Source organism: Macaca mulatta, chromosome 1, assembly GCF_049350105.2.
Source record: "Macaca mulatta isolate MMU2019108-1 chromosome 1, T2T-MMU8v2.0, whole genome shotgun sequence".
Taxonomy (NCBI): Eukaryota; Metazoa; Chordata; class Mammalia; order Primates; family Cercopithecidae; genus Macaca; species Macaca mulatta.
The window spans coordinates 218,401,031-218,461,978 of record NC_133406.1 but is presented as its reverse complement, the minus strand read 5'-3'; the positions used below and the strand labels follow the sequence as shown (position 1 = coordinate 218,461,978).

General features: G+C 55.0%; 1 protein-coding gene across 6 annotated transcripts; it reads left to right on the top strand.

The window, feature by feature from the left end:
- Positions 1 to 9,963: 9,963 nt before the first annotated feature.
- Positions 9,964 to 49,334, top strand: EPHA8 (EPH receptor A8). 6 transcript variants are annotated; one of them, XM_077970631.1, is made up of 17 exons: positions 9,964 to 10,198; positions 15,715 to 15,779; positions 22,506 to 23,169; positions 32,058 to 32,213; positions 34,464 to 34,799; positions 38,860 to 38,984; positions 39,058 to 39,220; positions 40,946 to 41,039; positions 41,784 to 41,851; positions 43,026 to 43,190; positions 43,370 to 43,555; positions 43,845 to 43,906; positions 44,525 to 44,734; positions 46,401 to 46,550; positions 46,638 to 46,828; positions 47,041 to 47,214; positions 47,378 to 49,334. In XM_077970631.1, the coding sequence occupies exons 1-17, from the start codon at positions 10,105 to 10,107 to the stop codon at positions 47,490 to 47,492; spliced, it is 3,018 nt and encodes a 1,005-aa protein (XP_077826757.1). In that variant the 5' UTR covers positions 9,964 to 10,104; the 3' UTR covers positions 47,493 to 49,334. The 6 variants fall into 6 exon arrangements, with proteins under 6 accessions (XP_077826757.1, XP_077826773.1, XP_077826789.1 ...); XM_077970647.1 differs by having other exon boundaries at positions 9,982 to 10,067; XM_015130408.3 differs by lacking the exon at positions 9,964 to 10,198 and adding an exon at positions 10,222 to 10,411.
- Positions 49,335 to 60,948: the final 11,614 nt, after the last annotated feature.

Here is a 60,948-nt window from a genome sequence, read left to right as displayed (position 1 = left end):
CAACCCTGGGTGCTGCAGTGGGGACGGAAATGGGCTCTCACTCCCTCTTGCACTCACATCCGAGGGAGTAACCCTGCATTTAGGACAAATCCAAATGAAACTAGACTCCCGAGAACTGCTCCTAGGTGGCCCTTGAATCACATGGGTCTCCAGTGTCCAAGTGACCCTCTGTCTCCCTCCCAACAAACCTGCCCCAGGGAGTTCTCTAGCCAACGGGACATATGCGGGCTGGAGAGTTCACATCTTAGTTCGGCTGCTTCCTGGCTGGGTGACCTTGGACAGGTTGCTCCCCTGCTCTGAGACTCTGGGGAGCCTAATGATGTGATGGCCCAGCAGCCTTGGTGAGAGGTGAGTCAGGGAGGGGAATTGCAAAGCACCCAGCTCATGTTGGGTACTGCATAGATCACAGCCCCTTCCGGCTGCTGCTTTCCACCCGCCCTGCTGGGGATCGGCACACAGACTCCCCTTCCCTCCTCCCGCCAAGGCTGACAGGTGAACAAACCCACAGCCTAGCTCCTTCTCCATGGTCTGCTTGCTCCATGGTGAGATGGCCCAAGGTAGCGGCCAGAGCCCCGGATAAGGAGCCAGGAGATTGGGTTCTGGTCCCAGATTTGCTGCTGGCTGTGCAACCTGGGAGACGTCACCTTCCCTCTCTGGACCTGGCAATCACTCCCTTTGTCCTTCCATACACACCACGCCCACACCACTGTTCAGCTCTCCCTCCTTTGGAGCCTACAGTAGCTTGTTCATTGCCAGGAAATGGTCTACATTAGTCTGTCTGAACCGTCAGATTAGGAGTGTCCGCAGGGCAGGTGATGTGTCACCAGTACCTAGCACCCAGCACAGGTCCCCCGCGCTGTCAGGCCTCAGAAAATGTGGGTGGATGGAATGGGATGGCGGTGGGACAAGGGTCTTCTTTGCCCATGTGACAGATGAGCACATGGGCCCAGGAGGCAGAGGAGGGGGACTTCCGAACGCAGAGCACTGGCAGTGGGCTGGCATTCCCTCCGTTCATTTGCAGCATTGGGGACTGAGGCCCAGATGTCCAGCAACCGAGATGGCCTAACACAGGGGCCAGAGCATCCCTTGTGTGGTACTGGCTGTGGTGATGACAATGGTGGCAGTGGCTGGGAAGGCGGCCGCCGTGGTGTGGGTGTGGGTGTGGGTGACTCTGGTGCTGGCCATGACCCTGGCTCTGGCTCCTGAAATCAGACCTTCGCTGCAGTGATGGAGGCATCGCCCCTCCCATCACGCCCTCTGCCTCAGCAGCTTGAATGAAATCAGACACAGATCTTTAGAGCTGCTCAGCATCTCAATACATTCGGTATTGGATATTACCAAGTCACTCTCCTTAAACCATTCCCCTGCTCGAGAGAGGTGCCCTCACCACCACCCACCCACTCACACCCACGCAACCGCCGCCCCCACACACAAGTCACTGTCACCCAGGCACTGGCTTGCTCTGTTTCTCTCGCTCATCTCTCTCATACACACACACACACACACACACACACACACACACACGCTGTCTACCCCTCCTTGTTCTGTCTGTCTCTCTAGAAAACGGTGGCATGCACGGAGTTCCTCCCATATGTGAGAATGCCAATGCACTGTCCCCCCAACAAGGCAGAGTGGTGATACGGTTGTGTTTGAATATCAGGCACATTTACGCTCTTCTCTCTGATATCGAGCTGAGGCTTTCTCCCTCCTGCTCCCTGGGGACGGCCTTGGGGCTGGGCAGGGAGAGGCAGGCAAAGGGCCTGTGAAGCCCAAGGACCTACTCTGTGCCAGGCATCCTTTTAATCTTCACAACCCTGAAGGACAGGGGGTGGTGGCCCCATTTTACAGATCCGGACTGAGGCTCAGAGAGGTAGAGTGAGCTCCCAAAGCCACACAGCACATAGGCAGGATCAGGCCTGGGGTTTTTATTAAACCATGTCTACTCCAGAGCTCTTTGCTGCCTCCCAACAGTCTAGAGACTTTCCTCAGCCGCTTTCTGGGAGCCCTGTCACCCTGGCTGTCCCCAGGGAGGGCCTCTGCACCGCCCTGTGCTCACGCTTAGAAGTCAAGCCCAGCTTTGACCAGTGGACTTGGCAGAACCTCCCTGCTCCACCCACTGAGATTTTGGCCTCTCCTCGGGGGCGTGAGCTCCTTGACCTTCCCCATAGAAGTCTGAGGGGCCAGGGAAGGGTCAACCAACCCACCTGGTAACCCCCAAATCAATAACCCAGCACCCATGTGGCGCCAGCTCCATTCTCACTGCCCACCTGGCCCCTTGCCCAGGACTTCTCCACGTTCGGAGTCCTCACCCTGCTGCCTGGCCCCAGCTGTCTCATGACTATGTGCTTGGGCTTCTCTACCACTTAATAGCGGTGTGTGATCTCAGTGTGAATCCTGACTCTACCACTTAATAGCGGTGGCATCTTGGACACATCACATTCCCCCCTTCCACCTGATCCCCATTTACATAGCGACAATGTCGATAATAATAGAACTCGCTTCAAATGATTGTTATTAAGATTAATAAGAATAGTGACTCTTCCGTCAGATTATCCTAGATGCAGAGAGCCCTTGGAGGCCCTGCCCCACACTGAGCAGCACCCCAGAGGGGTAACGTGATTTGCCTAAAGTCACACAGGCAGGCAGTGGCAAAGACAATCCAGCCTCAGTTCCAGGACTGGGCCAGGCCTCAAGGAGGAGCCAGGGCCTCCCTTGTGGAGGGCAACCTGCCGGCCAGGCACTGACACGCTGGTGTCCAGTGAGAGCAGAGGGGCCCCTGCTCCCCAGGAGGGTGGTGAGAATCAAGGAACCACTGAGGAATCCAGGTAGGATTCCAGCCCCAGACAAGAGTGCCGCTGATGAGACGGAAAAGGCTCTGGGACAGAGCTGACTTGGGCCGGGGTGGGGAGGGGGGGCGGGGACGGGCGGGGTGGGTGGTTTTCCTGAGGACCCACGGCCTGAACCAAGCTGAAGGAGGAGTGAGGGGTGGTGGGGAGGAGAGGCTGAAGGAGGGAGCAGCAGAGACAAAGGCCGTGTGTGAGGAGGGGCACAGTGCCTTCGAGAAAGCTTGGGGAGGGGGAGGCAGGGACTGGAGAGGTGGTAGGGGCCAGACCCCAGACCCCGCCCCTCCCTCCCTGCACGTGCAGGTATGATGAAGATTTGGGTCTTTATCCAGAGAGAACGATGGAAAGCTCTGGAAAAGCTCTAATCAGGTCAGAGGAGGGGAGGGCAGGGGCAGGGCTGACCATGACCTTGTGCACTGAATGGCTTTCTGGCTGCAGTGTGGCGAACAGCTGGAAGGGGCCAGAGGGTGTGCACAGAGGCCAGGGATGCGGCCACCAGGGATTTGGCCACTGTAGCTGTCCCCGTGAGAGGTGAGGGGGCTCAGAGCAGGCTGATGGCAGTGGAGATGGAGATCAGGCTGGAAGCATGGACACACTCCAGACATGTCCAGGTGATATCAGCAACAGGACTTGGGCTATCCTGGCCACGTGGCTGGTGGAGAAGGAGGCACAGGGACAAAGCGCAGTTTCCTGACTTGTACAACTGGGCAGCCCGTGGTGCTGGAAGAAGCCCAGGGCGTCATCTAGGGTAGGGGCAGGTGGTGTTTGAAGCGCTGTGGAGGTGACAATGGGCTGAGCAGGGACAGTGACGGAGGTGATCTTGGGCTGTGCAGGGACTGGGAGATGAGCAGAGTGGAGGGGAGACTGGGCGAGAAGGAAATGGGGAGGCCGTGAGAACAGCAGTTTGCTGGAAGAGGAGGAGAGAGGGAGAAGCAGGGGAGCGAGGGAGGCTTTCGTTCTGGTTTGTCAGGACAGGACAGATTTGAACGTGAAGGATGGAGCAGCCCAGACCTCTGAGGCCCCTCCTCATCCAGTCATCTTTCCACTCCACTCTGCCGCTTGCTTAGTGGTTCCAAACTGTGGACGTGATTGATTATGTGTAAACAGCAGGAAGCAATTAGTCTGTGCATGCCTGGCCATTAATAAGCCTCTTATGTATTTAGAACAACACCTCCCTTACCCTTCAACCCGAGAACAAATGTCTGGAAAACCGCCAGGAATAAGCAGACGAGACCTCTGGGCAGCCACACTATCGGCCCTAAACTCACACTCTACCCATAAGGCAGTCGCTCACTTACAGCCCGTTGACTCTTACTCTACAAACAATTCTAACAAGCATTCCTTTTTATTTTCAAAGTCCACAAGAGATTAGAAACCTCAATGCAGGAGGCAGTTAGAAACTGTCAGAGGCAGGAGACTTGCAGCAGACAGAAGAGGCAGCTGACAGCCTGAGGGAGAAGGAAGAGATAGAAACGCATTCAAGCCTGAGCGTTTCATGGCAGGACGAGTAAGTCCACCCAGCCCCGTGGCGCCAAAGGCACCTCTGTCTCATACTCCACAAGCAGGGGCTTGGACGAACTCATCTCTAGGTCTTTTTCGACATCAAGATTCAGTGATTCTTGGTTCACAGTGATGACTCTCAACTACTAAGAATAGGCTAAATTACATTCGGTACTTGACACTTAAAAAGGACACTTTCGGGCCAGGCGCGGTGGCTCACGCCTGTAATCCCAGCACTTTGGAAAGCCAAGGCAGGCGGATCATTTGAAGTCAGGAGTTCGAGACCAGCCCGGCCAACATGGTGAAGCCCCATCTCTACCAAAAATATAAAAAAATTAGCCGGGTATGGTGGCACGCACCTATAATCCCAACTACTTGGGAGGCTGAGGCAGGATAATTGTTTAAACCCGGGAGGTGGAGGTTGCAGTGAGCCCAGATTGTGCCACTGCACTTCAGCATGGGCGACAAGAGCAAAACTCTGTCTCAAAAAAAAAAAAGGACTTTTTTGGAGATAATATTTTAAATTGTACATTTTAAGTTTTGGCGCCTTACAGTTTCTGTAGCATTCCCTTATATGGAAGGGGGTTTTGGGATTGCCTGTTTAATTATCCTGTTAGACAGAAACGCTGTGAGAACAAGGCCTGTGTCTGTGTGGCTCACTGTCCTCTTCCAGCACCTGGCACGGTGCCACACGCGGAGCCCAGTGCACATTTGTTGAATGAGTGAATTCAGTAATAAATTAATATTACATACCAGGCACCATTCAATCAACAAATGTATTCTTACATCTAATTTCACCTATTTCTTTTTACTTTTTTTTTTTTTTTCTTTTTGAGATGGAGTCTCACTCTTATCACCTAGGCTGGAGTGCAGTGGCATGATTTTGGCTCACTGCAACCTCCGCCTCTTGGGTTCAAGTGATTCTCCTGTCTCAGCCTCCAGAGTAGCTGGGATTACAGATGCCCATTACCATGCCCAGCTAATTTTTTTTTAGTAGAGATAGGGGTTTCACCATGTTGGCCAGGCTGGTCTTGAACTCTGGACCCCAGGTGATCCGCCTGCTTCGGCCTCCCAAAGTGCTGGGATTACAGGTGTGAACCACCATGCCCGGCTTTCTTTTTACTTTTTAATGTGATGCTAAACACATTTTAAATTACGTATGTGGCACACTACTGTCTTTCTATCAGACGGGGCAGTCTTAGACCCTTCTGCTCTGACTCTGGAGGCAAAGTACAAAGTTTAAACACATTCCCCATGGTCTGCGTGAAAGTCTCCCACGCAACATAAGCTACTTCCTCACTTGTTTCTGGCTGGGAACACTTCAAGGGCAAGGTCAGATCTTAATTCCAGGGAACCACAGCTGCAGCCCGGTGGAGTGCCAGCACCAAGCTCCATTCCCCTTGCAACTCCGGAAAACACCTGGAGAAGGCACCTTACAGGTGGAAAAACAGAGGCCCTAAGCAGGAAAGCAACATGAGCCTCGTGTTAGGAATAGGGCTCTTGCAAGATCTCCAGTGACTCCACCTTCCAGCCAGAGGAGAGGAAGAGATTTAGATGCAAGTGTCGGGAATGCCCTGTCCCCTTTGACACCCCTCACAGAGTGAACCAAGCCTGCTCTGGGGTGTGGGGTGGGGGTTCTGAGACAGCTTGGGTGGGCAACAAGAGATCCAGGCCGGGGACAGGGTGGTTCAAGGATGGGCGAAGATTTAACCACTCACCCCTGCCCCGTCCTGACCCCTCCCACTCCTACACATCTGTCTTCTGCCGGAACATCTTTTCTACCTGGGCCTAAAATGGTACCCGGCCTAGTTGGACCGCAGAGCACAGAGCCGCTGGGCTTCAGTCTCCTCCTCTAGCACGTAACCGTGCCTTCCAATCTTAGATCTCGTTATAGGTTTCCAAGCACGTTTGCATCTGTGAACTCACTTACGCTTCACAGCAACCCTGTGAGTTGTTGGCATTATCCTCATTTTGTAACTGGAGAAACTGAGGCTCAGAAAGGTGAAGCGAGGAGAGATACATCTGGGAGGGTCCGCACACAGGCGATGTCTTGTCTGATGTTCCTTGCAATTACTCTTCCCCCTCCCAGGAGAAGACATGGGTCAGGGAGGAGTCTGAAAGTGGGGAAGGACTGACTCAGTGGCCGCCCTGCTCTGCCAAGCCCAGCTCTGCCCGCCGCTGCCCCTAGCTTACCTGTTTTGTAGAACAAGGTCCCGATGCGCTGATGGGAGAGGGAGAGCACTGTTCAGATTCACCTGTAGGGTTCAGGCCAAGCCCATTTGGCAGGTACAGCTAGCACACCTGACCAGCTATCCACCTGTCCTGTAACTCTAGCCATGCTCACCTGGCATACTTGGCCTGCGGAGTGTGGCCCTCTTGGATGGCTGCTCATTCAGTCATTCGGCAAACGTTCCTGGAGCATCTACAGTGCACCAGGAGGACCCAGCGGGACCCAGCCAGGACCCTGCCATGGACTCTGCCCTCAAGCAGTTCAGAATCCAGTTGGCGAGAAGAGACAAAAGAAGCCACGAGCATCAGGGATTCTGCCCACGCACCTCACAGGGCTCCCTGTCCGTCAGTCCTCTCAAATTTCATTGTGCTTCTCTTTAAAACGGGTGAAATCTCTGCATTGCGGGGATTCAATGAGAAAAGACGTGCCAAGTCCAGCCTGGATGGTGTTCGCAGTGCTGTGGTGGAGCTGGGGAAGATTTGCCCTAGCAGGGAACCTGTCCCAGTCCCCCTCTGAGGCTCTCCTCACAGCCCTGTACTGCTTGACCCTTCAGGGAGGATGGAAGGTTAAGTCAACAGATGCAAGGTCAACTGTCTTCCTATGGAACTGTGTTCCTATGGAACTGTCATGTCCCCAAGAGCCCGGTGAGACCACCTGCCCCTCTAGGAGTTTCTTCCTTCCCATTGGCAGATGGGCAAGTTGCCCCTTTGAAACCCAGAACAGCAAAGGGGAGGGGTGGGAGGGAGAGACCCGGGGGAATGGGCACACCTGGGCTGGGGCATCCTGGGAGTTTCACAGGGGGCAGGGAGACAGCTGAAAGCGTGTTGCTCTTAGCATTCCACGGAACATTGGCAAAATGAATTCCTCATTTTGCTAAAGAGCTTTGGAATGTAGAGCAGACTCCTGACTCAGAACCATCCCTCATGCCCACCAAGTCCTTCAAGGACTCTCCAGGTCCAGAAAACCTGGCTTTCTTCAGTTTCCTCACCTACAAAATGGGCAAAACCCAGATTTGGTTGGCTCCACATACACTTGGGGATGCAGAACCCCAACCCCCAGCAAAGCCTGTCTCTACCAACAGATCTTTCTGCGAGCCTGGGATGGAGTAGGGAATGCCCAGGACTGCTTGTGACTGTGTTCTGCATACTGTCTGCGTTTCTTTTTTCTTTTTCTTTTCTTTTTCAAGATGGGGTCTTGCTGTGTCTCCCCGGCGGGAATACAATGGCACAATCACAGCTCACTAATGGCTCGCTGCAGCCTCAGCCTCCCAAGCAATCCTCCTGCTTCAGCCTCCTGAGTAGCTGGGGCCACAGGTGTGCACCACCACACCCAGCTAATTTAAAAAAAAATTTTGTTGAGATGAGGTCATGCCATGTTTCTCAGATTGGTCTCAAATTCCTAGGCTCAAGCGATCCCCCTGCCTCTGCCTCCCAAAGTGCTGGGATTACAGGCATGAGCCACCATGCCTTGCCTTGTCTGCATTTTTCTGCCTCTCCTCTGCCCACTTCTCTGACACTCCAGGAGTGAATTCCCAGCCATGGATTCTTCTATCTGATGAGCCTTGAATCACAGCCCAGAGGTCTGTGGGCTATAGCCACTCCACTCACAGGTCTGCCCACACTGTGGTGTTATTAAAATGTTTACATTAGCTGCCAAACTTAAAAATCAAGAGCTATCACATAAACGTTCCAGATAGACAACTTGTTCTTGAAAATGCAGAAAAACGGCACACGTTTCCACCAGCAGTGTTGGCTGGATCTGGGTACACTCTCCTAGCAGGCTCCGTGAGGGTGCCTGCCTTTCTCACGTAGGCGTTTGAGTTTGCCACTCTGGGTCTAGTCCAATCTGCTTTGTACTCACCTGCCCTCTTATAGCGTATCTGAACAATTTCAGCTAGTATCTGCTTAAATGCCTCTGGTCACAGGAGGCTCACTACATTAGCGAGGCAGTCCACCTGAGCTGCGAGGAAGGGGCTTCTATGGAACTGTCTTCCCCCTTTCTGTAAGGAAAAAAAAGACACAGAGGAAAGAAATGGGTGTTGGAGCCAAGCAGCTGTGGATCTGAGTACCTCTCTGGCATTCAACCAGCTGTGTGATCTAAGGCAAATGATGGCCTTTCTGAGCTTTTGTTTCCTTAGGTGTGCCACCCCTGCAGGGATGTGTGAGGCTTAAACTGGAGCGAGTTTATAAAGCCCCTAGAGCAGGGTCTGACTCAGGGTACATGTTCCCCAAATGGCCTTTCTCATCCTAGGTAACTTCCAGCCATGGCTCCAACTCCCCATGGTGACCACGGGAGCTGGGAGCGAAGGAAGAGGGGGCTGGACGATGGTCTGTGCCAGACGGCAGTGGGAAGAGATCAGGCACTTGCTCCCGTGGGCATCCACCCTCTCAGCAGGCTGCAGGTACCTTGCATGCTTCCCAGACTGCTTGGCCCACCAGGTGTGTGAGGGACTTGAGGGTGGCGGAGCAGTTCCCAGGATGCGGCCCTAAATCCCTGTCCTCCTGTCACAGCCCAAAACCATCCCTGGATGAGACCCCTAGTCCTGGGGGATGGAACTGGAGACAGGGAACATCAGGGGAGGGAAAAGCAGGGAATGATAGTCCACCTCACTGGAGAACAGCTGTAATGACTGGCCACCTGGCTGTGCGCCCAGCTGTCTGCCAGGAGTTCCACCTAGGTCCCTTCACTTCTTACAACCACCCTAGGATATCGATACTGGTATTCTTGTTTTACAGACATGAAAGTTTAGACTCAGAGAGGTTAAGAAACCTGCCTAAGGCCACACAGCAGGACACTTTCTTCCTGGTCCCTGAGCCTGCCCTCCTGACCACTGCAATCTAAGACCTCCCTAAAACCCCATGGTCCCTAAATGCCAAGTCGTTGGGGTGGGGAAAGGGAAAGACTTGGTTTTGGTTTTTTTTTTTTTTTTTTTTTTTGGTTTTTCACCTCAAAGTGCCTCTGAGCCCGTCTCTGAGCCTCTGCCCATGAACTAGGGTGCATCCATCGGAGTGTGTCACCACACGAGGTACTCGGTGTTTGGGGTCATGTGTGCAGGAGCGAGCGTGGGGTGGATGTGCGACCCGCGCCTGTGTCCACAGAGGGAATCCGTGGGTGGGTCTGGTCCTGGTGTCGCCGGGACGTCCGGATGGTGTCTTCGCGCACTGGGACCCTGAGTCCACGTGCGCAGCGCGGGGCGCGCCCCCGAAGGTGCCCGCCGCCGGGGGAGGGTGGGCGTGCGCACGTGCGGCGGCGGTGGCCGCGGGCCGGGTGGCCGCGGTGCGGGCTCCGTGTCCCCCACCCCCCCGCCTCGGTGCTGATTGGCTCGGCGCCGTGACGGGCCGGCCCCCGCCCGGGGCGGCGGCGGCGGCGGGCGCGGGTGCCCGCGTGTGCGCTGGGAGCCGCGTGTGCGCCGGGGTGTGCGCCCGGCCGGGTGTGCGGAGAGCGAGGGAGCGCGCTCCCTCCCGACGCGCGGGCCGCCGCGGCCGAGCCCGAGGGTGCGCGGCGCCCCCGCCCGCCCGGCCCGGCCCGGCCATGGCCCCCGCCCGGGGCCGCCTGCCCCCCGCGCTCTGGGTCGTCACGGCCGCGGCGGCGGCGGCCACCTGCGTGTCCGCGGCGCGCGGCGAAGGTGAGCGGCAGAGGCGGCGGGGCGGGGGCGGCCGAGGGGCGCGGGGCGCGGCGCGCGCTGCCTGCGGCTCAACTTCCTTTGCATCGACCCTGAGCTCCAAGGCGGCTGAGATCCCTCGGCCCGGGGGGGCAGGGGTGGCCCCGTGGAAGAGACCCGGGATTAAGGGACAGAGCGGTGGAGATGGGAACTCGCCAGCTTGAGGAAGAGGGACAGGTACCGGGGACCGGGGGACAGTGGGAAAGGACAGGAGACAGGACTGAGGGATGTGCAGCTGGGGACAGAAAACTGAGGGCCGGGGACAAGGGGACAGGACTGGACAGAAGACAAGAGAAGAGGTAAGGAGGAACGGGTACAGTGAGATAGGGCAAGGAAGAGGGTTGGGGACAGAGGACGTGGGGCTAGGCACTAGGGATGGAGAGACAGGAGAATGGGAGAGGAGGTTCAGAGGTCGGAAGGAAAAGGGGGTGGGGACGGCATTGAGAGACAGGAGCTGAGAAACGGGACCCCGGAGAGCAGGACGGGCTTTGAGGGGAGGCGGGAAGGAGGGGCGGGGAATGAGAGTCTGGGAGAGGGGTCAGGACCCGAGGGCCACAGTCTGGCGATGGGCTGGGGAGAAGAAGCGAGGGCAGGGAAGCTCCAGCTGGAGGAGAGGCCGCTTCGTGGGCAGCGGGAGCGGCTTGGGGAGGAGAGGGCTGGGGGATGGGGAGGCCACAGAGAGACTGAGGTAGGCAGGCCCCAGAGAGCAAAGTCTTGTCAGAGAAGGCTGGGATGGCAGGGTCACTCTGGGACCCCGTGTGGGAGGAAGGATTGGGGTGGGAAGGTGCACTGAGTCGTTGGGACCAAAAAGGTCTGGGAAATGACTTCTGGTGGTGGGGGCACAAGAAAAGCTGAGAGGGAGCACCCAAGCCTCCCATCCACACACCCCTTAGCTCCCTGGAGACCCCAGCTCCATCCAGCTCAGGAGGTTTCCCTGGGTCCCACTCCCCACACCCCAATCCCTGCCCTGGCCCTCCTCTGTTCCCACAGCTCTGCCCCAAGGAAGCCAGAGCGTCTCTGTGCAGGCTCCTGGGCTGATGATGTCCGGGGACAAGAGCTGGGTCCTCACCCTGCCAGGATGAACTTCCAGGTGTGAGTGAACTCCAGAGCCAGTGCTGCTCTTCCACGCCCAGACAGACCACAGATCTGCCCTTCACGCACAGCTCACCGAGGTCCCACCCTACGCACAAGCACACACACAGGCTACTTGGGATTCACACTTGTGACTCAGACCTGTAGAGACTCACGTGTGTGGTCAGTCTCCCCACCCCACATAACATCCACAGCCACACACACAGAAATGAAGCCAGTACACATGAGCACAAACACACATGTACATGCACGTACAGATGCATGCACATGCAAATATGCAATTCTGTGTCTACATATATACATCACACCACACATGTAAGGAGCCTGTCGCTTGCATTCATGCCCATGGAAATGCATGTGCACCAACAAACACACACAGACACAGATAAAATCATAGTCTCCCATGAGCCCAGGACCCAGCATGGAGGAGGGGCATGGCAGGGTGGCGAGAGGTGAGATGCCAGCAGAGCAGGGCCAGGTGGATGTAACAAGACGCAGGTTCCCAGGCACCGGGAGAGGTCTGGGGTTGGGGGATGCTGGGGAGTAGGAAAGGGGGCAGGGTTGGAATCTAAGAGGCTTTGGGGGCCTGGGAGCTGCGCCTGAAAAGACGGCGTTCCGAGGGTGGATGGAGGGAAATGGGCAGTTTGTTTGCCCAGCAGGCTCTGAGGAGCCCTCCATCGAGGCACTGGGAGTCAGGTGATGCACCCCCAACCCCCCGCCTCAACTCTCTTCTCTGGGGAGGAGCCATCACCCTCTGGAATCACAGGCTGGTAGCCCCAGAGCCCCTCGAAGAGGGGGCTTGGACCAGGCTCATGTGCTAAAGACAAACCATGGGTCTGGGGAGGGGACCTGTGCAGCGGGTGGGGGCCAGCAGCTGAGGAAGAGGCAGCGTCTAGAGAGAGAGGCAGGTGGGGAAGTCTGTGTCCCGGGTGAAGGGAGGCATAGCCCAAGGGCGAGAGTCCACGCCCTCTCCGATCAATGCAGCCGGGTACCCACAGCCAGGCACAGGTTACCCACGCGAGTCAGACAGCCATGGGGTGGAGACCTAGGACCTGAGTTCCATGTGGTGCATCTGGGAGTCCTCTCCAGCACTGTCCCTGGGCTGGTCTAGAACAACCAGTGCCAGCCGAGGAGACTGTTGGAACTCGGGAACGGGGGCTCTGCTCCCAGCTGGGTCTAGCAAAGGTGACAGGACCTTAGCCTGGCCAAATACCCCTATACCAGGCCACTCTCAGAGCCTTTGCTGGGGCACTGTGGGCCTGGGAAGGGCCCCGCAGCTGCAGAGATGCCCCCCGACCCCTGCCAGGCCCAAGGCCGCTTATTGCTCTCTGGTGCAGTTTATCCTCCACTTTGAGGTGATCTCCAAGGCATTCAGAATCCTGGCTGACATCCCCTGGCCACCCCGAATTCTCCAGCCTCACCATCATGCGCTGTGTCCTCAGGGAATGTAAATCAATTTAAGTATTAGTCTCAGCGAAATGGAATGGGGGAAGGCGACGGTGCTGGAGAAAAAAAGAAATCGCATAATGCCTTCTACAGTTCAACAGGAACGGCTTAGGAGTTATCTGTGTTTCCCAGAGCAGGAGAGGGACCCGTCTGATACCCCCAGAACAGCCCGGGCAGATAGGCCTAGGAGGGATGCCTATGGACATCTTTCAGATAAGGAAACTGAGGCAGAGGGGTTAAGCGCTTCGCTTCACTGAAGGGCCCTGGGAGACCATGGAGTCCAATCCCCCGGTTTGTAAGCGGGGAGATGGGCCCACAGGGGAGAGCTGGCTTCACAGTCCGGCAGCGCAAGAGGCAGGAGAGAGGCCCCCTGCGGTGACCAGAGGGTCTGAATTCCCAAGGGGACCCAGACCCGGGCTGGGTGGGCCTAATGCTGGCGTTCTCTTCAGCCCTGATCAAACGTCCTGTGGACTTGGGGCTTCCTTCAAGGGACACTGCATTTTCATCCATTCAAGGGGACATGGATGGAGAAGGTGGAGATGGAGACAGAGGAAGAGGAGGGAGGGGAGGGACAGAGAAGGGTCTGGAATGAATTGGAACAAACAGCCCTGGAATCCTATAGCCCTTCCTGAGTCCGATAGAATCGACTTTTGACTTATCTTTGGATTATCTGAGCCCCCTGGCTGGTTGATCAAGAATCAGTTGCAGATAAGGTGGGGCTTCCCCGGGGAGAGCAGGGCCTGGAGAGCGGTGTCTGCAGGCCCTGAAGTCCCCACGCTCCAGGGGGAGAATCCTAAGCCGTGGATATCCACTTGGGTGGCTCCAGGGTAGGGGCAAGTCTGGGCTGCATCCAGGCCAGGTCACGGAAGGGGCCCAGTCACCCCGAGACCTGTGTCCGGGATGCGGGGTGGGGCGAGGGGGGCCCATATGTGGCCTTCCCTCACCGTGTCCCCAAACTCGGCTTTGCTGGTCTGGGGGAAGCTGCAGTGCGGCCCCCTCCCCCTCCCACCAGCCAGCAGGAGGAGAGAGCTTGCCTGACCCAGTTTTCTCCACATTGCCTGAGAGGGAGGGAGGGAGGGAGGCGGGAAGCCTTCTCTCTGCCTCTGCCCCTGGTGTGGGGCCGGCTTGGGGAGGGGGACGTCCCTCTGCGGACATTCGCTCTGTCCCCTGATCCCAGGTGGCCCCTGGGGACCCAGGGGGAATGCAGGGAGGAGCACGGAGAACCCCTCCCTAGTTCTGCCAGCCCCACTCCAGCCGGCCTCCTCCAGGGTCCCTGACGGTGGGGTGGGGAGGGTGAGAGGCAGGAGAAAATCAGCAAATAAGAGCATCTTCACTCCAGCATTTCCTGAGGACACTTGTGCCCGTCTTTGAGGGGCAGGCTTAGAGCTATGCAAATCTCAGGCAGAAAGACACCCAGCCGCCTGCGGGAAAGTTCCAGGAGGGCTCCATCTTTAACCCCCCGTCATCTGCCCAAGCCCGCTGACTGGGGTGGTTAAAAGCCCATGGCTGTTGGCTGGGAGAGGAGGTTCATGGAAGGCAGAGTGAAAGGGAAAGCTGTGGGACTCTGGAGCCAAGAGCCTCTCATACAGCAATCACCAGCTAGCCAAAAGGAAGCAGAGAGGTGAAGGGACTTGACCAAGGACACACAGCAGTTAGAGACAGCTGAAGCCTGAGCCCTGATTTCTAAACAGCATAATGCATCCGTATCACCTTAAATGAGGGAGTGACACAAGGGACATGGAGAGAGGCGGGGGGCGAGGGACTTAGAGAAGGGAAACTAGTGTTGTTAAGGACCAGCCCTGGCTCCAGGCTTTACATACTTTCCTGACCTTCATCCCACCCTTAAGTACTATGAACCCATTTTACAGATGCGAAAATTGAGGGTCACCTGCTAATAAGTAGCTGCCTTGAGACGTGGGCCCAGGAATGTCTGACCCCCAAGACGGGCTCTTTTCCCTACCGTGTTGAGCTTGCAGGCTCTCCTTTGCAGAGGGCCTGACTTAGAGTGACTTGCCCTTTGGGCCAGTGCTCCTTTCCCGCCGTGGAGACTACCCAGAGGTTCTGCTTCTCGGGCCTGAGCATCCAGGGATGGTGATGGCCTGCAGTTGCTAAAGCAGGTGCTCCGAATGCCAGCCCTGCCAGCTACACCTGTGGGGCTCTGGGCACATTCCCGGACCTCCCTGAGGTTCGGTTCTTTTATCTGTAAAATGGAGATAATAATGGCCGCCTCTCAGGTTGTTGTGCAGGGGCGCAGATGAGGCATCTCAAGCTCCCCTTGCAGATATTGGCACATAGGTGCTTACTAAGAGGCAGCTCTTACCCCCCAAGCCCCCCCACACCAGATGTGCACAGAGGACATGCTAGATGCCAGGCACCATGCTGGGGGAACAGGGTAATTATTAAGCTGGGGCCAGTCCTCCGATGGGAGGTATGACTTTGCAGCATGGACCTTGAATGCCATCATGGCTCCTACAGGAGACAAGGGTCAGGTCATCATCACAAAAGCCCTGTGGGACCGAAATCGTTATTACCCCATTTTACAGAGGAGGAAGCGGAGGCTCAGGGAGGTGAGGGGACTTGCCCAGGGACACACAGCTCCTAAGTGGCACAGCTGGGATTTTGAGGCCTGCCAGCCTCGAGCCCACCTCTTAACTATCCCACTGTGCCAGCAACCAAGGATGTCTGGCACTTGGAACAGCTTGTGCTCTGGGAGTTCAGAATATTACTTTTTGGCCAAGAGGGTGAGAGGAAGGCTTCAGGGAAGAGAACTTAAACTGGGCCTTCAAGGAGAGGGGAAGAGAGAAAGGGCATTCAGGCAGAGGGACCCATGTGAGCTGTGTGCTGGGGGCTGAGTGTGGACCAGTGTAGCTGGGTCAGGCTGCGCTTGAGGAGCTGGGGAGAGGTTACAGGGGCCTGATGCCCTCTTGTCTCCTGTTTTACAGTGAATTTGCTGGACACATCGACCATCCACGGGGACTGGGGCTGGCTCACGTATCCGGCTCATGGTGTAAGTGACGGGCAGTGGGGACAATGTCATCCCCCTGTGAGCGGAGAGAGGCTGCCACTCAGAGTCTGCATGAGATCGATCAAAAGGAAGCAGAGGCCCAGAGAGGTCAAGAGACTTACCCAAGGGCACACAGCAGTTAGTGCTGCTGATCTCTTAACAGTTTAGTGCATACAGACCCTTGAGATTACAGAACCAACCCTGGCAACAGATCCCTGATTCTTCAAGTCTGAGGCCCTAGATCCAGGGATCCCCCTGGCTGCATCCTACAGATTCATGAGGTGCCAGGCCAGGACTAAAGAAGGCCAGCCAGGCCTTCCTGCCTTCTGGGTTGCTCCCTCCCTCCCAGCTGCCCTGGCCTCACCAGTCCTCCGACCTCTGGAGTCTCTGCTTGTCTGTCTCCCCAAGTGGCCAGGTTCCCAGGCCTCCATGGTGATTCTGGACTCGGCCTTCAGGTCGCTGTGGGTAATGTGCTCACAGGCCGTGCCCCCATCCTCCTGGGGAGGAGCTGCAGTGAGCAGGCTGCACTGCCCCGTCCCTCTGCGTCTCTTCTCTGAATCCTGCGGGGGCAGGGCAGTAGAGTAGGAGTGAGCCCACGAGCCTGGTGAGATCCCGGCTCTGCCCTTGACAAGCAGGTGGCCTTGGGTCACCACTTCACCTCTCTGAGTCTCAGTTTCCCCATCTATAGAAAGGGACAAGCCTGTGACGACCTCCTAGGTCTGCGGCAGGGCGAGAGCAGATGACACAGTCTTGGCACTGAGTCTGGCACAGGGTGAGCCCTCAATGAACGTAGGCTTTTATAATGATCTTTAGCATTGTTACTCACGTGTATTATCTCACACAGTTACCGTCACATGAACTTCCTCTCACCAGGGTGCTCAGAAACACACACATGCACACACACGCGTGCGCGTACACACACACGCACACATCCCTGCCACGGACGCGAGCACATGGTGCATACCTGAGTTCTGTCATGTCCACGTTCAGCTTCTATGGCTGTGAGGACAGAGGGATAATAATATTAATAATGATGATGATAATGTCACCAACAGTTAACACTTATGAAGGGCCTTTCTTGACTTTGGGTAGAGTTTTCATCTGGGCCTTTTGTGGGGGGCCTGTGGTTGGAAGTCTAGACATGACCCCGCTCCTCTCTCTCTGGGGGTCTGGTCACCAGGCAGCAGTGAGCTGAGCCTGTTATCAACCCTCATGCACCGGGCTCCCGGGAGCTGGGGGCGGGCCACATGGCCCTGGCTCTCCAGGTCCCTGAGCCTGGAGAAAGCCCTCATCACCTGAGCCAGCACCACTGCCTGAGGACGGAGGCCGGGTGCTTGGGGTGTCCCTTTACCTCGCAGCATGTCAGTCCCCCGCTCTGTAAAACGCTCCTTGGAGTGGCTGTCTTCCCCGCGTGAGTGTGGTGTGGAAGGCTTTGGTGCAGTGAGCTGGCCGCCGTGTCAGGGTTCCACCGGTGAGGAGATGGGTCCTGTTTTCTCCCTCACTGCATGGCGGTTGGCTGAGTTGGCATTCCCCTGAGTCCCAGCAGCTAGGAGGGCACGCCTGGGCCCTGGCTGGCTCCGGGGTGTCTTTATCCCGCCCAGAGCATCGGACTTGGTGTTTAGGGTAGTGAGGAATTGTCAGGGTTTTCGGCAGGTGGGGAGCATGGCTGGCCTCGTGTTTTGGACGCTCACACTGGTAGTGTCAGGTGGGTTTTCGTGCAGGGCGCTCTAAAGCATAGCTCAGCATTCTGGCATTGCATTCGCGAGTTAGAACAAATCAGGCAACTTCACTGAGCTCTGAGCAGGTCACAGGCGTGATCTCATCACTCCCCACAACCAATCCTTGAGGTGGGTGCAGCCGCCGCACTTCACAGGTGAGGAAGCTGAGGCTCAGCGCAGTGAGGAGTAATTTGCCCATCATCAGGCGGGTTCCAGCTGATCGCAAGCCGGGACTTAAACTTGGGTCTCTCTGAGCCCAGAGCCTGTGGTGAGTCCCTTATGCCACCTTTGAACTGCAGGCAGTAAGGCCCACTCTGTGACCGTTTCATGAGATGGGGAGGCAAGCCTGCACTCTCTGCTGAGCCAGGGACCACCTGCCATCGTCAGGGGGCCTGGAGACTGGGGCTTCTCGGAGAGGAGGGAAGGCTGGAATGACATACCTGATTCCCAAACTCTAGACTTTGAACCTGTGCCAGGCTAGCAGGTGAAGCCTGCAGAGTTCCACATCCAGGAGGTCTGTGGAAGGGCCTGGGAATCTTCTGTTTAATAAGCTTTCCAGGGAGCCAGGCACGGTGGCCCACACCTGTAAGTGTAGCATTTTAGGAGGCTTGCTTGCGACCAGGAGTTCGAGACCAGCCTGGGCAACATAGTGAGATGCTTTCTGTACAAAGATATTAAAATTAGTTGGGTGTGGTGGTGTGCGCTTGTGGTCCCAGCTACTCAGGAGGCTGAGGTAGGAGGATTGCTTGAGCCTGGGAGGTGGAGGCTCCAGCCTGGGTGACAGACAGAGATCTTGTCTCAAAAAATAAAAATAAAAAATAATCAGCTTTCCAGGTGATTCTCCTGCCCAGCTGGGAGGGAGAACCTCTGGAGATAGTCCTTGAGGTTCTATCCATCCCTCTGACTCTGGAGTCCATTCAGTAGCTTGAGGACAAGGGTCACCCAGGGCAGTTTCCAGCCTCAGAAATGTTACACGATTGTCAGACAGGTGCAGAACCTGAAGGGCCAGGGCGCTGGGTCCTGAAGAACGGGGGCTCCGCCTCCTGTAGTCAGTGTGATTCAGGCAGATCACTTACTTCGTCTCCACCTCCTCATTTATAACATGAGGACAATCTTAGAACTGCTCCGTGCAGTGCCACCAGTGGGATGATACATGAAAAGGCCGTTTTACCAACGAGAAACTGAAAGCTCTCAGAGGCGAAGTAATTCTGCGAAGACGGGGAGGTCTGGCCCAGACCCTCTGCTCTTCATCAGGCTGCGTCCTTCCCTCTGCTCCCGGGAACTTCCGCACGCTGGGGCTGGGACGTGCTCCGCCTGCTCTGGCTAATTAACATGGACTAACGAATGCTGCTTTAGGTAAGCGGGCAGGTTAATTTCCATTGCACCCCCTGGAGTAGACGGAAGGAGCAGGCATTCACTACCCTATTTTACAGAAGAGAAGCCCAAGCCTCAGAGAAGGGATGTGCCTCAGCAAGCGCTGCACAGCTGGTTCACTGCATTCTGATCTGGGAGGAGGACAGAGTTGGGGGAGCAGTGTGCCAGAGTCGGTTTTTGGGCTTGAGAAGTAGCGGAGATGGGAGTGGCACCCAGCATGGGGTGGGGGTGCCCCAGGCAGAGAACAGTGCTGATTCTGCCCTTGCACCAGACCTCCCGGAGTCTGTGCCACTCTGGGCATCTGCAGCAGCTCCTGGGGTTGGCAGGGCTAGGCCAGACCATTGGCTCTGGTGGGGCAGCTGTAGTAGACTCAGATTGAGCCGATTAATTTATCCGGGTCCCTGGCAGGAAACAGACAGGGAGCAGCTGGCTGGCTCTTTGGTGCTCCATTAATTGTGACAATGACTTTAACCCCAGATGTGATGCTGTGCTGCCTGGAGCCTCTGACAGCAGAGCGGGGTGTGGAGCAGGGGTCCTTCTTGGGTTGGGGAGACTTGGAAGCATAAACTCTTTCAGGTGAGGCTTGCACTTCCTGGGACCCCTTTGGAAACAGGAAATCTTCCCACATGGTCCCTGGAGGCAGGTGCGGTGGGCTGTGAAGATGCTGCCAGTTCAGTATCATATTCGGGCCATTCGTCAAGTGCCTTCCTGTGCCAGGCCTGAGCTAAGCACTTTGCAGAAAGTTTCCCACTGCATCCTCTCAAACCTAGCTGAAGTGGGGCCTGCTTGAGTCCCATTTTACAGCTGTGGGCACTGAGGATCAAGACGAGACTAGATGGAGGGGCTTGGGATGGGCAGGAAAAGACTTGAGATGCCCATGACCTTCTCTCTAGCACTTGTGGAATAAGCCCAGAACTCCACAGGTTCTCAGAGCATCTGGTCATGAAGCCCCCCTCCCCTTTAAGCAGTAGGCTCTCTCGTTCAAGGACAATTGAAGAAGGTCAAGGTGTTGCATATGTGAAGGAACCAGGACAGGGGCCCAGAGACCAACCCTTCCTCTGTCCTCGTCCTCCAGCTCCTCCTTGGAGCCCTCATGAGTCCCTGAAGTCAGCTCAACAAGGACTGCTCCTGGCCAGCTGGTGCTCAGCAACTGAGGAAGTTAGGGCTGTCCCCTTCCCTGTCTTCTGCAGACCTCCACCTTGCAAGAGGGTGCTGCTTCATTGCAGTGCCAGGTTGACAGGTAAACTACAGATGCCCACACCCAGGAGGGCTGGGGAGGGGCCTGGGAGTCTTACCCACCTGAATTCCCTTGGCTCATCACCCGGCACTGCCTGGTCTGGTGGACCCGGGGCACTTGGGACAAGGAGTGTTTGTGGTATCTTTCTTTCTTGCTTGCTTATTCTGATGAAATACACATAATGTAAAGTTTACCGTGTTAACCCTTTTTAAGTGCACAGCTCGGTGATATGTAGTGCATTCACATTGCTGTGTGGCCATCACCACTGCCACTGCCAGGACTCCTTTCATCCTGCAAAATGGAAACTCCGCACTCTTAAACAGTCACTGCCCCCTCCCTGCCAGCCCCTGGCAGCCAGTGTTCTACTTTCTGTCTCTCTAAATCTGACTAGGTACTGCATATACATGGAATCCTAATGATATTTGTTCTTTGTTTCTAGCTTATTTCATTTGGCATGTCTTTAAGGTGTATCAGAATTTCCTTCCCTTTCAAGGCTAATACTCTGTGATAGGTATATACCACATTTTGCTTATCTACTGGTTCATTGACGTACGCTTGGGTTCCTTCCACATTTTGGCTATTGTGAATAATGCTGCTATGAATAGGGGTGTACAAATATCTTTTTGAGACCCTGCTTTCAATTCTTTGGGATATATACCCAGAAATGGGATTGCCAGATCATATGGTAATTCTATTTTAAACACTTTGAGAAGCTGCCATACTGTTTTCCACAGCAGCTGCACTATTTTACAGTCCCACCCGTAATGCACATGGTTCTAATTTCTCCACATCCTTGCCAACACTTATTATTATCTTTTTTTTTTTTTTTTTTTTTTTTTGAGAGGGAGTCTCGCTCTGTCGCCCAGGCTGGAGTACAGTGGTGCGATCTTGGCTCACTGCAACCCGTCTTCCAGGTTAAAGTGATTCTCCTGCCGCAGCCTCCCGAGTAGCTGGGATTATAGGCACGCGCCACTGCATCTGGCTAATTTTTGTATTTTTAGTAGAGATGGGGTTTCTCCATGTTGGCCAGGCTGGTCTTGAACTCCTGACTTCAGGTGATCCACCTGCTTCGGCCTCCCAAGGTGCTGGGATTACAGGTGTGAGCCACCGTATCCAGCCTTATTATTATCATTATTATTATTATTTTTTTTTTGAGACGGAGTCTGGCTCTGTCACCCAGGCTGGAGTGCAGTGGCGCGATCTCGGCTCACTGCAAGCTCCGCCTCCCGGGTTTACGCCATTCTCCTGCCTCAGCCTCCCGCGTAGCTGGGACTACAGGCGCCCGCCACCTCGCCCGGCTAGTTTTTTGTATTTTTTAGTAGAGACGGGGTTTCACCGTGTTAGCCAGGATGGTCTCGATCTCCTGACCTCGTGATCCGCCCGTCTCGGCCTCCCAAAGTGCTGGGATTACAGGCTTGAGCCACCGCGCCCGGCCATTATTATTATTTTTTATAACAGTCATCCTAATGTGTATGAAGTGGTATCTCATTGTGGTTTTGGTTTGTATTTCCCTAATGATTAGCGATGTTGAGCATCTTTTCATTTGGCCATCTGAATATTTTCTTTAGAGAAATGTCTGTTCACGTCCTTTGCCCATTTTCTAATCAGACTGTTTCTTTTCTGTTGTTGTTGAGTTGTGGGAATTCTTTATGTATTCTGGATATTAATCCCTTATCAGCTACATGATTTGCATATAGCTTCCCCCATTTCATGGGTTACCTTTTCAGTTTGTTGAGAGTGTCTGGTTTATTTTGAAATCACTGATGCCCAGCCAGCAGGCAGCACAGAAGCAATTACACTCAACTTTCTCACATCCTGGGATTCCCTTGACTGGGATCCAGGCCAGCCCAGGGAAACAGCAAGAAGAGCAGGGTGGAGGGAGTCTGTGGATCAGGCAGTCACTCAACAAGCAGCAGTGCAGGAGAGGCTGCTGAAGGATTTGAGGTGGGGGCAAGGCATAATCTGGTTCGTATATTAGAAAGATCCCTCTGGCAACTGATATGGAAATTGGACTTACTGACTTCACCAGGCAAGTCCTCCCACTCTAAGAAAGATAGGAGGAGCCATAGAGAAATGAGGGCAGAGCTTTGGCATCAGGCAGGCCCGATTCCCGTCCAGCCGTTGCTTGATAACGACATGACCTCACACATGTGGCTCACAGGTCAGAGCCTCTACTTCCTCATCTCAAGAGTTAGTAAATAACACTTCCCTTGAAGATTGTGGCCCTCGGCGAGATCACATCTTCAGGGGGCCTGGCATCTGGCAGCTATGACAGTCCACCAGCAGTCCAGCTCCTTTGTCTTTTTTTTCCCAGCGTCCCCAGCACAAAACACAGGGTCACTGGCAAAAGAAGGTGAGGTGCTGGCTGTGCTTCAGTGGCTGTGTTCTCTCTGCCCACAGTGGGACTCCATCAACGAGGTGGACGAGTCCTTCCAGCCCATCCACACGTACCAGGTGTGCAATGTCATGAGCCCCAACCAGAACAACTGGCTGCGCACGAGCTGGGTCCCCCGCGACGGCGCCCGGCGCGTCTATGCCGAGATCAAGTTTACCCTGCGCGACTGCAACAGCATGCCCGGCGTGCTGGGCACCTGCAAGGAGACCTTCAACCTCTACTACCTGGAGTCGGACCGCGACCTGGGGGCCAGCACACAAGAAAGCCAGTTCCTCAAAATCGACACCATTGCGGCGGACGAGAGCTTCACAGGTGCCGACCTTGGTGTGCGGCGTCTCAAGCTCAACACGGAGGTGCGCGGTGTGGGTCCCCTCAGCAAGCGCGGCTTCTACCTGGCCTTCCAGGACATCGGTGCCTGCCTGGCCATCCTCTCTCTCCGCATCTACTATAAGAAGTGCCCCGCCATGGTGCGCAATCTGGCTGCCTTCTCGGAGGCAGTGACGGGGGCTGACTCTTCCTCACTGGTGGAGGTGCGGGGCCAGTGCGTGCGGCACTCGGAGGAGCGGGACACGCCCAAGATGTACTGCAGTGCGGAGGGCGAGTGGCTGGTGCCCATCGGCAAATGTGTGTGCAGTGCCGGCTACGAGGAGCGGCGGGATGCCTGTGTGGGTGAGCGCGCCATGGCCTGGGCATGGGTCAGCCGGCAGCGGCGCTTGGTCTGGGCAGGGCTGCCAGGGTGTGAGGGGGGACGTCAGAGCCCACAGGCACCTGGGTGGCCCACACAGCCCCTGGGAAGATGGATAAATCTCCAGTGTTCCTACATCAGCAAATATGCCAGGCCACCTGTGTCCGTGTGTTGGGGAAGGACGTGGAAGCAAGAAGGGGGAGGGGAGAGGGAGGGAAACAGACTTCAGCCAGGCGGTGCCTTCTGTCGGGGGTACCAGCTAAAGGCACCTGTGCAATTGGGTATGCTATGGGATTCCTACTCGGATTAGGGAACGATACCGTGGGCTAACTCAGGTCAGACATAGTTCTAAGCACTTTGCGAGTGTTAACTCATTGAATCCTGGCCACTGTGTTATGACATAGGAACTGCTATTGTCCTGATTTTATAGATGAGGAGACTGAGACACAGAGAGGCAAAGCAACTTGCCCAAGGTCATGCAGCTGGGGATGGCAAAGCTGGGATTTCAACTCAGAAGTCTGGTTCCAGAGCTGGTGCTCGAAACCACTGAACTTCTAACCTGTAGAGTAGAGGGAAGTGGGACCCAGGCCCTGGGTGAATGAGCACAGTGAGGGGTATAAAGCCAGGGGCACCCGGGGAGTACAGTCTGGGTTGGGCCTGTCCCTGGGGCCCTGAAAAGGCTGCTTCTGTTCAGGGGGAGCTTATCAGCGACCTGTGCTAGAAGACAGGCAAGGGCCTTGTGGAGGAAGACAGTGAGCAGAGAGCCCCTGGGCCATGACTTAGGGTGGCACCTGTACCCATAGGTGTGCTGCTGGGTTCCTGTGTCAGACCAGGAGCAGGGGATGCAGACGGGGGAGCCTAGGCCCAGGTGGTGTGAGTGTATGTATGTGTGTGTGCAAGTGTACATATGCATGTGTGGGTATGTGTGTGCATGTGTACGTGAGTGTATGTACACGTGTGTACGTGTGCACGAATGTGTATGCATGTGTGTGTGCATGTGTGCGTGAGTGTATGTATGCATGTGTGTACATTTGTGCATGAGTGTATGCATGCATGTGTGTGCACGTGTGAGTGTGTATGCATGTGTGCATGAGTGTATGTGTTCCTGTGAGCATGAGTGTACGTGTGCATGTGTGTGCATGTGTGTGCGAGTGTATGTGTGCATGTGTGCAAGTGTATCTGTGCGTGTGTCTATGTGCATGTGTGCATATGTGCACGATGGCCCTTGAGTGTGTGCATGTGCACGTGAGTGTATGTGCACGTGTGTGCGCATGGGCGTGAGTGTATGTATGCATGTGTGCATGTGCGTGTGAGTGTATGTGTGCATGTGTGCGTGTGCACGTGAGTGTGTGTGCATATGTGTGCAGTGTGTGCACGTATTTGTGCAGTGTGTGTGCATGTGCATGACTGTGTGCATGTGTGTGCATGTGTGTGTGTGTGCGTGTGTGTGTGCATGTTTGTGTGCATGTGTGCATGAGTCTGTGTGCATGTGTGTGTGTATATGTGCGAATGCATGTGTGCATGTGTGCGTGATTGTATGTGTGCGTGCATGTGTGCATGAGTAATGTGTGACTTTGTGCATGTGTGCACACGTGTGCATGAGTGTGCGTGTGTGCATGTGTGTGAGTGTACGCATGAGTGCATGTGTGTGCATGTGTGCATCAGTGTGTATGTGTGTGCATATGTGTGTGAGTGTATGTATGCATGTGTGTGCATGTGCGCTTGAGTGTATGCGTGCATGTGTGCATGAGTGTGTGCATGTGTGCACACGTGCGTGTGGGTGTATGTGTGCATGTGTGCATGAGTGTATGTGTGCATGTGTGCGTGTGTGTGCATGTGGGGGAGTCTGTTCAGCTGGGCACCCCAAGAGCAGGGAACACTAAGCAAGCTTGTGTGGACAAACAGCAGGTGCCCAGCTGCTCCTGGTCTTGGCCCAGCTTCTCTCTGTTGTTTTCTTTGGTCTCACCAGTGGCTGGGCACATAGTGGCTCAGCTCCCGGGGCACAGTGAAGCCTGGCTTTTGAGATCGTTGGATCTCAGAAGAGGAGACAGAGGAGGTAAAAGGGAGGGGGATGTTCCTATGCAGGGATCAGAGAGACAAGAGCCTGTCCCCAGATACCCTTAGTGACAACTGGAACAGGGCCCTTGTCAGCTGCTGGGAATATGCTCCTAGCCTTTTGCTGCTACTACACAGGCCCTGGGACCACAGTGAGAGGGATCTTTAGTCCTCATCACCCATCCCTCTGCCCCCAGCAGGCAGGCAGGAAAGGCCCCTAAGCACTAACAGGACTGGGCATGACATAGGCTGACAGCCTCAGGTAATAACAGGTGGGGATGGAATCCAGCTGGCTCCATTTAGGAGCCATCTTGCCCAGAGATCTCTGGGGCCAGGATCTTCCCTGCAGCCACCAGGCCCTTTCCAGCCCTTCCCAGAGGCTTGATGGTTCTCTCTTTCTTTCTTTTCTTCTTTTATTTCTTTTTTCTTTCTTTTCTTTCTTTCTCCTTCCTTCCTTCCTTCCTCCCTCCCTCCCTCCCTCCCTTCCTTTTTTTTTGGAGATGGAGTTTTCACTTTTGTTGCCCAGGCCGGAAGTGCAATGGTGTGACCTCAACTCTCTGCAACCTCCGCCTCCCGGGTTCAAACAATTCTCCTGCCTCAGCCTCCCGAGTAGCTAGTATTACAGGCACCCACCACCACGCCCAACTTATTTTTGAATTTTTAGTAAAGACGGGGTTTCACCATGTTGGCCAGGCTGATCTCAAACTCCTGACCTCAAGTGATCCGCCTGCCTCGGCCTCCCAAAGCACTGGGATTACAGGTGTGAGCCACCGCCTCCAACCCGCTATCTGGTTTTCTTAAGAAATTTTGTTTCACATCCCCAATTTCTGAGTCTTCTCCTGTCCTGAGCTCTAAACCCCAAAGCACCTTCTGTGGCGTTTGCCCATTTCTGGATTTGTTCTGCCCTCTGCAGCCTGGTTTGCCAGGCTCCCCAGGCCACAAGCCTCTCATGGTTACTGTCACAGATAGCCCCGTATGGCTCAGCTTTGCACTGGGGAAGAAAAACAACCAACACCCCTGTTGCCTTCACAGCTTATAGTGGGGTGCATCACATACCAGCTCATTTGCTCATTGCAGCAAGGCAGGTATCACAATTCCATTTTACAGATGGGGAAGCTGAGGTGTAAGAGGTAGTGTCACCTGCTTAGGCCTCACAGCTGGTGAGAGCTGGAGCTGGAGCCTGAAGACAGGTCTGTATTGCTCTGAGCCAGATACAGGCTTTTAGCATCTCCCTGGCTGCTTTGCCCGCCAGAGCTGCTCCAAACATCCTCTCATTCTGATGGGGATAATGAAGGACCTTAGTGATGATTTTTCGTCTTTGATGTTATACAGTTATCCATTCTGCTGAGCATCTACTGTGTCCCGGCATTGGGGGTACAGGTACGGAGAGTCCCTGCCTCTGGGGACTTAGCAGTTTCCTATCCTTACAACAGTCCTCTAAGCTAAGTATTATAGTCCCATTTTACAGATAAGAAAAACTGAGGCCCCTCAACTTAAGTAGCAGAGTAGTGATCTGATCCCAGGTTGCCTGATTCCAGCACCTTCAATGGCTTCCTCTGTGCACAGCGCCCTCTGCGAAGCCCCACTTCCCTCCTCCATGGGGTAGCGTTCGGATGGATGGTTAGTAACTGGTACAGCATAAGTCATAACAATCTGGCTGGTTGGCTGGTGCATATGCACTCAGGGTCGGCCACCATCCCCACCTCTGGATTTAGCCAGCGAGTACAAATACGCCAATCATTTGTCCCGGGTGCACTGAGCCACATTTGTCTGTAGGAAGGAGACCTGCCCTCCTGTCTTTGGGGTCACGACCTCAGTTGGAGGCCTCAGGTAACGCTGCAGTCTTCTTGTGGCAGAGGAAGGAAGCGGAGCCCAGAGAGGGAATGTATCTTGCCCAATTTTCACAGCACATCAGGGGTGGGGCTCTGAGTGGAAACCCCAGGGCCTGAGTGGCAGGACCTCATGGGGGCTGGGAGAGGCCAAGGCCACTCCTATTTCCTGGCGCTGCTGCCACATTAATAACAAATAAAAAGAAATGCCAAAGCGGAGTTAGGGAATTGCAGCATATTTTGAATTTTACATTTAAATCATAATACAACATAATTATGCCAGTTTCAAGATAATTACAGGTTTTATAAAAAATATTAATTCATAGTGCACTGCAGGCAGTGAGATTTGGGAACGGAAAGCCTGTTTTAAGTCGCACAAGGAAAGACATTTCTCAGCCCCGTTGGTGGCTTCTGTAGCTGCATAACTTCATTTGGGAAGGGCAGCACGGGTCCCAAACCAAGGCCCTTCACAAGTGGTAGCCAGGTCCAAGAGCCCCGCCTCGTCCCCCTTTCCACCCCTGGAGAAGCCCTTGACCTCTTTGGAGCTGCCCGGCTCCTTAGTGGATGGCCTGGGGCAAAGGAGGGGCTGGGAACAGAGTGGGGTACTTTTCCTGGGATACTTGAGATGTTATCTGCAAGCTGGGGCTGCCCCTGCCCAGCCTGAGGGAGTCTTCAGGAGATCTGCTGAGGTCCATGGGGCCCCTGCCTGGTTTGAGGACATCCTGATCCCTTTTGGGCAATTCTCTCAGCAAGCAGTTAAGGAGAGGAAGGGCGTGGAGTCAGGGGTCTCAGCTCACCCAGCCCTGACTCCTTGTCCTTCTAGTGACAGGAGCAGGGGTCGAGAGCCTGAGACCCACAGTAGCGGCCAGGCCCCCTTCTACAGCTGCCATCCCTGCCTCGGGTTTTGCCCTCAGAGGTACCCTCAGAAGGTGGCCAGACAGTACTTGATTTTGCAGAAGAAGACACTATAGCCTGGGATAAGGGATCCACCAGGTCACATGGCTCTTTAGAGGTCTTGCTTAGATTGCACTCAGGCCTCAGAGACCCATGGAAAAATGTCAGAGCGATGTGGGGCCCCGTCCAGTTTACCACTGGGGAATTGGAGGCCCAGAGAAGTGAAGTGACTAGCCCAAGGGCACACAGTGAGGGGTGGTTGATAGAATCTCACATCTCCCGACTCCTTGACCAGAGGAAGCTCCCCAAACTCCACAACTCTGGATCTAGTGACCTCCCCACACCAGGCTGTACTTCCCAGCACCCCCCTGCACCCCGGTTCACCCCAGAAAGGGGAAGGACCTCTCAGCGCATCACCCAACAGGGCAGCAGCCCAGAGTCTGAAGTCCTGGTTGCCGTCCTTCCTGTCACCTGGACGCAGAATATAAATCACCCTTCGCGGCCCTAATCATCGTTCTATAAATATCAGAGTCTCATTTCAGAGGGGGAGTGGGAACGGCAAGCTCCTTTGCCTTCCTGATTGTGTTTAAAATCTGATTTAGAATTAATTTCCTTTGGTTGTCCACCGGCGGACACCTTATTTGTCAAATCTCCGGCTCTTTGCGGGGGAGAGCAGAGAGGTGGCCGGGGCCGCAGGCAGCTGCTGGCCTGACAGGCGGCCTGGGCAAGGTGCCCTCGGCAGGGGCAGGAGCCCCTCCTGGCTTGCGGCCCGACACCCGGGCACACGCGGGCTCCGGAAGCACCCCGGGTCGACAGGCAGGGCCGGGCCCCAGCCCAGAGCTGCTCCATCTGTCTCAGCCATTAATTCCCGGCCCAGCCTCCAGGTCTCTGGGCTCCCTGAGGCCTGGTGATTAGTATTCTTATTAAAGATTATTTTATTTTCATTGCGTGGATTAATCTGGCCTTGACACGTTATAGCCATATGGGTATTAGCCGAGCGTGTGAGAACTGCCGACTGGTGAGCCACAGCGGCGCAGCTATCTCTCAGCTCTGGGATGGTGCTGCGAAGACAGGGGGAAAGGCCATAGCTCCAGAGGCTCCCCGGCCTGGCTGCACGGCCTGGCTCTGCTGGGAACCTGGGGCAAGGCACTCAGGCTCCCTGAGCCTCTGTTTCCTCTTCTGTCGAACAATTGTAAGAATTCCAGCTACATCAAATTGTTATAACAACAAGTGCCAGGCACTGCCCTGGCATGAATTTATGTGTCTTCACTCATGTCATCCTTGCCATCTCCCTCTAAGGCGGGTGGAATTATGATCTCCACCTTACAGACGAGGAAACTGACTTCCAGCAACTTGCCCAATGGCACCGAGCTCAGATAAAGGGGGTTAGGCAAGGACAGGAACCCAGGCACTGCTCCCAAGTTTCTGCTCAGGCCTGACAAGGACCAGGTGGGCCCTGGAAAGGGTCAGAGACTTGCAGGACCAGCTGTGGTTCTGGCTTCCCTCAGGCCCCGCATCATGCCATGAGGCTTTGTTTGTCCGTCTCCCAATGCCCTGGAAGCTCCCTAAGAGCAGGCCCAGCTCTTACTTCTCTTGGGTCCATAGTAGAAGCTCAGTAAATTTGGAGAAAGGAATAAATGAGGGAGGGAAGAAGCAAACGGTCTCCGAGGTGTTAATCATTGTGGACTGGATCATTGCAGTGAGGATTACTGTTATTCAGCTCAACAACAGGTTCAACAAATATTTGCTGACAAAATGCAAAGCCCTCTTCTGATGATGCCACCCCCAGTGGCCCCCGGGGCTCAGAAGGAGCCTGAGCCCCAGGCTGTGCCCCAGGACTGAGCCTCCCGGGGGGCTTCTAGGAAGAGGAGGCGAGATCACAGTGTGTCAATCAAGACTCCCCGGGACTCCCAGGTCCCAGCGTTGAGCTCAGCCCTCAGGCAGGCCGGAGCCCTCTGGGGGTCCTTTGGAGGGGAGGGAAAGATGTCACAACACTGGGAGGTATTTTCCTGCACCCTGCAACTTACAAGCCCTTTCTGGCTCTGCAGCCTTCTAGAGTGTGAAGCAACTTCAGGGCATTGCCATTTCTCCTGACTCCAGGTTTTCTCTCAAGTTTGTAGAATTGTACAAATGAACCTGGTTTTAGCTTTTATAATAAAGAGATACGATCAACATCCAGAGAAGAAATGCTCTGCAGTGGCGTGATGTCTTTGTAAATGAAGCTTCTCTCAGGCACTAAGTTTTCCAGAACAGGATCTAGTGGAGAGAGAACCGCAGTGAACTTCCTGGTGGTCCCTGTTGCAAAGGACTTCAGCTCCATGGACGCACCCGGGAGCTGCCTGGCTGGGTGGCATTTGGTCTCCCTGAACCTCTAGGGTTTCTGCCCAGAGCAGGTAGTGGTGGGATCCACTCAATTTGAAAACTCCTGCCTGGAGTTTAATAGCATCTGCCCAGGGCTAGCACTGGACCAGGTTCTGGGACATTGAGATGAATAAGGGAGTCCTACTCTGTTTGCAAGGATCTGCCCACGAGGGCCTCTCAGTCTAGAAAGAGAGTCAGACCCAGACAAGCGAGTACAGCCATAGTGTTGCAGGTGGTGAGGCCAAGCAGGGGCTGCAGGAGCAGGGCAGGGAATGGTCCTTTCTCTCTCTGTGTGTGTGTGTGTGTGTGTGTGTGTGTGTGTGTGTGTGTGTCTAGAGTTCCAGAAGGGACAGTCAAAATTAATCTTAAAAGAGGAGCTCAGTAGGTGGACAAAGGAGAAAAGGCATCGCAGGAAGAGGACACAGCATGTGCAAAGGGCCTGAGGCAGGAATCAGTGAGCTGGGTGTGGGGATCAGCCAGTGCTTTAGTTTGGCCTAAGGATGGGGGTGAGGGGTAGCACTAAAGGAGGCTGCAAGTGGCTTTTGGCCGGGCAGGGAGGGATTTGAACACCAGGTTTCATTGTGTAAGCCCTGGGGAGCCTGTGAGGTGCGAAATAGGCAGTGACTGTCTGAGATGTGCATTTTGGAGTCTCCCTCAACCGAGGGTATCCCCCTCCCTACACAGTGGACTTGTTCTTATTCTTTAGGCCACAACTCAACTATCATCTCCTCCTCTGGGAAGTAGCTCCTCCCACCATTTACCCTTCCTTCTCCTTAGCCCCCTCTTCTCTCCCTCCCTCCTAGCAGTGATCACAGCTGAGAGCCAGTGGCTCTGGTTCACAGCCCCCGGAGCCCAAACAGGCCTGGTCCAGAGTCGCGCTCATGAACAGTGGTTGACTGAAAGCATGATCATGCAGGCAGCTGTGGGGTGGAGGCAGGGCTGGAGGCTGAGTCTGAAGGCTGCTGTGGGTGAGAGATGAGGTAGGGTGTGGCAGAGGCTGGAGAGAGGGTCAGTCCCAGCCACAGTGACAGTGACAGTGACAGCGTGGGCCCGGGAGGGGAGGAGCCTGCACTTCTTGGATAGTCACCCTCCCACAGGGAGCTTGTAAAACAGATCCCCAGGTACTGGCCCTGGCTCTTCTAACTCAGCTGTCTGTGGTGGGGCCAGGAATCTGTATTTTTACAGAGGTGGCTCCGTGTCTGCCCGTGTTTGGGAGCGATGGGTCTTACCACGTGTCCTCGCCTTTCTAGTCGCATTCCCAGCACCCCCATCCCCGGCCGGCTTCCTCATCCCACCCAAGTCACTCCCAGGGCATTTGATCCTCAGCCCCATGGCCCTGGCCCCTAGGCTGGTGTCCCATCTAAGGACCAGTGTCCCATAAAGGACAGAAGGACAGCATCTCCACCCCTAAAGCTGGAGACAAGGCCTGGGGGAGGGATCAGAGGAGGGTGGGAGAATTTGGAGACGCTCGGGGTGGGGCTGACTTGGAGGCTGGGACTCCCATGTCAGGGTCTTCACTTCAGCTCTGCCCTGACTGGCTGTGGAAGACACAGGCCCCATCTGCACTTCAGTTCTGCCACCTGCAAATGAGGGCGGCACTGGGCAGTGCTGAAGGTCTGCACCTCCGTCCCTCTGGGGGACCGCCAGGAAGCTGCGGGCCCCAGTGCGAGCTGTCCCCAAGGCCTGCCAGGGTGGCCCTGCTGGCTCACGTGCAGCCACCTTCTCCTCCACAGCCTGTGAGCTGGGCTTCTACAAGTCAGCCCCTGGGGACCAGCTGTGTGCCCGCTGCCCTCCCCACAGCCACTCCGCAGCTCCAGCCGCCCAAGCCTGCCACTGTGACCTCAGCTACTACCGCGCAGCCCTGGACCCGCCGTCCTCAGCCTGCACCCGTGAGTACCACTCCCAGATGCCAGCACCCTTGAGCCCAAGACTGGGCCGGGCCACTGGTTCTCTGCTGGTGGGCAGGGGCAGGTGGTTCTCTTGGGCTAGAGGTCAGACTGGGGTCGGGGGGTGACTCTGACCCCTCCATGGTGGCCTACACCTCTCTGGGCTCCCTCCTCTGCCACGTGTCACCTACACTGGAGGGCAGAATGGAGCTGGCCTCGCTTCCTTCACCACACTGAGCAGTTTTTGTCATCTTTTGATCTAGCGGCGATGCCGATGTCCTGGGGGCCAGGTGGGCAAGCCAGGGTGCTGGCCTGTGCGGAGAGGGTGAGGGTTAGAGCAGCAACCCCTCCATCACCACCATCTTTGATGAACTTGTTGGAACTACTGAATGCTGAGAGCTGCCTTAAGTGTGTATAGTGTGTGTGCGTCTGTGTGCACACATGGAGTTTGCATGTCTGATTCTGTGTGTGCCCTGGGCCCCCTGCAAGGATTGTGTGGCTGCATGTGTCTGGGCAGCTGCTCTTACAGATGACGCCTGTATCGTGTTTGGATGCCTGCGTGTAAATGTGTGGTGTGTAGTTGAGCTCACATATATAAAGGATTCCTCACATATATTAAGGATTCTTAGGAGGAGGTGTGTGTGTGTGTGTGTGTGTGTGTGTGTGTGTGTGTGTGTGTAGGTGTATGTACATCTGGGTACCTGAAAGGGACTCAGAAGCCCTTGTAAAGCTTGAACGAGGGTGTCTTGTGAGCTCAGCACGTGTGTGTGCGCATGTGCACACCTGGCTCTGTAAGGGTGCCTGTGCCTGGAGAGGGTGTGGCTGCATGTGCACCAGCCCTGCGGACCTGAAGGTATGGGAGGGATTCTGTGCCCATGCCTGCAGGGCCGCGTGACTGTCCTACCTTCTGCTGATGCAGTACCTGGGTTCTCTCCTCTCATCTGTCCTGACGGGCCACTCATACTCCCATTCCAGGCCTGGGGAGGGACCACAGCCTGCTCAGCCCAGCCCAGTTGCCAACCCTGGGCTCTTGTGGTAGGGCAAGAGGCGCTTCAGACTGTTCTGATTTTGCTCTGAATCTACCCAAGCACCGACGCCCATCTCCCCCTCCCATACATCCATCACCACCCAGCCCCAGACTCCCTGCACATGGCAGGCGAGGGCCCAGGTGCATTCATGCCTACATGCTTGTGCACATATACACAGACACACACACCCACCCTCCCTCCACTGCCCTGAAAATGCACTGATCTGTGCATTTTCCCCATGTGGGACCTGTTGGGGCAGAAAAGGTGGCCAGGTGACAGGGTGACAGCGTGGGCTCCTCAGGCAAGGCGAGTCTGGCCCCAGGTCATGGACACTTGCGTGGAGCTGGCTGGACTCTGGTTTCTTTCCACACCCATGGTTCAGTGCCTTTAGGTTCTGGAAAGCTTAAGACTATAAAGGCTGATCTTTTAGTATTCTATACCCTTCAGATGTTAAAATTCTCTTCTCTTCAGATTGTAAGATTCTGATTCCAAGATCTTACAATTCTGTTTTCTGAAGATCTAAGATTCTCTGCCTGGGATTCTGAAAACTAGAATTCTGAGGCCAGGGGCCCCCACAGACCCCCATGCTCTCCTCGCTCAAACCCCCACCCCAGCCCCTCATGCCCCAGCCCCACGTCCTGGTCTGCTCAACCAAGGGGCCACCCCTCTCTCTCCAGAGTCTTTGTGCTGCCCAGACAGAGGCTCCCATGCCCGGGGTTGGGGAGGGGTTGCTTGGTACACACAGCCATGGGGATATACAGTGGGCTTCTGGGGACCTCCACTTAATCCTGCACTGCGTGCTCAGTGGCATTTTATATCAGATCCAGCTCAGAAGGGTCAAGGAATGAATGTGGCTGCAAATGCCTGGGTCACTTACACACGGGGTGGCTGCTATGGGCGCCCCCGGGACTGTGCGTTCTCTCTCCCGCTCTGGGCAAGCACTGGGACGCCCAGACCCTGGGATCACCGTGGTCCTGATGGGCGGGGTGTATGGGGTCCCAGGGTTCTGTGCCCAGACTCTGACATTGTGGTCCCAGTCTGATGGCAGAGACACAAACTCTGCCGTTGGGGAGGCTCCAGAGGATGGAGTAGATGTGACCCTATCCTTAAGGAGCCCTAAATATGGTGGGGAGCCCTTCCCTTGGGGAGTCCCAGGTCTGACGATAGGAAGACAGGACGGCCCAAATAAATAACCACTGCCCCACCTGTCATCCTCTGCCCTCAGGGCCGCCCTCGGCACCAGTGAACCTCATCTCCAGTGTGAATGGGACATCGGTGACTCTGGAGTGGGCCCCTCCCCTGGACCCAGGTGGCCGCAGTGACGTCACCTACAACGCCGTGTGCCGCCGCTGCCCCTGGGCCCTGAGCCGCTGCGAGGCGTGTGGGAGCGGCACCCGCTTTGTGCCCCAGCAGACAAGCCTGGTGCAGGCCAGCCTGCTGGTGGCCAACCTGCTGGCCCACATGAACTACTCCTTCTGGATCGAGGCCGTCAATGGCGTGTCCGACCTGAGCCCCGAGCCCCGCCGGGCCGCCGTGGTCAACATCACCACGAACCAGGCAGGTAGGCGGAGAAGCTCCGGCCCGTAGCTTCCTGGTCCCCCAGCTTCCCCTGCCCCAGGCCCATCCAGGGATCAAAGCTCTGCCGGGACGTGCTGTGGGCCTTCAGGCAAGTGCCTCTCTGGCCCTGCCCTTCTCACCAGGACCCAGAGCTGGAGGCTCTTCATTGCCTTTAGAAAAGTGGAACATGTTCTATCAGTAACAGAAATCCCAAAAGCTCAGAGGGCAGGCTAGTGTGGCTGTCGAAAGCCTAGGTTCCAGAATTTTCCCTCTCTGCGCCTCTGTTTCCTCCCTGGTGCAATGGGAATAATAGTACCTGCCCGAGGTCCTCTCAGGAGGCTTAAATGAGAGGAATGAAATTGCTTAGCCCAGCACCTGGCCCGTGGTAAATGCTCAATAAATGTCATTAAAAAATAAAATCACTCTGATGATCATTTTCCAGAACAGCTGCTACAGCTGCCCCTGGGATAGACTTGGCTTCACTGGCTTGGACCACAGTCATTTATCCATCAGTTTCTGGCCAGCTGGTGGGCAGAATTCACCCCAGAACCTCTTTCTTCCCAAACTCTGGAGGATCCTGCCTGTTAAGTGACAGGCTGGCCCAACAGCCCGCCCAGGGCAGCTTCCTATTACCAGCCACCCTCACCTGTGCCCAGGACCCTGAGGCCCCCACCCACCATCTCCTCCCAAAACCACGCAGCCCTGGCCCCACAGACACTATGCCTACCATGTCACAGAGGAAGAAACTGAGGTCTGGAGAGCCACCCAGGGCCACCTGACATAGGAAGTGGCAGAGGCAGGGCTCAAACCCAGGTCTGTGTCACTCCCAAGTGAAGCAGGTCCCCCCAACTCTGAATCCAGGGAATGCTGTTCCCTGGCGCCAGGGCCTCACCCCTTCAGAAGATTCCCTCATTCTACAGCCCTCCTGGAGCACCCACTAAATGCCAAGCACGGTGCCAGGTGCTGGCAACACAGAGAAAGCGACCTGTGTGCCCCATGGTAGAGCCCAGCCCTTGCCCACCTGTCTCTAGGCACCTGAGGCCCCTGGCAGGCTGGTCCCAATGGAGGGGAGAGCAAGAGAAGCCCACAGCATTCCGGCAGCCTCCAGGAAGCCCCAACATTAAAGAGGAAACTGGACCCTGCCTTGAACCTGCCTTCCCTTCCAGCCACCAGACCGTTTCGCTTCCCCTAAGACCCTCTCTGTCCGCACCTGGCGTATCTGCTTCCTCTCCCCTGTGGGCCTTCTCTGCATCTTTCCTCACCTCTCCACAGAAGTCAGCAGTGCCACATGGCCCCATCCATGGGCGCCCCTCCCCCTTTCATTTCCTCTTCCTGGGAACACTTTTCTCTTGCTCCTGTGTCCCAGCCCACCCCCATTTTCCATCGACCTGTGTGGCCTGTCCCTCTCATTTTTGTAACCCCACCTCCTCTAAATGGCCTCTAAAGGCCACAGGTCCCTGGGAATGTCCTGGGCCCTCCTCTCTTTCCTGTGTGCCCAGATCCATCTTTTCTGGGTGGCTGTTTCAGGGCCCATGACTTTGAATTCCATCTTCGTACTAACAACCCCAACTCGCAGTCACCAGCGCAGACCTCTCCCCTGGGACCCAGCTGCCCTCTCCCGTCTCCATTCGGTTGTGTGAAACACAACCCTGCCCCACCTGCACCTGCCCCGCCCTAGGACGTGGCACCCCCAAACCCAAGCTGTCATCCTTGACTCTCATGCATGTCACATCCATCCGCCTGAAAGCCCCAGGGGCCTCCCTTCAAAATGACCAACTGACTTCCACCCCCCCGAGTCCATGCCTGGACCACCACAGGAGACCCCTCTTGCCTCACCCCCACAAGACATTCTCCACACCACTTCTGAGTGAGCTTTAAAAATAGAAGTGAGGGCTGGGCGTGGTGGCTCACGCCTGTAATCCCAGCATTTTGGGAGGCCAAGGCAGGAGGATCGCTTGAGGCTAGGAGTTTGAGACCAACCTGGCCAACATGGCAAGACCCCATCTCTGCAAAAAACTTTCTTTTTTTGAGACAATGTCTCAATCTGTCGCCCATGCTGGAGTGCAGTGGCACAATCACAGCTCACTGCAGTCTTGGTCTCCGGAGCCCAAGTGATCCTCTCATCTCAGCCTCCCAAGTAGCTGACCAAAGGCACACAGCACCATGACCAGTGATTTTTTTTAATTTATTTTTTTATTTTTTGTAGAGATGGGGTCTCCCTCTATTTCCCAGGCTGATGTGAAACTCCTGGGCTCAAGTGATCCTCCTGCCTCAGCCTCCCACAGTGCTGGGATTACAGGCATGAGCCACCGTGCCCAGCCCCCCAAATTTTGTAAATGAAAATACGTGAGATCAAGCTGTCCTCAAAGCCCTTCACAGCCCAGGCTGAGTGCACATGCAATTCAGACATTCTCATGGCCTGTGGACCCACATGGCTTCGCCCCCGCCTGCCTCTCCAGAGCACCTCTTTCCCTGGCTCACTCTCTTCTGGCCACGATGGCCTCCGGTGCCCCTCGTTGAACACGCTGGGTCTTTCCCTGCTGCTGGGCCATGGCCTGGCTTCTCCTTCGGAATGACTCGCTCTTCCCCTGACATTCCCATGCCTGGCTCCTCTGCCCTGGAAGCTCCCCCGACCATCGCAGCTGAAATGGCCCAGTGCCCTTCCGGGCCCTGCAGACATCTTCTCCATCACAGCACCCCTTCCTACCTTTCCAGCACCAAAAGAACCCCCATTCTCCTGTTTATTGGACGCCCTGTCTCCTTTCCTGGGACAGAAGCTCCTCAAGGGCTGTCTTAGGCACCGCAGTGCTCCCGGCTCCTAGCCCCATGCCCAGCATGTGATAGGCACTAAGGAGTTCTAAAGGATCAAGTGACAGCTCTAAGCAATTGGGGAGGACTGTGCTCAAAGACCACCTGCCCCTCCTGTCTCACCATCGCCACTTCTCTACAACCAGCTTCTCCCTGGAGCACTCCCGCTCTGGGCCCTGGTCTCACTCTGTCCACCCCCATCCTACAGCACCTCCTGCTTTAAGAGACACACCCTGTGTGTCCCTTGCAAACAGTGGCCTCATCAAATCCTCCCCTCCCCCTGGCAGGTGGTGCTCATTAGCTTCACTTTATAGAAGGGGACCTGGCATCCACAGACAGCAAGTGACTCACCCAGGGTCCCAGCCAGCAAGAGGGAGCCGAGTCCCGAACCCACGCCTGGCTCCTGGGCTGGTGGGCTTTCCCCTGGACCACACCCTTCCAGTGCAACTCTGGAGCTGCTGCTTAATTTCTCATGCCAGAATCATCAGCAGCATTTATTGGGCACCTACTCTGTGCAGTGCCTGCCCTCAGGGAGCTCCGAGTTATGCTGGGGATGCCCAGACATGAGGGAAGACTTAGTCACGTAGGGTAGAGAGTCAGAACTCGGAGTGAGCAGAGGGGAGGAGGAGGCCTGAGGGCTGGAGGGGCAGGAAGGACAGCGCAGTTCCCTCTGGCTGTGGCTGTGGCTGTGTCTGACGCCTCCTAGCAGGCTCCCCACAGGGCTGACCGCACCTGAGCCAGGAGGGAGGGATGCATGAAGAAAGGCATGGGTGACTCCATCAAGGAGGGAGGGATGGATGGGCAACCAAGTGTGAATAGCTGGGGCTCAGCTCACCCCCTTCCCTCCGCGTCCAGAGTTGTCCCAGCTACGCCCTCCAAACCCAGGCAGTAAGGGGCCCGTTCCTCCATGCTACACTTCTTTTGCCTGACCTTTCGTCCTTTCTCAAGCACTCCCAAGCAGCTGGCCCATGCCAGGCCCTGGGCTGGAGAGCGAGACTCAACCCGCTCCTTGGCCAAGCCAACCCTAGCATCCCAGACCATGCCAGGCCACACCAACCCCAGGGCACTGACCCCAAGTGGCCACCAGTGATTTGTTGGGAGAACTGGAGGGTGCTGGCTGTCCTGGGGCTGGGGCAGGACCGTCAGGAAGCTGAGCAGGGCTGGAACCAGGATCCCCGGGTGGAGCCTGGGAAGGGGTGGGAGAGAGGCCACCCCTTGTCTCCCATCTGCCCATCTGATGGGATTGGCCGCCCCAGCCCCGTCCCAGGTGGTGGTGATCCGGCAAGAGCGGGCAGGGCAGACCAGCGTCTCGCTACTGTGGCAGGAGCCTGAGCAGCCCAACGGCATCATCCTGGAGTATGAGATCAAGTACTACGAGAAGGTACCACGGGCAGGACTGAGCGGGCGGGGCTGGGCCATCCGGGCAGGGCCCACTGACCACCGTCCCGTGGCAGGACAAGGAGATGCAGAGCTACTCCACCCTCAAGGCCGTCACCACCAGAGCCACCGTCTCCGGCCTCAAGCCAGGCACGCGCTATGTGTTCCAGGTCCGAGCCCGCACCTCAGCAGGCTGTGGCCGCTTCAGCCAGGCCATGGAGGTGGAGACTGGGAAACCCCGTGAGTGCAGGGAGGGGGCGGGTGTGGGCGTGGAGCAGCTCAGGCGCCAGGACCCTGGGGTAGAGGGGTGGCCGAGAAGAGAGCTAGTGCGGGCTGAGCTGGTGCCAATGCAGGGTTTCTGCTCTCCTTGCCCTACCAAGTGGTGTTGTGGGAGTTTTTTTGTTTAATTGAGACAGTTTCACTCTGCCACCCAGGCTGGAGTGCAGTGGCGCAATCTCAGCTTGTTGCAGCCTCCACCTCCTGAGTAGGGTTCAAGGGATTCTTCTACCTCAGCCTCCACAGTAGCTGGAATTACAGGTTTGAGCCAACACACCCGACTACTTTTTTTTTTTTTAGACGGAGTCTTGCTCTGTCACCCAGGCTAGAGTGCAGTGGTGTGATCTCGACTCACTGCAACCACCACCTCCCAGGTTCAAGCAATTCTCCTGCCTCTGCCTCCTGAGTAGCTGGGACTACAGGCGCTCCCCCACCATGCCCAGCTAATTTTTGTATTTTTAGTAGAGACGGGGTTTCACCATCTTGGCCAGGCTGGTCTCGAACGCCTGACCTTGTGATCCACCCACCTCAGCCTCCCAAAGTGCTGGGATTACAGGCGTGAGCCACCGCTGCCAGCCTAATTTTTTGTGTATTTAATAGAAATGGGGTTTCACCATGTTGACCAGGCTGGTGTTGAACTCCTGACCTCAGGTGATCCACCCGCCTTGGCCTCCCAAAGTGCTGGGATTACAGGCATGAGCCACTGCACCCGGCCTCTGTCGGCATTTTCGCAGATGAAAAACCAAGGCTCAGAGAAGGACAGTTGCTCGCCTAAGGCGGCAGAGATGGTGACAGCCCCGCACACACAATGGCTGGTACTGAGATCTGGGTCTCAGTATCAGGGTCTGGGACCAGCAGCATTGGTCTCACCTGGGGACTTACTAAAAATGCGAATTCCCAGTCCTCACCCCAGCCCTTCAGAAACCCTGTGGGTGGAGCCTAGCCATCTGGGTTTTAACAAGCCCTTGGTGATCCCCAGACACTGTCACATTTGGGACCCTCTGGCTTCGACGCTGTCCCTTTCACTCTCCTGCCCCAATCTCCAGCCTGAGTCAGGGTCTCCTGTATGTGCACCCACCGCGTGCTGGAGCTAGGACAGAGATAGCAACCGCCCACCTGGCACTCGCTGGGCGTCTGAGTGCCTCCGGTGCTCGTAGGCCTGGCACCCCCTCGAGACCACCCAGATGGGAATCCTGAGCCCTCCATCCTATGTACTGTGTGGCCTCAAGTCATTTCCTTGAGTTCTCTGCGCCTCAGCTTTCCATCTGAAAACTGAAGATAATGCTGGGGTCTCCCTGGAAGGGATGTGGGGAGGGTTTACTGAGGCTTGAAGGTACAGCTCTCAGCACACTCCGTGTTGTCACTGTCAGGATAACAGGAAGGACAGGCGTTTATTGGCTCAGAGGACACACGAGTCTTCCCCGGTCCCACAGCCCCAAGAAGCAGCGGCACCAGCATTAGGAAGCCGGGGCATCCAGGTCTCGGGAGCTTGAAGAGGAAGCTTAGGAGAGGGTGGGGTGGGAGCAGAGGAGGAGCTGGCCTGCGCCCTGACTCTGGGCTGGCTCCTGGCTAAGGAGGCTCCCCACTGGCCCCAGGGTCCCAGCCAGGCAGGCTCAGAGGACTGCCAGACCCCTAGGCCCAAGGCCAAGGCTGAGAGCCTGGTCCCCCAACCCTGGCTTTCCCCTGCAGGGCCCCGCTATGACACCAGGACCATTGTCTGGATCTGCCTGACTCTCATCACGGGCCTGGTGGTGCTTCTGCTCCTGCTTATCTGCAAGAAGAGGTGGGTGGTCTGGCCCAGCCACACCCAGCCCCTCCTCTCAAGCGCTGTACCTCCTGCCTGCCCGCAGCCCCACCGAGCCGGTGGTCCCCGTGTGCCTGGGGCTGGCTCACTTACAAATACATCACCTCATTTAACCTAATGACATGCCAGTGATGTAGAGATTCTGACCTCACTTTGCAGATGAGTAAATTGGGGATCAGAGAGGCTAGGCTTCTTGCCAGAATCACACAGTTGATAAATGCCAGAGCTAGGACACGAGCCTAGGTCTGTCAAACTCAAGCCTGTACTCTCAGTTACTTTGTCCTCTCCACTCCATTTTGGAGGGAGGTAGAGACAGGATAGTGTGTGGGCTTGGGGTCCCAGACAATGAGGATCATCTAATTGATGGAGAAATGGTGACCCAGGGAAGGGAAGGGGCTGGCCAAGGTCACCCAGTGTCGTTGGCCACAGAAGCCTCATCTTCCAATGCCCCACCAACGGTGGTTTCATATAACATTGGGCTGACAGCGTCGTAGACTTTGCCAAGAGGGTCAGGTGGACTCGAGGGCATTTTGAGGATCGCACAGTGCTTGTGACCGTCACGGCTGTCATAGTCTAGTTTCCCCTGCAGACTTTGTAAGGAGCAGGAGCTGACCTGTCAGGGGAAGGGCATGAAGACAGAAGCCATGACTCGTCCCCTGGTTGGGGTCAGGTCCTGGGCTAGGGATGGCCTGGCCTCAGGCAGGGCGGTGCCCTCCTCTGCAGGCACTGTGGCTACAGCAAGGCCTTCCAGGACTCGGACGAGGAGAAGATGCACTATCAGAATGGACAGGGTGAGTGCAGGGGCCCAGAGGTCTGGGGTAGAGGGAAGGCCACAGGGAGACCCAGTGCTGGACTGGGGGTGGCACAGATGGGAAGGAGGAAGGTGCCCAGTGGAAAGACCAGAGCCTGAGAGACAGACTCCAGGATGTCACAGAGACCTGGTGTCCCAGAGGGCAGCGCCGTTCATGCCTCTTGGACTCTCAGACTACATTCAGGATGCTAGAGATCCTCTCCCCAGGGAAGGGCACACATTTGTATATGATTTCAGAGTGGGAGTTCATATACTCTTTGACAATGAACCCCTACTACGGAGAGATTTTCAGGATCCTGTAGAGATCCCAGACAATAAGGCGAATCTGGGGACGCCTCCCTCCATGCCCCACTCCTGTGCCTATGGTAGACATTAGCATCAAGCATGGTGCCAGTTCCCACCAGGCCTGGGTGCAGCCTCAGACTCCTCCTTAACTACTTTTTATATTTATTTATATATATATGTATGTATGTATTTATTTATTTATTCTGAGATGGAGTCTCACTCTGTCACCCAGGCTGGAGTGCAGTGGCTCAATCTCAGCTGCACTGGAGTGCAGTGGCTCAATCTCACTGCAACCTCTGCCTCCAGAGTTCAAGTGATTCTTCTGCCTCAGCCTCCCAAGTAGCTGGGATTACAAGCGTGCACCAACACTCACTGCTAATTTTTGTATTTTTAGTAGAGACGAGGTTTCACCATGTTGGCCAGGCTGGTCTTGAACTCCTGACCTCAAGTGATCCACCTGCCTCAGCCTCCCAAAGTGCTGGGATTACAGGCGTGAGTGAACCAACGCGCCTGGCCAGAAACTATTTTCAATGAATCAAAGTTGACCCTTGTGGCAAAAACTTACTTTTGCTACATCCCTACTCCAGAACAATTGAGAAAGATCTCAAGGACTGTAAAAGTGACCCCAGAAAATGACAGACATGCCCAGAACCCTCTGGAGACTCCACAGCCCCGTAGAAACCCCGGAGCGACTCCAGACACCCCGCTTTCACGTGGGAAGTACTTATGGGGTGCGTGTTGTTTTCTAGCACATCCAGAGATTCCCAGAGACACCCCTTACTCCACCCAGACCCATCCCAGGCCCAGGGACTGCTGGGAGGGAAAAATCCCTCCTGGGACCTACTGAAGGGCCTCCTCCCGCCCCTCAGCACCCCCACCTGTCTTCCTACCCCTGCATCACCCCCCGGGAAAGCTCCCAGAGCCCCAGTTCTACGCGGAACCCCACACCTACGAGGAGCCGGGCCGGGCCGGCCGCAGTTTCACCCGGGAGATCGAGGCCTCTAGGATCCACATCGAGAAAATCATCGGCTCTGGTGAGTCTCTGGGGTTGTGAGGGCAGGGACAGCACGGGGCAAGGTGGGGGTACCCAGGGCAGAGGAAGCGTGTGACCCAAGGGTCTGGCAGGCCCAGGGGGCACAAGGGCCTGGGAGCCTGGGGGAGTCTGAGGGTCCCACTGCCCCCCCTCCCCACCTGCCCCTCTCGGGGCCTGCAGGAGAGTCCGGGGAAGTCTGCTATGGGAGGCTGCAGGTGCCAGGGCAGCGGGATGTGCCCGTGGCCATCAAGGCCCTCAAAGCCGGCTACACGGAGAGACAGCGGCGGGACTTCCTGAGTGAGGCGTCCATCATGGGGCAATTCGACCACCCCAACATTATCCGCCTCGAGGGTGTCGTCACCCGCGGTAGGTGCCAGGCAAGGACAGCCTCCCCCTGCAGTGCCCCTCCTGCCTGGACAGGCCTCTGGGTCCATCCCCTCATCCATCCTGCTCTGCCCCACCTGACCCTGTCCTCTCGGTTCAGGTCCCCAAATGACTCGGGGTGCCCAGAGCCTGGGACCCCAGTGGAAATCCAAGGCACCCTGGGGCTTCCAGTGCTGGCACAGGTCCTGGGAGGGCAGTATGCTCCTGGGGTCTCTGATCAGCAGCCCTGAGCCCCAACCAAGAGCCACCCTCTCCCCACTGCCCGCCCCAGGCCGCCTGGCAATGATCGTGACGGAGTACATGGAGAACGGCTCTCTGGACGCCTTCCTGAGGGTGCGTGTCCCACGTCTGCCTCTTGCATGGGCTTGGGGAGGGAGGCCCAGTCTGGGTTTTGGGAGCTAGTGCAAAGCCCTCTAAGCCTCCTCCCTGGCTTGGACACCACAGGCCGGGGAGTGGGAGGCAGGTATAGGGAGGAGGTCTTCGAGGTCAGCCAGTCAAACTGCCTTTCGGCCCCCATTGCATGAAAGTCCCTCTGCTCCACGGGGTCCTGCTGCCCCTCACGCAGGCTGAGGGAGGTGCCTCTGTAGGAATCCAGGCCCCACCCAGCTGGGGGACATGCTGGCTGTGGTGGAGACGGCGGGATTCCCAGCTCCTGCCCTGCAGTTTCTTTGCTGGGTGCTCTTAGGCACAGAGCTTAACCTCTCTGGGCCTCCATCTCTCGTTCCACAAAATGGGTAAGCTGTCATTGCTGCCCCACCTACCTCGCAGGGTTGCTGTGAGGGCAAATGAGACCAGGAGAATAACCCTTAACTGCAAGGTGCTTCAGAAGCATGGAGCAATTGGTAAATTGCAAAGCGCCATCTAGAGCATCCTACAGATGGGCGGGGTTCCTGTTCACGGACCAGGCGTCTCACTGGGCCTTCCTGAAGCCCAAGCCGTGTCCCCCTGCAGACCCACGATGGGCAATTCACCATCATGCAGCTGGTGGGCATGCTCAGAGGAGTGGGTGCCGGCATGCGCTACCTCTCAGACCTGGGCTACGTCCACCGAGACCTGGCCGCCCGCAACGTCCTGGTTGACAGCAACCTGGTCTGCAAGGTGTCTGACTTCGGACTCTCACGGGTGCTAGAGGACGACCCGGATGCTGCCTACACCACCACGGTGCGTCGCCCACACTCCTTCTGGCTAGACTGGGGAGTGGGGAGGTGGCGCCGGTGGCACCCAGGGCCCGACAATTCTGCTGCAAGTAGTTGAATGAAGTTGGCAGTTTCGGGGTGGCCCTCAACCTGGGGCACATCCTGTTTCTCCTCTTCACGCCAGTGCCTTCATCTGGGAAATGGGAACAGCCTTGCCTGCCTTTCCTCTGTCACCAGGTGGCCAGGGGAGACCCCAGGGCTGGTCCCCATGGTCGCTCACTCACCAGGAGACTTGAGGAGGATTGGAATCTCCCCGAATTGTACCCAGACTCCACATCTGTCTCTAAAGTTTGCCTAAAACCCAGCTGTTTTCAAACGTGTTCCATGGGGATTTGGACCTCTCTAGAGGTGCTTTAGGGGTGGCCTTAAAGGCAGGAGCTGAGTGCACAGGGGTCAGTTTCCACCCTGCCCCAACAGGAGCCCTCCCTTAGCCTCTGTCCCACAGCCTCTGAGTAAGGTTTCCCATGGAGAAGGATCCTGTGACAACAAAAGAAAGAAGGAAGGAAGGAAGGAGGGAGTGGAGAGAGGGAGGGAGCAAGGAAGGAGGGAGCAAAGGGAGAGAAGAAGGGAGGGAGTAGGGGAGGAAAGAAAGGAGGGAGAAGGAGGAAGGAAGAAGGGAAGGAGGAGGAAAGGAGGGAGAGAAGGAGGGAAAGAAAGGAGAGAGGGAGGAAGGAGGAGGCAAAGGAGGGAAGGAAGGAAGGTGGAAAGGAAGAAAGGAGGAAAGGAAGGGAAGGGGAGGGGAGTGTGGAGAGGAGGGGAGGGGAAAGGGGAGCGAAAGGAAGGGAGGGAGGGAATGACAAAGGGAGTGGGGGAGGAAGGAAGGGAGGGAGAGAGGGAGGGAGGGAGGAAGGAAGGAAATGAAGGAGAGAAGGAGGGATGGAGGAAAGGAAGGAGGGAAGGGAAAGAAGGAGGGAGGGAGTGGGGGAGGAAGGAAGGAAGTGGGGGAGACAGGGAGGAAGGAAGGAAGGAGAGAAGGAGGACGGAATGAGGGAAGGAGAGAAGGAAGCAAGGAGGGAGGAAGGAGAGAAGGAGGGAGGCAGGAAGGAAGGAAAGAAGGAGGGAAGGGAGGGAGGAAGGCGGGAGGGAAAGAAGAAAGGAGGGAAGGAAGGACAGAAGGAGGGAGGAAGGAAGGAGGGAAGGAAGAAAGGGAGGAGGAAAGGAAGGAAGGGAGGAGGAAAGGAAGGAAGGGAGGAGGAAAAGAAGGAAGGGAGGAGGAAAAGAAGGGAGGAAGGAAGAGAGGAAGGAAGGGAGGAGGAAAAGAAGGAAGGGAGGAGGAAAAGAAGGGAGGAAGGAAGAAGGGAGGAAGGAAGGAAGGAGAAAGGAGAAGGAAGTGGGGGAAGAGAAGGAAGAGGAAGAGTTGGAAAACGACTAGGCTGTGGCCCCTGAGCCCCCTTGGTTTGTGACTGGTACTGGCTGAGCACCTGCTCGTGCCAGGCATCTCACTCCTTCCTTCGTCTTCACAGCAGCTCTTGAGGGGCCTCCCTCAGGACAGGTGCTCTGGGAAGGTGGGGGCTGTGTTGTCCCTCTGGACTGGGAAACAGAACCCCAGTGTTTAGCTCTCTGACTCAGAGGGCTCGGGGGACACCTTGCCAGGCCTGGGCAGCCCCTCGACTCTTGTGTGTCCATCGCAGGGCGGGAAGATCCCCATCCGCTGGACAGCCCCAGAGGCCATCGCCTTCCGCACCTTCTCCTCGGCCAGCGACGTGTGGAGCTTCGGTGTGGTCATGTGGGAGGTGCTGGCCTACGGGGAGCGGCCCTACTGGAACATGACCAACCGGGATGTGAGTACAGGGCCCTGGCGGGGCCGCAGGCGGTGAAGACTTGGGGTGCCAGGAGGGACGGCTGAGCCCAGCGCTGATCCCCCGCAGGTCATCAGCTCCGTGGAGGAGGGGTACCGCCTGCCCGCACCCATGGGCTGCCCCCGCGCCCTGCACCAGCTCATGCTTGACTGCTGGCACAAGGACCGGGCGCAGCGGCCTCGCTTCTCCCAGATTGTCAGTGTCCTCGACGCGCTGATCCGCAGCCCGGAGAGTCTCAGGGCCACCGCCACTGTCAGCAGGTGCCTCGTGCCCACCCCAGCTCCTCGAGGCCCAGCTGCCTCCCATTATTGCCCCAGATCTGTCCCTGGGACAGTTTGGCCCTGACATCTGGACCAGGCCCAGCCTGGGCCCCCGGCCCCTGCCCTTCCTGACCCCTTCCTCAGCCTGCCTCTTCTCGGGGGTCCAACCTCCCGAACCCCCTGGCCACTTACCAAGGGCCCCTGTGCCTTAGGTGCCCACCCCCTGCCTTCGCCCGGAGCTGCTTTGACCTCCGAGGGGGCAGCGGTGGCGGCGGGGGCCTCACTGTGGGGGACTGGCTGGACTCCATCCGCATGGGCCGGTACCGAGACCACTTCGCTGCGGGCGGCTACTCCTCTCTGGGCATGGTGCTACGCATGAACGCCCAGTGAGTGATGGGTGGGGCTGGGGGCCCATGCGTGTGGGGGCAGGGGCGGGGACCCAGAGGCAGGGCCGCCGGGGAGGCTACAGGTCCAGATCCATGGCCCTGGCTGCATGCACGGCTCCCAGCCTCCCAGGCCCAGCTGGCCAGCAGCACCCTTCCTTCACAGAGACGTGCGTGCCCTGGGCATCACCCTCATGGGTCACCAGAAGAAGATCCTGGGCAGCATTCAGACCATGCGGGCCCAGCTGACCAGCACCCAGGGGCCCCGCCGGCACCTCTGATGCACAGCCAGCAAGGCCCAGGTGGCCACCAAACACTCCGCAGGTCATGCCAGCGGCAGAGGACGTGCGGGGCTGGCAGCAGGCAGGGCGGCCCCAGGCCTCTGCCCTCCTCTCGGGCGCTAGGGGGGCTGAAGGCTCCGCCACAGGACCTGGAGTTATCAGGGGTCAGGTGCCTGGGAAGGGGCCTTTGGTGACCACCCTGGCCAGGACACCCGTCCCCCAGGGCAGGTGCCTTCTCTTTTCCGGAGCCTGGGGCCTCCACGCCACAGAGTCCAACAGGGACGTCACTCGCCTCCCTCTGTGTGTGTGTGTGTGTGGTGGGGGGTGATCTCACAAGGTCAGGGGATCCTGAGTGAACAATGTGTGATCATGTGTGTCCACCCCTTCGGGTCTCAGCATGGACGTATGCATGTTATGAGCATGTGCGTATCTGTTAAGCCTGGAGGCACATGTGGGTGATGGTGGATGACGTGTCATGAATGAGGAGATGTGTGAGCAGGTGTGTGACACCACCAGGTCCAGCACCCACGGGGACGGGGGAGAGGCACACCCCTACATCCCCGCACACCTGGAGGCTGGAGCCAGGGGCCACTTCTGAACTGCACCAGCACCAGGCCCACCCTCATCTCTGCCTGGGTGAGCCCACCCTGGCTGTATCTCAGGTCTGGGTCCTCCCTCTAGACGAGGAGGCCACCTGCAGCCTCCACCCAGCTCCCACTGCTGCTTCAACAGGAAAACAGGGTTCCTGGCCAGTCCCAGTGGCCGCCTTCATGGAGGCATCATGGCAGAGCACATGAGACGCCCTCAGCTGGGCTTGGCTGCCCGGCCAGGGCCAGGGGCTCAGCAGCCCCCTCTAGCCTCTGATGCCTTCCCTCCACGGCCCAGGTCTCCTCACTCAAAGTCCCTTCGCTAACCTTTCACTGCCCAGCCCTGACACCTCCCCCTTGTCCCCCAGGCCTAGGATCAGGGACCAGAGGATCCTAGCTTCTCAGCCCCCAGCCCAGCCCTTTCTGTAGCATATGGGGAGACTGAGGCCTGGAGAGAGGGGTGATGCCCCGTCCCAGGTTGCACCGCAGCCAAGTGGCAGAGTCAGGGCTCCTGCCTCCGGCCAAGGCTCTTGTCCCCATACACCATCCCACATGGGCGCTGGGGGTGGAGGTGCCCTGGAAGCCCCGCCCCCTCACACTGACCTCCCCCTTACGGCCCACCAGGGTATGTAAATATCTCTTTTCTACCATGTCAGAATATTTTTTCCTCACTCCTGACAATGCAAAAATGGTCTTCAAAGCACATAAAAAGCACCCAGGGTGATAAAGCCCCAACCCGGAGGCCATTGGCAGACAGGGTAGCAGGAACCCCACTGTGTGCCCCCTGCCAGCCCCAGAGGGAGGGGCGAGCCCAGTTCCCCAGCCCTGCCCCCCCCCCCATAGCCAACACAGCTATCCCGCGGGGACACCAGCACTGAGCCCCCTCTCCCTCCTGCAATAATTCGGGGAGTCTCAGCCCCATCCAGGTGCCGCGGCCAGCTCTCTACACCTCTATATATTATATTACTATATAGCCGAGCTGTTCTTCCTTCCTATGGAAGTCGGAAACATGGTCAGAACACGATCTGGGGCGGGGGGAATCCTGTCTTCTTCCCCACCCCCACCCCACTCTTACCCGGTTTCTGGGCTCTGGATCCTCACAGTCATGGAGGCACCATGGGCCTGGCACTTGCAAAAGTGTGGCCCCTGACTCTAGCGTGGGGTCCCTCTCAGGGTCCTAGGGACCTGCCTCTATGTGGTCTCCATCCTGACTCTTGAAATTACCCACAATGAGAATAAATTCTGCCTCATCTTTGCCTGTGTCCCCCATTTTTCCCCCATCTCTACAAGCTTGACATCTCCTGTTGGGGAAGGGCCAACCTCATACTGAGCACCTACTTTTTGCATCCCATTCATTTTTCTCCCCTCTGGTTTTCTCATCCGTCGGGGGAGGTAGGATTAGTGCATGCATTGTATATACGGGGAAGCTAAGTCCTGGTTCAGCCAACCTGCCTAAAGCCAAAGGACAGACCGGGGGATGAATCAGAACCTAGATTTGTCACACCCCAAATCCCAGGCTCAGCTAGGAAGCACCCCACAGCCCCAAATTCTCTCTTCCAAGAGGTGCACATGGTGCTTAACCCTAGAGTCCAGTCACTTCCAGCTGGGCATTGCCCTTGAGTTCTCTTGGGGGAGAAAGATGCCCCCATGGAAGAGGAGGGAAAGGACATTTCTTGGAAACAACTTCCTCAGGACCAAGGGGGACCACTGGGAGACCTGGGTGCTGGGAGGCAGAATAAGGGAGGCAGAGTACAAGCATCTTCCATAGTTACATCAGGGAGCTGAGGACTCCCTCTGCTCATGGGGAAAGGGAGCAGCAGCAGGGGTTCTGGTCAGAAGACAGAGATAGAGGCAGAGCAGAGGCCAAGAGCATCCATTTGTGCCAGTGGCTCAGACATTTGGGGAAGGTGCTCCAGGGTCTTAGAGGTGAGGGAGTGGATGATCTCCAGCTGAGCGAAGGGCTTCTCTCCTGAACCTCCCTCAAACTGGGGAAGTGGGAACAGGCAGAAAACACCTACACTGCATTTCCTACATTGTCTCGCTCGGAATCACAATAGCACTATGAGATTGAGAATATCATCCCCCACTCACACATGGCCAAAAGCTTACTTGGAGAGGCCAATGTCCCACATGGCAGAGCCACCACATAAAGCTAAATCTGTCGATTTCAAGCCAGCTATACTTCCTTGAGACTCCAAACTAAGCACCAGGTCCTTTCCTCACAAAACCAGTTGTTTCCTGTGAGGAAGAATCTGTTACTACAGACTTACCTTCCCTTAAGGGGAAGAGATCCTAACATCCTATTGGGCGATAGGATCCAATCATCAGATCCTAATCAACACCTGCTCTGTGCTGGGTGTTACTGGGGGTATAAGACTGTGAGACGCAGCCCTTCTTCTCAGAAGCTCAGAGACTAGGTGGAGGTGCAGACTGCACAAAAGAGGTTCCCTCAATCAGATCCAATGTGCTAAGTGTCCAAAAAATAGAGCACCAGAAGGGTGCCAGAGTGTTAGAGCCTTGACAGGCAGGTCTGTCATTGGAGGACTTACTGGAGGAGGAAGCATTTCAGTTGAGCACTGAAGAATGAGAAGGGTTTGGAGGTTGATTTCCAAGGCAGTCCTTTGTGCAAGGCATGGAACGCAGAGGAGAGGAAGAAACAAACCATGTTCATGGATGGGGAGCCGCCTCACCACCACAACGCTGGCTATGCCCTTCCAATTTAATCCATGCATTTTTATTTCCAATAAAAATTGCAATGGGGTTTTCTCGGCAACTTGACAGAGTCATCCCCAAATGTACATGGAATAATAACACAGAACAGCCAAGACAATTTTGAAAAAGAAAGAGGAAGAGGAAGGGAACCTCCCCCTATCAGGTATCAATAGGCACTATGGAGCTCTAACAATTAAAATGGATTTGGTCCCAGGAACAGATCAACAGATAGTAGAACAGAGAATAATGCCTAGGGGCAGATCAAAATATATAGGAGAGTGTGAAACACGACAAAGGGTAAAATGGTCTTGTTAACAGATGATGTTGAACAATTGAATTCCCCTATTGGAAAACATAAAATTGGATCCCTGCTCACACCACTCACAAAATAAGTTCCAGGTTGGTTAAAGTCCTAAATGTGAAGAGCACACTATAAAACTTTACAAGAAAATAGAGGAAAATAACTTTATGATCTTAGAGTAGAAACTAAACAAAACACAAAAAGCATAAATGATTTTTAAAATGATAAATCTTACTACAATTATTTCTGTGTGACAAAAGATGAAGAGATTTCTTAAAGCCACTGGCTGGGAGAAAGTATTAGCAATCCATACGAGCAAGAGACAATTAGTTTCCAAAACAATGTTTTTTATAACTCCAGAGAATCAATCTACCAAAACATTCCAGAGCAATAGGAAAATGGGCAAAAAAAAAAAAAAAAAAAAAAAAAGTGATTAAATACCAGAGGAAGAAATGTAAAAGGCCAAACAAGATATAAAAGAGTCTCAACATCACTAGTAAACACGGAAATGAAAGTTGAAACAATAATGAGATGGCTCATTACACCAATCCGGTTGGCAAAATTAGTGTCTAACGTGAGTATTGATGAAGATATGGGGGAAATAGCAATGTTTATAAACTGCTGGTGGGAATTTAAATTTGCACAGCTACTTTGGAGAGCAATTTGAAAATGCTTAATAAACTTTAAGACAAGCAAATCTATGATCTAGCCAACTCTGCCACTAATGTGTGCCTCTTAGGTTAAGTTTCCTAATCAGGGCCTGAGTCAGGGATTCTTGTGCAGTGATTTATTGAAGCAGAGCTCTTAGGTGAAAGGGAGATGGGATGGCAGATAGGGTGGAAGCGCTAGGCAGTGATATGTTCTCAGTTGGAGATTAGCTTCGATCTGATCCCATGGGAGCTCTGGGGCAGGAGTGACAACGCAGAGTCGGTCTACCTCGAGGCAAGGGAGCCAAAATTTTCTACCCCCATGTCACTCAGTCATCAGCTATGGCCACCCCATAGGAAGGATGGAGAAGTGGTGTAACTGTGGGCAAGGGAGTTCCCAAGAAGGGAGTAACTCTGAGCCCTTAGTGTCAACACTCACAGCTAGAGGGTGGGAACACCTACAGGTAAAAGGCATCCGAGTGGGACACCAGCAATGTTTTCCACCGTGTCCCAGAGACGCATACTCATATGCAGAAGCATACATGTCCACGGATATTTATTGCACCTTAGTATGTAATAGAAATACAAAGAGGAGCCTAACTGCCTCCCAGCAGGAAAACAACAAATAAACTGCTTTATAAGTGCAATAAGATAATCAACCACCGTTCAAATGAACAAACTAGATCAACATCCATCAATAGGGATAAGTCTCCAAATGTAACACGGAACGAAAAAAATACCAAAGGAACCTCCACAGGTTTACACCATTTATGTAAACTTTAAAAAAATATATGTAAGAATTGAATACACAGGTTTTGAATGCGTAACTAGGTAATGACAGCATAAAATATGCACGAGACAGATAAACACCAGGTCAGCACAACTGTATCTGTCTTTGACATCTCTTTTGTAAAAATAGGGGACTCTGAAGCAAATATGGCAAAATGTGAATATCCACTTAATCTCGATGTGTGTCTGTTACATTATTTCTCGATTTTCTCATATGTTGAAATGGCCTATAATTTTAAATAAGAGTGTTTAAAAAACACAAAGGGGACGGGGCTATATGAGAAGTGTCTGTACTTCCTGGTCAATTTTGCTGTGAACCTAAAACTGCTCTAAAAAATAAAGTTTCTTATTTTTAGACACCCACAAGGGAGGGAGGGGTTCTGCAGGCTGCCTTCAGGAAACTTGGGGTCTCAGAAATGGGGTTGGGGAAGTGGGGGGATGGTGGGGTGGGGAGGTTGGAAGAACTGGCTCTTCTGGGCTGAGGGGAGGGTTGACGCTGTCCAGGGTCCTGGACCCCGGTGGCAGGGGCTGGTTGCGCTGCGACAGACCAGCAGATGTGGTCAGTTCTCTCCCCAAAATGTACACGGAGCCTCATCAAGTCCACCTGCCCCTGGTTCTGCTGCCGCCTCCTCTTCCCTCAGCGACTGCGGAAGCCTCCTCAGTAACCTCCTCACTTCCTCTCTGGCCCCCATAATCCATTCTCCGCAAGCAGCCAAAGGGATCTTTTAAAAACATAAACCAGATCTTGCTACATTCTGGATTACAATCCTGCAAAAGCTTCCTATCAAGTTTACTATAACGTCGAAAATCCTCCCCTGACCTCCAACCCCCCCACCCCCCGCCCCCGTCATCTGCTGCCGCCGGCCTCTCCAATCTCTCTCCAACTATCTTCCGCTCTCTAGTGCCCTTCTTTTCTTTCATTTATTTAGTTAAAGACAAGGTCTTGCTCTGTCACCCAGGGTGGCATGATCTCGACTCCCTGCAGTCTGGATGGACCTCCCACGCTCAATCAGTCTTTCCTCCTCAGCCTCTCAAGTAGCTAGGACCACAGGCGCATGCCACCACACCTGGTTAATTAATTAATTTATTTATTTATTTATTTATTTATTTTGTAGAGACGGGGTTTGCTATGTTGCCCAGGCTGTCCTCTTACTCCTGAGCTCAAGCGATCCACCCACTCAGCCTCCCAAAGTGCTGGGATTACAAGCATGAGCCACGGTGCCTGGCCCCAGCATAGCTTTTTTTAAATCTGTACCCACCCATATCTCTGGCTTTGCTTCCTGTCCTTACTCTCCAGCAAGCCCACAGGAAACCTCCAGCCAGGGGGAAACACCTGCAAGCCCATGAATAGTCTCACCCCTCTCCCACGGCTGTGGCATGTATGTTTTCTGCCAGAGCAATGTCCTTCCTCTCCCTTCTGCCCCTGGCCAATTTCAACTCACAATGAAGATCTCAACCTCTGGCTCCCTTCTCCTAATTCGAGGTTAGATGCCTCCCTTCTCTGAGATCCCACAGATTCCGGGGCTGCCCCCATTGAAGCACTTATGTTCCACTGTCATCGATCTCTCACTTTCATCGTGAATGGATTAAGGCCAGAACTGTCTCCACTTAGAGAACCCCAGTGCCTAGTCCAGGGGGAGGGCGGACACGGTAATAATTCAGTGAATGATAAATGTACAGGCAAATTGCTCTTACTGGGGCCCTGAGGATCTGCCCTAAAGCAAGGCCAGTTTCCTCATCCTTCCCTTTCATGTGACCTTGAGGAAGTCACTTCTCTTCTAGCCCTGTTTCATCCTCTGTAACACGGGACCACCACTTCCATCTACTCCACAGGATTGCCATGAGGATTGAAGGGTAATGTGAGGACGGCACGCAGGGGACAGTGTTTGTCACTATTGCTGGAGGGGGATGATTGGGTGTCTCTATGAAGGGACCGAGAGCAAAACTGTTGGCAAGCATGGATGAATCCTTGGGAATAGGAGGGGGGGCAGCCCAAGTAGTCAAGTCCCGGCCCCACTGTTGCTCCTCTGTCACTCACTCCACCTGGGGCTGGTGGCCTGGACCCAGGGCTGGCCGCCCCTTTCACTCCATCCCCAAGGCCCAAGAATCTCTGCAGGACCCTCCAGCTCCCCCACTATGGGCGGCTGGGGAAGGGTCAACTGCTGGATGGAATTTGCAGTCCTCAGAGGGTTTGCATTTCCATGTCTCCCGTGTTGGGGATGGTGGAAGGTGATGAATAAAAGATGGGGATGGGGGGAGCTCCTGTGGCTTTAAGAGAAATGTGATGAGCATTCAGAGTGGGGAGATTAGCGAGAAACTTCTCCCTGAATACCAAGAACGCAGGTTTCAGCATCCAGTGCAAAATCAACCAAAATCAACCAGAAAGCCACCTTTCTGCTGCGAAGTGGCAGGACCCAAGGAAGGAGAAGGCACCCCGGGGCCTTTGGTGGGGAGCAGGAGGGGCTGGGAGGTCACAGACTCAGATGAAGGAAGCCTAAAGCATCAGGAGAGAAGTTCATGGATGCACGGCCAAGGTGACCCATGGGTGGGGCCAGGGTGGAGAGCAGAGGGGCATCCTGGTGTAGCCCCTTCCTTCCCAGGGTGGACGCCCTCTTCAGATGCTAAAATAATCCCCACACACACTCACATGAGAGGGGCTGTGGAGGCAAGGCTGTCTGCATGGCCTCTGACAGGAGCCTCGGTGGGTGGCTGATTGTCATGATTGTCACTAATGATGGGGAGTCGCTATTCACCGAGATTTTATCCTGTGCCACACAGAGCGCCAAGTGCTTTCCGTGCACTGTGCTTTTCAGTCCTCACAGCAACTTTAGGAGGGTATTGCTATTACCATCCCTTTCTCACCAGTAAGAAAACCGAGGCACACAGAGGTTATGTAACTTGCTCCATGTCACACAGCAGGTGAGTGAAAATCAGGATCCAAACACAGGTCAGGCTGACTCCCTTGGGGAGGGGCAGTGCTGGTGTGTGCTGGGGCTGGGAGGAGGGTTGAGGATGTGGGCCCTGTACAAAGTTCGGGAGTCACCCAGCCAGCCAGCATGTCACACCTGAATCTGTCTTCCAGTTTCTCCTGGGGGAGAGCATCCCAGGCCCACTGGTCAGGGATAATGAGTGATGGGTAGAGGGATACTTTCTTTCTTTCTCTCTTTCTCTCTCTCTCTCTCTTTCTTTCTCTCTTTCTTTCTTTCTTTCTTTCTTTCCTTTCTTCCTTCCTTCTCCTTCCTTCCTTTCTTCTTTCCTTCCCTCCCTTCCTCCCTCTCTCCTCCCTCCCTCTCTCCCTCTCTCCCTCCTTTTTTTCTTTTTTTCTTTTTTTTTTTTGAGACAGAGTCTCACACTGTCACCCAGGCTGGAGTGCAGTGGCCAGATCTCGGCTCACTGCAAGCTCTGCCTCCCGGGTTCATGCCATTCTCCTGCCTCAGCCTCCTGAGTAGCTGGGACTACGGACACCCGCCACCTCGCCCAGCTAGCTTTTTGTATTTTTTAGTAGAGACGGGGTTTCACCGTGTTAGCCAGGATGGTCTCGATCTCCTGACCTCGTGATCTGCCCGTCTAGGCCTCCCAAAGTGCTGGGATTACAGGCTTGAGCCACCACACCTGGCCTCCTTCCTTCCTTCCTTTCTTTCTTTCTTTCTTTCTTTCTTTCTTTCTTTCTTTCTTTCTTTCTTTCTTTCTTTTTCTTTCTTTCTTTCTTTCTTTCTTTCCTTTCTTCCTTCCTTCTCCTTCCTTCCTTTCTTCTTTCCTTCCCTCCCTTCCTCCCTCTCTCCTCCCTCCCTCTCTCCCTCTCTCCCTCTCTCCCTCCTTTTTTTCTTTTTTTCTTTTTTTTTTTTGAGACACAGTCTCACACTGTCACCCAGGCTGGAGTGCAGTGGCCAGATCTCGGCTCACTGCAAGCTCTGCCTCCCGGGTTCATGCCATTCTCCTGCCTCAGCCTCCTGAGTAGCTGGGACTACGGACACCCGCCACCTCGCCCAGCTAGCTTTTTGTATTTTTTAGTAGAGACGGGGTTTCACCGTGTTAGCCAGGATGGTCTCGATCTCCTGACCTCGTGATCTGCCCGTCTAGGCCTCCCAAAGTGCTGGGATTACAGGCTTGAGCCACCACACCTGGCCTCCTTCCTTCCTTTCTTTCTTTCTTTCTTTCTTTCTTTCTTTCTTTCTTTCTTTCTTTCTTTCTTTCTTTTTCTTTCTTTCTTTCTTTCTTTCTTTCTTTATTTCTTTCTTTCCTTTCTTCCTTCCTTCTCCTTCCTTCCTTTCTTCTTTCCTTCCCTCCCTTCCTCCCTCTCTCCTCCCTCCCTCTCTCCCTCTCTCCCTCTCTCCCTCCTTTTTTTCTTTTTTTCTTTTTTTTTTTTTGAGACACAGTCTCACACTGTCACCCAGGCTGGAGTGCAGTGGCCAGATCTCGGCTCACTGCAAGCTCTGCCTCCCGGGTTCATGCCATTCTCCTGCCTCAGCCTCCTGAGTAGCTGGGACTACGGACACCCGCCACCTCGCCCAGCTAGCTTTTTGTATTTTTTAGTAGAGACGGGGTTTCACCGTGTTAGCCAGGATGGTCTCGATCTCCTGACCTCGTGATCTGCCCGTCTAGGCCTCCCAAAGTGCTGGGATTACAGGCTTGAGCCACCACACCTGGCCTCCTTCCTTCCTTCCTTCCTTCCTTCCTTCCTTTCTTTCTTTCTTTCTTTCTTTCTTTCTTTCTTTCTTTCTTTCTTTCTTTCTTTCTTTCTTTCTTTCTTTTTCTTTCTTTCTTTCTTTCTTTCTTTCTTTCTTTCTTTCTTTCTTTCTTTCCTTTCTTCCTTCCTTCTCCTTCCTTCCTTTCTTCTTTCCTTCCCTCCCTTCCTCCCTCTCTCCTCCCTCCCTCTCTCCCTCTCTCCCTCCTTTTTTTCTTTTTTTCTTTTTTTTTTTTTGAGACACAGTCTCACACTGTCACCCAGGCTGGAGTGCAGTGGCCAGATCTCGGCTCACTGCAAGCTCTGCCTCCCGGGTTTACGCCATTCTCCTGCCTCAGCCTCCTGAGTAGCTGGGACTACGGACACCCGCCACCTCGCCCAGCTAGCTTTTTGTATTTTTTAGTAGAGACGGGGTTTCACCGTGTTAGCCAGGATGGTCTCGATCTCCTGACCTCGTGATCTGCCCGTCTAGGCCTCCCAAAGTGCTGGGATTACAGGCTTGAGCCACCACACCTGGCCTCCTTCCTTCCTTTCTTTCTTTCTTTCTTTCTTTCTTTCTTTCTTTCTTTCTTTCTTTCTTTCTTTTTTTTCAGACAGCGTCTTGCTCTGTCACTCAGGTTGAAGTGCAGTGGTGTCCTCACAGCTCACTGCAGCCTCGAACTCCTGGGCTCAAGCGATCCTCTCACCTCAGTTTCCCAAGCAGTCAGGACTACAGGCGTGCACTACCATGCCTGGATAATTTTTTAAAATAATTTTTTGTAGAGACTGGGTCTCACTACATTGTCCAGGCTGGTCTCAAACTCCTGGCCTCAAGTGATCCTTCCGTGTCAGTCTCCCGAAGTGCTGGAATTACAGGCGTGAGTCACTGAACCCCACCTCACTGCTATGAATTTGTGCTTAGATGTGAGTAGATGACTAGGAGGGGTTGTGACATATTTGTGCATGTCGTGGTGTGTGATTGCGCAAAGGGTACATGTGGCATTATCTCCACATGTGTATATGACTGTCGGTGTACTACCATGCATGTATGTGTTCATATGAGTGTGGCTGTGATGGGTAAGTATATGCTATGAGCATGAGAGTGGCTGATCATGGGTGTGTCTTTGTGTGTAAAATCCAGTGACTAAAACATAAAATACACAAATGGGTTCAGTGCGGTGGCATGTGCTTGTGATCCCAGTCACTTAGGAGGCTGAGGCAGGAAGGTCACTTGAGCCCAGGAGTTCAAAACCAGCCTGGACAACATGGTGAGACCCAGTCTCTACAAAAAATAATTTTAAAAATGACCAGTTTGGGTGATACCCTGCCTCAAAAAAACAAAACAAAAAAACAAAAAACACGTGCGTGTGTGTGTGCGTGATTGGTGTAGGTATAGTATTATATACACGATTGTATGTGTGCATGCTTGGTGTACATGTGTTTCCATGACTGTGACATGGGACAGCCTGTGACTGGGTGTGAGTCGTGTGCCTGTGTGTACAGAGAACTGTGTGTGTGTGTGCACATGTCAAGTCAGGATGGTCACCTCTGATTCCTCTCTCCCCACCCCCATCTTGCCCCCAGGATAATTTTTTGTCCGTTGAGACGCTCAGAATAGGAATCATTTTGCTTCCATGCAAGGATCCTTGCAGGGACAGCCTGGACATGGAGTGTTCAATGGCAGATACTCAGCAGAGCCCCAGGGTCCAGCTTAACATGTTTCCCTCAAGATCCTCCCAGTGTCCCTCCCAGCCAGGCAGACAATCTTGGCTGTATCCTCACGAAAGGCCAAATCTCAGAAGGACTATGCAGCAGGCACGTTAGATATACTATATATTGTATATCTTCCTCCCCATTTCATAACTGGGGAAACTGAGGCTCAGACAAGTTAAGACTTTGCCTTCAACTTCAAGTCAAAATTGCTTTCTCTGAAGGTTCCCTAATTTTCTGAGAAAGCAATTCAGCAATGGCTGATTGCTGAAACCAAGACATTCAATTAGTCGCTCATTTATCAGTTAGTCAGCACTCCCATCCTGTGACCACACAACCTAGGCTGCCAGCTTGTCACCAGCTCTCTGAGGATGCAGCCACCACCTTCCTCGGCCTCCCACAGCCTCCAACCCAGCAGGACACATGCAGATCCATAGCAAGGCTGAGCTGTCCTTGGTACTGAAGCGGCATCCGCTGGCTCTCGCCTCTGGGTCCTTGGCTGGGACCGGCTGCTTCGTGACTTCGAGAGGCTGCAAACATTATTCCTAAGAAGTCCCCAGGACCTGGGGCTGGATTGTTGGGAGCAGAAACTCACGATTTTCCCGCCGTGTTCTATGCTGGCCCAGCACATCTAGAGCCTTGCCTCTCTTGTAGCCTGAACACCTCTTACACAGCTTCTCGGGGGCAGGGTGAGGTTGATGCAACCCAGAAATTGGCTGTGATACTTGCTGACCTGAGCTGAAGGGAAAGAACAGGCCCTTGGGTGTGTCCAGGGGATGGAACCATAGTGGAGGGGGGTCTGGATGCCACGGCATGGGGAGACAGTAGCAAGACCCTGGTGAGGATTCGGGAGCATCACAAAACGCTGTCTGTCCTCAGGTCCCTTGGAATCTCTCCCAGGAAAGGAACCCGGAGGCTAGGAACCAGGCTAGGTCTTTGCAGAACCAGATGGTGGATGCTTCAGGAAGACAGATTTCAGCTCCACTTAAGAAACCCTTTCTTACTGTCCGAGTTCCTCAACAAGGAATCATTTTTGCCTCCAAAAGAAGTGAGCTTCCCAAAAATGAGAAAGACAAAACATTATTTTTCTGGGGTTCTCAGGGCAGCAGACCAGTTCTTAGGCGCAATGGCTGCCTTTTATTAAACACGTATTATGTGCTGGCCACAACCCAGAGGTGTACGTATTATTAGCCCTATGATACAAATGAGGAAACTGAGGCTCAGAGAAGAAAGGCGACTTGTTCAAGGTCACACAACTAGGAAGTAATTGGGCTGGGGTCACACTCAGGTGCGTCTGACTCCAAGCCTGTGCTGTTAACCTCTGTGCTACGAAGACTCCCTGAACCAGTCTGGAAGGCAGAGCATTTCTACCGCTCCCCCCCACCCCGCAGCCTTCTCTCAGCTCCCTCCCCTCTTTCTCCCCTTGGGTTGAGTTTTAAGGAAGAAATAAATGAAAAATGGATGAGGCACCCAGCCCAGGGTGTGGGGCCTGATCCGATTAATACTGATGTTTCTTTCATGAGGGGTGAGACGGTGTCTCTCACCTGCAGCAGCCCAGGGCTTGGAATAAGCTGCCTGTCAGTCATCAAGGCCACCTGCCTCCTGGCTCCGTGGGTTCTCCGGCCCGCCCCGCCCACCATCTGCCACCACCTTCCCCTCCTCCCTCCCTCCCCACGGCCCAGCCACAGCTCTCAGAAGCCCCGCTAAGCTCCTGCACCATCTCTGAGACAGCCTGGGGCAGCAGAATGAGCCCAGGCTTTCGAATCAGACTGGAGTCTAGATCCCGGCTCCGCCTCTCACCAAGAGACTTTAGAGAAGCCAGGAAGGCTTTAGCTTCCACTCTAGTAAAACGGGACCGATGCCTGCCTCACGGAGTCACTGTGAGGTGTGAGCTAATGTGTCTTGGGGTTGGAACACAGTTTACCTCTTCCTGGTTAACACTCGGTAAATGACCATTACTGCTCCTGCCGCTCCCGCCGCTGCTATGGTTATCTTGATGAATGGAAGTATTTTTTGTCCTGAGTTTTGATGAGAGAGAACTGGATGA

What these genes read in the sequence shown, in the direction of transcription:
- EPHA8 (XM_077970631.1), top strand. Translation starts at nt 10,105, where the DNA reads ATGGCCCCCGCCCGGGGCCGCCTGCCCCCCGCGCTCTGGGTCGTCACG. An exon ending in GTCCGCGGCGCGCGGCGAAG is followed by an intron (nt 10,199 to 15,714) that starts GTGAGCGGCAGA and finishes CCTGTTTTACAG; the next exon opens with TGAATTTGCTGGACACATCG. An exon ending in TCACGTATCCGGCTCATGGT is followed by an intron (nt 15,780 to 22,505) that starts GTAAGTGACGGG and finishes CTCTGCCCACAG; the next exon opens with TGGGACTCCATCAACGAGGT.